This window comes from Mauremys reevesii, linkage group 1 (assembly GCF_016161935.1).
Source record: "Mauremys reevesii isolate NIE-2019 linkage group 1, ASM1616193v1, whole genome shotgun sequence".
Lineage (NCBI taxonomy): Eukaryota > Metazoa > Chordata > Testudines > Geoemydidae > Mauremys > Mauremys reevesii.
The window spans coordinates 8,791,324-8,862,527 of NC_052623.1; the positions used below are offsets into that span (position 1 = coordinate 8,791,324).

The window sequence follows — 71,204 nt, forward strand, 5'->3', positions numbered from 1 at the left end:
TCATTCAGTCTCGTTTCAGTGCTTAAAACCCTGGTGCTCCGCACTGGAGAAATACCCCAATTAGCCAGATGAGCAGGCAGGGAGTCCAGCTGTGGGAATCCAAGTGCCCTCCAGCTGCTGCAGTCCTGGAAAGTCTGACTCAGCCTGGAACATTAGATTTCAATTCCACTTAGGAGACACTGGGAGAAAGTGAAGCAAGAGGCAGAGAACAAATCCTATGCAAACACTAATCCAGTCTCTATCCTGCTTATAGCTCCCCCACACTCTTGTTCCCTGGCAGCTTTGGGGTGAGGCCTCTGTCCCCAGGCAGGACCCCAGCTGCCTCTATTCACAGGAGTATTCTGTTGGTGTTGCTTTTTCTAAGTCTGTTCCCCCGAAGCCACCCTAGTGACTGTGATGAGTTGGCAGGTTTCTGAGTGGGAGCGGAAGTGGAGTCCCGGAGTTCACACCTCACAGGAGTGGAGAGCTCCAGCTAGTTCTAAAACATGTATGGCGAAGGCTCAGGCTCCCTCTTCCAGCCTAACCTCTGCATCCCACCCAATGAACAGCCCCTGCCAGAGCAGGAGTCCATTTCCCTCTTTGTGTGACGGAGAGATCGTGGTTATGGCAGGGAAGTCAGGATGCCTGGGTTCTGTCTATCATTCTGCCACTCAATCTCTGTGTGACCTCGGCCAAATAACATCTCCCTGTGCCTCAGTTTACCTATCTGTTTAATGTGGCATGGTCATAATGACTTTCCTTTACTAGGTGTTTTGAACATTCTTCAGTGAATGGTTCTGCACAGTATGATGATAATTACTGGTGAGAATTACTCTGATCCCTTAGTAACAGCACCGTGTGCCTGCAGAAAATGCATCTGTCTCCCCTCAGGCATCTTTCTATAGATCTGTCTGTCTACTATCTACCCATCCCACCTGGGACTTTACAGGGAGTTTTAAACATTATCATTTGTTTTCCTACTAATCAACTACAATTTTAAATATACACAAATGCACAGAGCAGCCAATTCCTCTCTGACTCAGCACAGAGCCCAAGAGTTCTCATCTCCCTTTGGGAAGGTCCCTTAACTATGGTTTACTCCCAAACCTGGATAAAGAACACAGAAGCCTAGACAGGCTTCTCTCCAGCCTGTTTACATCCAGATGCTTGCTTACCTGCTAGAGGCTGAGTGAACCCCCCTGGGATTGCACAGAGCTATATTAGAAATGGTGCACATCACCGTGTCAGCTTTCGGTGTGGGATGTTGCTGCAGATGCTGGAGTGAGAGAGGTGTGGGACACGGCTACCTGAGGGGGATTCCCAGGGAAGACGTGTCTGTCTCAGAATTCACAGGTACCCACTTCTTGCTGAGGAGCTCACCTGCTCGACAAACCCAGTGCAACATGGATGTGATGGGACAGAGAATAGGTCTGTGGTCCTTTCCGCTCTGCACAGCCATTAAACATCCAAGGGCCCTTGCCACAGGGGATGAGTTTGCTTCAGTATCATGGGTTAAAATGTCCCTCTTTGCTGTGTCCTCCTGGGCTGATGGCCTCCAGCCCCAAGGTGGCTGCATGTCAGTGCCACAGTAGATTCTTCAGGATGAAATGGTTAGTAGATGTAGAATGCAAGGCCAAATTCTGAGGCCATGGCCTACTGTTTACTCAAGCCCCACTGAGGCAAAACTGCCATTGGAGTAAGAACTGTGTAAAGACCTCAGGAGCCAGCTGTGTGTTAATGCAGAGACACTTTCACCTTGTCATCCTCTTCCATTTCAGGGCTCTGGTTCTTAACGGGGGAGCGGTAGCTGTTAGAATTGTTCCAGTGAGGAGCCCAAGCAGCTCCATGGAGATAAAAGTCAGCTAAGAATGTTTCAGCATGGGCAACACATCTTTTCTCCTAGCTTCATTTGAGAAGTCGGCTCAAATGTTATGCTGGAAACTCAAAAAAACAATTCAGCCAGAAGCAGACACCTGGTACGTGTTGCAAACACTTTCTTGAAGCAGGCACCATGGCTTAGCTGGCTAAAGCAGCAGCTAGGTACACAGAAGATCCTTGGTTCAAAGCCCGGTGGTGCTGTGTTGTATGGCTTTGGGGGAGGGATAGCTCTGTGATTTGAGCATTGGCCTGCCAAACCCAGAGTGGTGAGTTCAATTGTTGAAGGGGGCCATTTAGGCATCTGGGGATTGGTCCTGCTTTTGAGCAGGGTGTTGGACTAGACAACCTCCTGAGGTCCCTTCTAACCCTGATATTCTGTGTGAAATTTCAGTCCAAATGCTTAAAGTTTGGCAAATTTATAAGCGACTGAAAATGAGGTCTCCTAATTGAAGGTGTCAGACAGCCCTAACCAACAGTCGTGCCACCTACAATGGCCAATCCATTAGTGAATCCTTTGTGTTTGACTAAGGTCTGGGCTACACTGGCATTTTACATCATAGAATCCTACAGCCACAGGGTGAAAAGGAACTGCAAGAGTCAGCTAATCTAACCTCTGCCAAGATGCGGGATTTGTTGTGTCTAAGCCATCCAGGACAGATCACTGTCCAGCCTCCTTTAGAAAACCTGCAGTAAAGGAGCCTCCATGATTTCCCGAGGCGTCTGTTCCATTGGCTTCCTGTTCCTACATTTAGGCAGTTTATCCTGAGATTTAATCTAAATCTGCTATCAGGGGCAGCTCCAGGCACCAGCACTCCAAGCGCGTGCCTGGTGCAGCAAGCCACGGAGTGGGTGGCCTGACGGTCGCCGTGAGGGCAGCAATCAGGCAGCCTTTGGTGGCATGCCTGCGGGAGGTCTGCCGGTCCCACGGCTTTGGGGGTAATTCGGCAGCAGGGACCATGGAACCTCCCAGGCACACCGCCAAAATACATAGAGCCGCCCCTGTCTGCTATGCTGTAGTTTGAACCCAGTGCCTCTTGTCCTGCCCTATGTGGCAAGAGTGAACAACTTTTCTCCATCTTTTTTTATTTCAGAGCGGTAGCTGTGTTAGTCTGTATCAGCAAAAACAATGAGGAGTCGTTGTGGTGCCTTAGAGATGAACAAATGTATTTGGGCATAAACTAAAACGCACTTCATCAGATGCATAGAGCGAAAAATACAGTAAGCAGAATAGCACATGAAAAGATGGGAGTTAACGAGCCAATTCAATTAAGGTGGATGTGACATATTCTCAGCAGTTGACAAGAAGGGGTGAATACCAGGCCGAGGCCTTTTGTACTGCTAACGAGGCCAATGCAATCAAGGTGGCCCATTTCCAACAGTTGACAAGAAGGTGTGAGTATCAGCAGAGGGAAAAAATTATTTTTTGTAGTAACCCATCCACTCCCAGTCATTATTCATGCCTAATTTGATGGCGTCCAGTTTGCAAATTAATTCCAGTTCTGCAGTTTCTCGTTGGAGTCTGTTTTAATTTTTTTTGTTAAAAAATTGCCAGTTTTAAGTCTGCCATTGAGTGTCCAGAGAGATTGAAGTGTTCTCCTACTGGTTTTTGAATGTTACAATTCTTGATGTCTGATTTTTGTCCATTTATTCTTTTGCATAGAGACTGTCCAGTTTGGCCAGTGTACATGGCAGAGGGGCATTGCTGGCACATGATGGCATATATCACATTGGTAGATGTGTAGGTGAAGGAGCCCCTAATGGTGTGGCTGATGCGGTTAGGTCCTATGATGGTGTCCCTTGAATAGATATGTGGACAGAGTTGGCAATGCGTTTTTTTTTGCAGGGATTGTTTCCTGAGTTAGTGTTTTTGTTGTGTGGTGTGTAATTGCTGATGAGTATTTGATTCAGGTTTGGAGGCTGTCTGTAAGCGAGGACTGGCCTTTCCCCCAAGGTATGTGAGAGTGAGGGACCGTCCTTCAGCAATGGTTGAAGATCCTTGATGATGCGCTGGAGAGGTTTTAGTTGGGGGCTGTAGGTGACAGCTAGTGGCGTTGTGTTACTTTCTTTGTTGGGCCCACTGCGTAGTAGGTGACTTCTGGATACCTTTCTGGCTCTGTCAATCTGTTTCTTCACTTCCCCAGGTGGGTATTATAGTTTTAAGAATGTTTAATAGAGATCCTATAGGTGTTTATCTCTGTCTGAGGGATTGGAGCAAATGTGGTTGTATCTTAGGGCTTAGCTGTAGACAATGGATCGTGTGGTGTGTCCTGGATGGAAGCTGGAGGCATGTGGGTAAGTATAGCAGTCAGTAGGTTTCCGGTATAGGGTGGTGTTTATGTGACCATCGCTTATTTGCACTGTAGTGTCCAGGAAGTGGATCTCTTGTGTGGACTGGTCCAGGCTGAGGTTGGTGGTGGGGTGGAAATTGTTGAAATCCTGGAAGACTGCTGCCATGTCCCCCTCAGTCTCCTCTTTCCCAAACTAAACATACCCACTTCCTTTAGCCTTCACTCATATGGCTTGAATTCTCTCCCTTTCATCAAGTTTGTCGCTTGCCTCTGGTCATTTCCAGTTTCTCTACGTCCTTCCTATACACTGGTGACCAAATTAGACACAGTTCTCCAGCTGAGGACGAACCAGCTCCCAGTGCAGCGGCACTATCACCTCCTTTGACTTGCATGCTATGCCTCTGTTATTGCATCCAAAAATTACATTTGCTTTTTTTTTTGCAAAAGCAAAAAAATCCACACACCTGAGAGTTGTAGCTATATCAACCTAACCCCTATATAGTTGGCATGGGGTCAGCGGAAGAATTTTTCAATCCACTTAGCTACCACCTCTTGGAGAGGTGGATTACTTACACCATTACATAAGAACATAAGAATGGCCGTACCGGGTCAGACCAAAGGTCCATCTAGCCCAGTATCTGTCTACCGACAGTGGCCAATGCCAGGTGCCCCAGAGGGAGTGAACCTAACAGGCAATGATCAAGTGATCTCTCTCCTGCCATCCATCTCCATCCTCTGACGAACAGAGTCTAGCCTGGAATATAAACCAAAATGATACTGTCTTGCACTGCACAGGGATCTGTACAATGTAAGCTAATTAATAGAGTTTGCCCTCCCCTTGATATGGGAAGATTATGCCACAAGCCTGTGTTAACCAAACTGAGATTTTCCCCAGACACTTCACTCAAAGGATCACTGGTTTAGATAAAGCAAAATACAATTTTAACTACAGAAAGGTGGATTTTAAGTGATAGCAAAAGGATCAAAGCAGAGTACCTAGCAAATAAAGAAATCCACAAACTAAGATAGATTGGATGTGAATTAGCAATTTCTCACCCTGGTTGGTGATCTAAGGAGTCCACCAGGTTTTCATACACAGGCTAGAAATCCTTTTAGCCTGGGACCAGCACTTCCCCCAGTTCGGTCTTTGTTCCTCGGGTGTTTCCAGGCGTTCTCTTGAGTGGGGAGTGAGGCCACTAGATGCTGTCACACCCCACCTTGTATAGCTTTAACATATGGCAGGAATCTTGTGTTCCAAAAATACTTCCCTATCCAGTTTATAGAAAAATACACGTACCCAAAATGGAGTTATGCGTCATGTGGTCTGGTCCCATGCCCTTGCATGCGCTGCTGAGTTATAGCAGCCATTACCCATAGGCTGTCTGGAGCGATCTCAGGAAGGCTCATCAGGTGGGGGATAAGCTTCTCCTAAGGCTATTATTTCCCTTAATGGCCCATTACCCTGAATAAGCCCTTCACAACCCACTGTCTCGACTGGAAGCATTTTGACTAGTGGCTGTCATCCAGGTGTAGCTCCATTTGAAATACAGGCACATAGTCAATATTCATAACTTCACATACAAAAATGATACATGCGCACAAATAGGATAGTCCTTTTCAGCAAATCAGAACCACCTTTCCAATGACACTTGACAAGACGTATCTTGTACAGCATATTTCATAATTATTTCACAATTATATCTTAATCATACAACTATGAAGAATATGGGGCGCACTGTCACAGTGAGGTTATGAGGAGGATCCCCTCCTAAACTTTTAAAAGATACAAATCATAACAGTAAAGCACATTAGCAAATATAATCCTAACTTTACATATCAAACCATAGGGTCTAAATTAGCTGTTACCACTGAAGAAAGAGATCTAGGTGTCATTATAGATAGTTTTCTGAAAACATCTTCTCAGTGTGCAGCAGCCATCAAAAAACTAACAATGTTAGGAACCATTAGGAAAGGGATAGATAAGAAGACAGAAAATATTATGATGGCACTCTATACATACCGCAACGTGAATACTGCATGGAGTTCTGGCCGCCTCATCTCAAAAAATATATATTAGAATTGGAAAAGGTACAGAGAAGGGCAACAAAACTGATTAGGGGCATGGAACAGCTTCCATCTGAGGAGAGATTAAACAGACTGAGAATATTTAACTTGCAAAAGACACAACTGCGATGAGATATGATAGAAGTCTATAAAATCGTGACTGGTGTGAAGAAAGCGAATATGGAGGTCTTGTACACTCCTTCACATAGCACAAGAACCAGGGGTCTCTCGAGGAAATTAATAGGCAGCAGGTTTAAAACAAAGGAAAGGAAGTACTACACACAACACACACACTGTGGAACTCATTGCCTTTCCCAATTCCAACACATCCTTTCTGAGATGGGCTGTTCAGATCTGCACGCAGTATTCATGATGTCAGCATACCATGGATTTATATGAGTCAACATGATATTTTCTGTCTATTCTCTATTCCTTTCCTTAATGATTCCCAACATTCTGTTCGCTTTTTTGACGGCTGCTTCACATTGAGTGGATGTTTTCAGAGAACTATCCACAATGACTCCAAGATCTCTTTCTTGAGTGGTAACAGCTAATTTAGACCCCATCATTTTATAGGTATAGCTGAGATTACATTTTTTTCCAATGTGCATTACTTTGCATTTATCAATATTGAATTTCATCTGCCATTTTGTTGCCCAGTCATCCAGTTTTGAGAGATCCTTTTGTAACTCTTTGCAGTCTGCCTGGGTCTTAACTATCTTTAGTAATTTTGTATCATCTGCAAATTTTGCCACCTCACTGTTTACCCCTTTTTCTAAATCATTTATGAATACAATGAATAGGACTGGTTCCTGCTTCGCATACAGAGAGAGTAGTACCATAATCTATGTACGACTTCTTCCCTCCAGGTCTGGTCTCCTCAGCCCTCTGGTCTGTCTTGGATTCCTTCGAGGCAAGGGCTTGTCTGCCTGGAAACCCCTCTGGTCACAGTCCTAATCGAGCCCACAGAGCAGAGCTTTGGCTACTTTGTCTAACAGCATCTTCAAGTGTCTTGAGTCTTATATTATTTTTCCCTCAGAGGAGTCACATGTCTCAAAAGTATGCCCAGTGGGCGTGTAGTTATTAATTTTAGCTGATTAGTATTTTGGAAGGGGTTCGGGGCGATACCGAACAAAGACCACTCCATTTTTACCCACTCATCAATCATTCATTCTGGCTCTCTGAAAAAAATTATTTTATCCTAATTGTTTTGAATCTCTAAGCCTGTGAGTTTGAGATTTGAGCAACTCTCCTGTCAGTTCTTCTTGGATCCAAACGAGCTCAGCCATCCTTAGAGGCCACGGGACAATTCCAGTTGAAGTCAAAGGAGGCTTGGGGCCAGTGGAAATCTGGTCATTTAATTAAGTCCTTACATGTGGATTTAGGGTGAAATCCTGGCTGTGTTGGGAGTTTTCCCACTGATATCAATAGGACCAGATGCACCCTTAATATTTAGCGTTCAGCTCCGAGCTGCGAATGACTGAGCAGGTGCAATCTCTGCTGCCCTCGGTGAGAGACAGGCTATCAGATGGGAGGGGCTGTCTCTCTGTCTTTGAAACAATGATGTATGAAAGCCATGCCATTACATGTGGCATTCTCAGGGGACAGTGCAAGGCCCGTAAGCTGGGAGCTTCAGGTCATGCTACAGAAAGCGCTATTCTGTTGGGGTGCTGAAAGAGTCCGAAGGAAGACTCCCAGTTTAAGTGGCATATGGAGACTGGGTATGAAAGATGGGGTTTCAAAATACAGGGCCCCTGATTTTTCTCTCAGGGAGGTCAGTTTCATTCTGGAGTGACTCAGTGAAGTTGCACCTCTGATGAGGGACTTTGATGTTTGGTATCCTGTCTGACCATTTGATGTTATAGATGAGAGGCAGGGGATGCATGTAAAACACTCCAGTTGCTTCAAGTGCCTGCTATAGTGTCCGTGCTTCATAACCATAGAGAAAAGAGCTTACCATGACAAACACTAATCTTGGTGTGAAGTCAAATGCCTCTCACATTCCACAGGCAGTGACAAAACCAACCATAAGCAGAGCTGGCTTTAGAAACACGCTGCATGATTGTATTGTTGATCATGGCATTATTAGTTTAAATGCTGCGACGATAGCAAGTTTTTTTCTACTGCATTGAGCAGTTTGTCATCAGTTGCAATTTCAAGTGCAGACTACAGTTTTCCTGGAGCAGGTTGAGAAAGCACTTCAGTTTTCCTGAGGCTGACAGAGAGTCCAAATTGCTTTGCCAATCTAGAAAAGCAGTCAATTAGAAGCTGCATGTCTTCAACGGTACATGCTACCAGTGCACAGCCATCACTGAAGAGAAACTCCCTAACAATCAATTCCATCACTTTAGTGTGAGCATGAAGATGGTGGAGGCTGAAGACGCTGCTATCTGTGTGGCATTGAATGTAAATACGCTAGTCGCAGTTTCTGAAAGAATCTAGCAGTGTAGCACAAAAAAGGATGGTAAATACTGCAGGTGCAAGCACACCGCTGTGCTTAACACCTTTCATGACACAGAAAGGTCTGATGAAGCACTCTTGCCAGCATGTCGTCATGGAATGAGCATGCAAGGGTAATGAATTTGTGCAGGTACCCAGCTTTGTGAAAGAACCACCAGAGACTATCACAACTAACAGCATCAAAGGCCTTCATTGGGTCTACAAACACCATCTAGAGGTCACAAGTTTGTTCCCAACACTCTTCCTGTATTTGGCAAACAACAAAAATCATATACGCTGTTCTGTGTTCCATGCGAAAGCCACACTGACTCTCTGAAATGATGTTATTGGTGATGGTGGAGAGTCTATTGAGCAAGACACACTTCTTTAAAGTCGCCATCAAAGTTCTGTTAAATTGCTCTACCAATCCAAGAGTTTGGGGGTGGTAGCTGCATGTTCTTAATGTCTTTATCCTCAGTAGATCACACAGTTCTTTCATTAGTTGTAAAGTGAAGTTGGGTCCTTGATCAGTAAAGATTCCTGATGGTATTACCATGCCAGAGAAGAATATCATAAGCTCATTTGTGATGGCAGGTGCACTGATGGAGCACAAGGAGATGGCTTTGAGGTATGCAGTGCATAGTCAAGGATAAGGAGGATATGTTGATACTTCATAGAACTCTTCTCTAGGGTCCCCACAAAGTCCATGTCTATCCTTTCAAATGGGTTATCAACATGGGGGAGTGGGATGAGAGGGGCTTTATGTATTCTCCTACGACTGGCCAGTGTGACAGTAGTGAGAGAGAGCCTGGAGCACTGGGCCTGGTGCAAGACCTGAGGTCTGAACCAGAAGCTGTGAACCAAACTCAGGTCACGTATTAAAGCAGATGCTCACAAGTTCACTGTCTGGTACATGAACGTGGCAAAGTTGTTGTTAGTGTACTAGGCACTAGATATTTACCTAACTATATTACAGCTAATGCAGATACATACCAATCTAGTACATGATGAGCCGGTTTGACATAATAATGAACAGGGATGTTTTGTCTAAGATATCAGGAATAAGAGGAGGTGACAAACAGATGCCATGAAACACAAAAGGTGGCATGTAAGGTGTTTATTCCAGTTGTTTACCTCAGTCTATAAATGTCAGGGTAGCTCACCTTAACCCTTTGTGCGGCCTAAGGGACGACAGACACTCCTGCTGCTGACTGAGCCACTCCTTGCCACTGGGCACTCACATTAATGTACCTGTGACCGTGCAGCCAGGATTGTGCCTTGAGGGTAATAAACCTGGCCAGGTGCCTTTGTCACTGAACCGTACCTGTGGTCTTTCTTTATGAATTGTCATAAACAGATAGTTAAGGGTTAAGGTCTCTTTTACCTGTAAAGGGTTAACATGCAGTACCTGATGACCACTGACCAGAGGACCAATCAGAGACAAGATAATTTCAAATCTCTGTGGAGGGAAGCCTTTGTCTGTGTTCTTTGTTAGAGTGTTCTCTTTTTGGATCTAAGAGAGGCCAGACATGTCTCCAAGTTCTCCTGGAGTAGTTCCTACTATTCAATAGTGAGTATTAATTAAAAAGGCAAATTAGTCTTATAATTTGATTTCTACATTTGCAATTGTGTGTTTGCTGAAGAAAATTCTTTATTCCTGTTTGCTGTTACTTTGCTTTCACTGAGAAAGAAAAGAGGGGGAATTCTCTCCAGAGATTGATAAGTTTAGACCCTGTGTATTGTTCCATCTTGGTTACAGAGACAGTTACTTTCTTTTTAGTCTTTAATAAATCTTTTCTGTAAAGGACTTGGTTGATCTTTCCTTGGGTGGATTCTCAGGGAAAGGGGAGGAGGGAAGCATCCCTCTGTAGTTGGATCCCGGTATCTCTCCTAGGCAAAGGGAGGGGGGAGGAAGCAGGGGGGAATGGTTTATTTCTCCTGGGTGTAAGAACTCCATGGATTTGGGGCTTTTGGGATCCCCAAGGATTTGGGGGAAGGACTGTGTCCCAATACACGTACTTTATTGGGTGGTGGCAGCTTTTACCAGATCTAAACTAGAATTTAAGTTTAGATAAATCCATGCAGGTCCCCATATTGGAACCCAACAGCTCCAAGTGGGGGTGAGACCTATGACATGAGTAACATCAATGTCTGCTGAATTAACAGGTTGCTTTGTCTGCTAAAACTGATAACACTGGAGCTCCAAGGACAGAGGCACCGAGCCGCCTGACCAGTGTTACCGAGGCAACGACATTCCAACCTTCAGCACTTAACAGCAGCCAGCTGACGCTGCGCAGGAGGCACAACAGTCGCTGACTTGCTCCAGACAGTAGAGTTGTTCATTCCTGGGCTCAAAGCGTGACCACTGCCTCAGTCACTTGGGCTCCACCACTTCCCCATTCACCACCGTGAGTTGTTCACAGGCATAACTAAGGATAAGATTATGTCATGAAGGTCATGGAATGTGTGACTTTCAGAGACCTCCGTGATATTTTCTAGTTCAGCCCTGGGTGAAGGAATCAGAGCTGTCAGCCAGCAGGGATCCCGCAGCTCTCAGCCACTGTGACCAGCAAGGGGACTGTGGCAGGAGACCAGAGCTGTCAGCCACCACGATAGCAAGTGCCAGACTCGGATTTTAGCCACTGCCAGCAGTGCTCCCTCAGTCTCTAGGCCACCACCTGGGGCCAGAACCCTGGTGGATAATTCTCTTTATGAAAGCAACAGTTTCTTTTCATGATATCCAAATAATCATGGAAGGTGGTCTTGACTCTTTGGTAATCAGGGCTGGTGTTAGACTCGCTAGGGCGCAGGACAGAAATGAAGGAGTGGTCCCTCCGCCCGGGGCTGAAACCAAAGCCTCTTGATGTTGCCACTCACCCCTCTACCCCGCCCCCCACAGAACATTCCTCCATGTCCCCTAGGAGGGGGCACCCCAAAGTTTGAAAACCTCTGCTTTAGTGTGATTTATTTCCATGTTTAGAGATCAAATTACTGGAATACTTGCATTACAGCGACTCAGGAGATATGACGTAACTTATCCTCGTGGGGCCCCCTGTGGCGTGGGGCCCAAGGCCATTGCCCTGCTTGCTACCCCCTTGCTATCCCTGGGGGTAATCCTGTGCAGCCATTAGGTTGAGCCCCTGGTTGGTGGCCTGGGCTGGTGTAGCTGGTCCGGGTGTGACGTTCCCCTCCGGTGTTGTCTGGACCAGTGATCTGCTAGGCCTCTCCAATCCTTGACTCTGGGAGCCAGCCTGAGCCAGCTCCTGGGCTGTTCACACACAGCCTCTGGCATGTGAGCTGCTCCCAGCTACTTGCAAATTAATGACACTAGCCAGTATCTCTGGTCCCAGACACAATTCTAGGAACCTCCATCTTGCAGTGTCCAGTTATGCCCGCTGGACACTGTGAGTTTATATAAGTTTGTCAATTTAACAAAGAAATTGATATGCACCAGGCTTGTTCTCCCAAGGGTAGTCGCTGACACGCTTCAAACCAAACACGCTGCTTCAGGTAGAATAAACAAACAGATTTATTAACTATGAAGATAGATTTTAAGGGATTATAAGTCAAAGCACAACAAGTCCGATTTGGTGAAATGAAATAAAAGCAAAACACGTTCTAAGCTGACCTTAACACTTTCAATGTCCTTAAAAACGTAGATGCTTCTCACCACTGGCTGGCTGGTTACTTTCAGTCAGGCTCTCCTCATTGATCAGTGTTTCAGTCACTTGGTGGTGCTGGTGTCTGTAGATGTAGGTGGAAGAAAGAGAGCAGGGTAAAAAGTCTCTTCCTTTTATCATGTCCTTTCTTTCCTCTTGGCTTTGCCCCCACCCCCCTTAGAGTCAGGTGAGCGTTACCTCATTGCAATCCCAAACTGACCAAAGAAAGGGGGTGACTCCCTCGAGGGTCTAACAGATTCTTTTGTTGCTTTCTAAGCCAGTGTCCATTGTTCCTATGAGGCTGAGCTGGGTTTGTCCCATCCATGCCCTGACGAGGTGTGAACTGTGCCTCTGTTCTTGGAGTTTTTGCATGGGCTTGCCTTAAGCCATGAGGATGCATTTTCAGCCTCATAACTATATACATGAAATTATAACCTATAACAGCACTATAACATTACTGTAATAATTAACTATAACAACCATTCTCAGTGCATTATGAGCCTTCTGAAGACACCTGACATGACAAACTTAGCATTAGATAAACACAGACATTTTATAAAGATGAACATGGGGGTGTAGGGTGTTCCCCCAAGGTACAGAGCATTACACCGGGGTTATATACTCTGACACAGACACACTTTCAAAATCTGTTGCTGGTTTTTCATCCCCAAATCCAGAGCCGTTGACTGCACACCTTTTGATGACATCCTGGTCCCTAAAAGGTTTTGACATCATTCCACTAGCTCAAGGGAGACCTTGCAAGATGCAGCCAGTTTTCTTGCAATTGGTACATTTGCTGGTTTCGTCAGTGTGTTTCTCTGCTTTTGAAGTTTGCTTCTCCAGTCCTTAGCTAGAATGATACATGACTCTCTGGTGCACTACTTGTGTGGATCATGTTGTAATGTTCACTGATGTTGTACTCCTTCAACAAAGCTATCACAGAAACACAAGGCGCTGTGACTGTCCATTGCTTTCAGTGAACAAGTAATAGTTTTTCCATTGAGTTTCAAATGCTCTGTTCTCTGCATCAGCTTTTCTTTTGCTAATTGCAGCCATTGCCATTACTTGCACCCTTGCCCTTGGATTACTGCTGCATCACATTTTAATGTGCCGGGTTTAAAATCCACAAAGCACACACCACAATAAATACAATACACAGCTATGCTCAGAGCAGAAACTCAGAAGCACCTACCTGACTCAGGGAGGACACTCCGGCAGTGGTCTCACAGAGGGCAGCTGCCATGGGGAGCCGGGGGTGCAGGGAGCTGAAAATAGTTTGGGGGTCAGACTGAACCATCCCTTGGGCCTGTAGCTGGGGCCTGTACCTTGATGGCCAGGAGAGCGAACAGCTTCTCAAACAAATCCTCTGCTGCGCTCTGTCCTCCTTCCCTCAACTTCCAGTCATGTTCCAGGAACCATACCACCATTCTCTCCTACAGCTGGGCTATCTCCCTCTTATCCTGCAGCTGCCTCTCCTCCCTCTCTCTGGAACTCCAGCTGTTCCTCCGCGTTGGCCACATTCTCCTGTAGCATTTCGTCCCTGATCCTTTTCCTTCTCCCTCACTGGTTGAGTGTCTGCTTCCCCAGGCTCCTGGTTGCTTTTCTCTGCCCAGCTGAGGTGTGTTAACTTTTTATGATTTTTTTATGTTACACTCTCATAATTCTTTTAGATACAGTACTAACTGAAAGCCGTTTTGTTTTGTGAATCTACATATTTATATCCCTATATGTATTGATATTAAAAAGTTCTTTGTTCTTCAGCTGAACCTAGTGGATGAAGGGAAAATGAACTCAATAATGGAATGTGTGTGATCTTTTACCTTGCTTCTTACCCTTGTTAGTGCTTTTTATAGAGTTGTTAAGGCTGCTAAACTATTATGACTGCTCAGTGCTGCTTTTCTTAGAACTCTGGTGTTAGCTGCTCAAGCAGAGAATGCAGCTTGCAGATTCAGCAGACCTTGATGTTACTTATAAAGAAAGACCTTCAGAGGCGAAGGTGCTCGGCCAGGTTTATTGTCAATGAAGCATGGTATTGGTTCTCTGTCTCAGGGGTACAGATACACCAACACACATATGTCCGTGACAATGGTACCAGCTCAGTCAGCACACCAGGATCCTGTCCCCTAGGCTGGCACAAAGATACCTATTCAATGACTTCTCCTTTTATACTTTGGGAATGTCTACACTACCAGATTAGTTCGATTCAACTTAATTTGAATTTGTGGAATTGACCTTACAAAGTCGAATGTGTGTGTCCACACTAAGGACACTAATTCGACTTTGTGAGTCCACACTAACAGGGCAAGCGTCGACATTGGAAGTGGTGCACTGTGGGAAGCTATCCCACAGTTCCCGCAGTCCCCGCTGCCCATTTGAATTCTGGGATTTCCCCACAATGCATGCTGGGGGGAAAAATGTGTCGAGGGTGGTCTTGGGTAACTGTCATAATCCAACGTGCTTTCGGACTTCTCAAGGGGAGATGGAGGAGCTTACTGACTCGCTCGGATCTCAGTGAAACCAATATCCCCATTGTTATTGCAGCTTGCTGTGTGCTCCACAATCTCTGTGAGAGCAAGGGGGAGACCTGTATGGCGGGATGGGAGGTTGAGGCAAATCGCCTGGCTGCTGATTATGCTCAGCCAGACAGCCGTGCAATTAGAAGAGCCCAGCGGGAAGCGCTGTGCATCCGGGAGGCTTTGAAAGCTAGGTTCCTCAGGGAGCAGGGTAACCTGTGACTGTTCAGTTTCTTTACAGAGAAGCTGAACCTGCCGCTGCTTCAGTTACTGTTGACTTTCTTCTGCGGTTACATACCCCGTTCACCACGTTTCCCCCCTTCCAACACATGTATAAAAATAAAGTTAATGGAACATTGTTAATTAACGTTTTCTTTATTAATGAATTCGCGTTAAAGGGTTGAAACAGGGACAGACTGTGGTGGGTAGGGTGTGCAGTGATGTTAACACCGCTTCTACACTCGAGGAATGATAGGCTCCTGCTCCTAGAGCGGTCTGCAGTGCCGGACTGGTTGTTTCAACGGAGCCTGCCATCCCTCCTTTTCGGGACTCTGTGTGCGGGGGCTATGTGACCTTGTGGCGGGGGAGGACGGTTACAGATTCCCCTGCTGTGTGGCTCTGTGGTCCGGGACAAGGACCACTGCATGAGATCTGTAACCGCCCTCCCATGCCACAAAGTCATGTACCCCCCACCCACACAGAACATGGAAAACACCTCCCAGACCGACCAGGGTGCCTACTGACTGCACTGTGTGTGTGACCTGCTGTTGATCCTGCCCCCGTGTCTGTACCCTGGTAAAGGTGACTGTCCTATGCAATTAACAACCCCCTTCTCCCCCCCCCCCCTTCACAGACAGTCTTCTGTAGAAAAATTTGACGGAAATAGTAATTAACAGCAAACTACTTTTAATAATCAACTACACAGTTAGGGGATGAAACTGGGATTGGGACTTCGGTGAGCCAGGAAGGGAAGGACTTCTCAACATTTAGGGAATGAGAGCCTTCTTGTATTTGAGCACTCTGCAGGTGTGCAGTGACAGTTTTCACGGCCCCTGTCGCCCCTCCTTCTTGTTACTTTGGGTGAGGGGGGTTTGGGACTTTGTGGCAGGGGAGGGCGGTTGCAGATACAGTGCAGGGGGGCTCTGTCCTCCTGCCTGCGGTCCTGCAGAACATCCACAAGGCGCCGGAGCGTGTCAAATTTTCCCTGGGCATTTCCTGTGTGGCTGGTCAGAACATCCAAGCTCGGACTGCTGTCCAGAGCATCAACAGAGTGGTGCACTGTGGGATAGCTCCTGGAGCTACTAAGGTCGATTTTCGTGCACACATAGCCTAATTCGACATAGCCCTGTCGAATTTAGCACTATTCCCTTCGTCGGGGAGGAGTACAGAATTCAAACTAAAGAGCCCTCTAGGTCGAACTAATTAGCTTCCTGGTGTGGACGGGTGCACGGTTAAGTCGAATTAACGCTGCTAAATTTGACATAAACTCCTAGTGTAGACCAGGCCTTTGATACAAACAAGTTACATATTATACTCCAGACACTGTTAGTTACCACCCTGCTAGTTAGAACAACACATCCTCATCCATTATTCTGTCATTCCCACCTTATCTAATGAAGGGTCAGTGTATCCCTGTACCATCTCTTTAGAATGTGTTTACATAGTTACTTGAAAGATCTGTGTGTTCTTGCATTGTCCTCTTGGTCAAGAATGTGCTGATTAGGTTCTCTGACACCTGGTCTAACTCAAAAGTACCAATTCTAAAGAATATATACCCGATATACACTTGGCTTAGAGGTAACACACCTTTACTTCACAATTTAAGAAAGATGATATAATAGATTGAGATTAATTAAAAAATCACAATCAATTAAATCAGCAGGAGACACTTCAATACATCAATTAATACATGCAGTTTACAGTAGTAAATGAAACGTCACCAATTTACATCTACACTGTCACCCGTTACCTCTCCCCTGGGTGTGCAGTCCTGTGAATGTCAGAGTTCTGGACGCGTGCTTGAGTGGGCACGGGTGAAGATCTTGAAGCCTGGGACAGCATTCTGTCTGTCCAGCCAAGGTAACCAAGGACAGAGCAATCCTAACTTGGGATCCTTCCAAGCTGCATAGCCCCTCTGAAGGCGGGAGTTGTTATAACCAGAGGTCAGTCACCCTGGATTCTGGTTAGATGATAAGACCACTGCGTCTCTTCTCAGTCTCAGGCAACCCCTTAACGTCTCTTTGCTATGCCCCTTCCCTTGCAAGCACTTCTCCAAACAACAAAGGTGAAAGTTACACACACTGGCTTCACTGCAGGCCCACCTCTGTCAGCTCTGAACTCAGCAACAGTCACTGCCCTGGCTGCAGGGAAGCCCAGCAATCGTCTCCATGGCTCCCTGCTTGGTCAAAGCCCCAGCAGTTCTCTCAGCAGCAGTTTCTGGCTTGGACTTAGCTCCACAAAGCAATCTATGTTCCCCTGACCAAAATCCCAGCTCCCCTCCAAGGTATAGCCCACCACACGCTCTCCGGGCATCCTCTGGAAGTGGAAATCTCTCTCTCTCTCTCTCTTCCCCAAGGCATCATGGGAGTTGTAGTCTCCAAGGCTGGATTGCGGTACTCAGGATCTTCCCAAATGAAAATGGCAGGGTCTGATCAGAAACAGTCAAATAAAAAAGACTCCCATTCAATTACATCGTGTAATTGCAGACAGCTAAAAGGAGACAAGTTTTTAAAGTGCTTATATACCAGTGCTAGAAATCGAAACAAAAAATGGGTGAACTACAGTGCCTCGTATTAAATGAGGATGTTGATATAATAGGCATCACAGAAACTTGGTGGAATGAGGATAATCAATGGAACACAGTAATACCAAGGTACAAAATATATCGGCAGGACAGAACAGGTTGTGCTGGTGGGGGGGAGTGGCATTATATGTGAAAGAAAGCGTAGAATCAAATGAAGTAAAAATCGTAAATGAATCAAACTGTACCATAGAATTTTTGTGGATAGTAATCTCATGCTCTAATAATAAGAATATAGTGGTAGGGGTATATTACCGATGACCTGACCAGGATGGTGATAGTGACTGTGAAATCCTCAAGGAGATTAGAGAGGCTATTAAAATAAAAAACTCAATAATAATAATAATGGGGGATTTCAATATCCCCAAACTCCACCAGAGAGGTCCTTTGGGGCCATCTGCCTGTCCCAAGTCAGGGTAAAGGAGGAGGGTTGGGCGTGGGGCTAGCAACTCCACCCTGTAAAAATCAGCTTGCTACAGAAACGCCAACAATAGAGTTAACAGAGACTTTTAGCCTGGAAAAAGAAGGGTCTTCAACTCGAAGATGCATGACGCTGGGTGGTGAAAGCCGCGAGGAAGCCACTAAGCCGATCACCCTTCTTGCAGCCAGGAGGATTACCATCGGCACATGGAACGTGAGGACCATGTACGAGTCAGGAAAGACGGCGCAGGTTGCAGCAGAGATGAGGAGCAACAACCTGACCCTACTAGGCATTAGCGAGACAAGATGGACGCAAGCTGGACAGAGACGACTGTTGACAGGAGAGCTGTTGCTGTATTCAGGACATGAAGAGAGCGACGCACACCACACACAGGGAGTAGGCTTCATGTTGTCCAAGCAGGCACAGAGAGCACTGATTGGTTGGGAGGCACATGGTCCCAGGATCATCACAGCATCCTTCAGAACTAAAATGAAGAGGATTAAGATGAATGTTGTTCAGTGCTACGCTCCAACCAATGACAGTGAAGAGGAGGACAAAGACTACTTTTACAACAGACTCCAGAAAATATTAGAGACTCTCCCAGACAAAGACATTACCATCCTTATGGGAGACTTTAATGCCAAAATTGGACCTGATAACACAGGATACGAACAAGTCATGGGGACCCATGCTCTGGGAGAGATGAGTGAGAATGGAGAGAGATTTGTGGATCTGTGTGCACTTAACAATCTGGTCATAGGAGGCAGCATCTTTCCTCACAAGCGGATCCACAAGAGTACTTGGGTATCGCCAGCAGGCATGACAGAAAACCAGATCGACCATGTCTGCATTAGCAAGAAGTTCAGAAGATCCTTGCAGGACGTTAGAGTTAGAAGAGGAGCAGACGTGGCGTCCGACCATCACTTAGTGGTGGCCAGATTGAAGCTGAAGCTGAAGAAGAACTGGATAGACGCGTCAGACAGAAGAGCGAAGTACAACGTCAACCTTCTGAAGGACCATAAGACCAAGGAAGATTTTGGATTGACGCTGAAGAATAAGTTTTCAGTACTACAGGATCGGTCTGAGGAAGAGGAAGACAGTGTACTCAACAGATGGCAGAAAGTGAGAGACACACTTAGGTCAGCATGCCAGGAAGTGCTTGGAATTAAGAAACACCAGCAGAAAGAGTGGATCACAGCAGAGTCCTTGACAAAGATAGAAGACAGAAAGAAGAAGAAGGCAGCAGTCAACAACAGCAGGACTAGAGCAGCAAAGGCCAAAGCTCAAAAAGAGTATGAAGCCCACAGAGCAGTGAAGAGGAATATTAGGAAGGACAAGAGAGATTATGTGGATGGACTGGCAGCAGAAGCAGAGCAGGCAGCATACAGCGGTAACATGAAACAGCTGTACGATACTACCAAGCGACTGTCTGGAAAGTTCAGCAAGCCAGAACGTCCCGTTAAAGACAAGCAGGGAAAGTCTATAACAGGAATAGAACTACAGATGAACAGATGGGCGGAGCACTTTGAGGAACTCCTGAACAGACCAGCACCACCAAATCCACCAGACATCGACCCAGCCAACGAGGACCTCCCAATCAATTGCGATAAACCAACCAGAGACGAGATCAGAAAAGCCATCACCATGATGAAGAACAGGAAGGCGGCTGGACCTGACGATATCCCAGCAGAGGCCCTGAAAGCAGACCTGGATGCCTCAGTGGAAATGCTGTACCCCCTCTTTGAGAAAATATGGGAAGAAGAAGTGATTCCGGCTGACTGGAAAGAGGGATATCTCATCAAAATCCCCAAGAAAGGAGACCTCAGCAACTGTGCTAACTATAGAGGAATCACACTCCTGTCGGTGCCAGGAAGGTCTTCAACCGAGTCCTCTTAGAGAGAATGAAGGATGCCGTCGATCCACAGCTACGAGATGAACAGGCAGGTTTCCGGCAGAACAGATCATGCACGGACCAGATAGCAACGCTCCGCATCATAGTCGAGCAGTCTATGGAGTGGAACTCCTCGTTGTACATCAACTTTGTTGACTATGAGAAAGCATTCGATAGCGTGGATCGAGAGACCCTCTGGAAGCTCCTTCGGCACTATGGCATCCCAGCAAAGGTGGTCAACCTGATCAAGAATTCATACGACGGCATACACTGTAGAGTGATCCATGGAGGGCAGCTCACAAACAGCTTCCAGGTGCGAACCGGAGTCAGACAAGGATGCTTGTTGTCACCACTTCTCTTTCTTCTCGTCATCGATTGGATTATGAAGACATCCACTTACAAGCGTAGGAATGGAATCCAATGGTCATTGTGGACCCAGCTTGATGACCTGGACTTTGCCGACGACCTTGCACTCCTTTCGCACAGTAAACAGCAGATGCAAGAGAAGACCAACGTAGTGGCAGCCACGTCATCACAGGTTGGCCTCAACATCCACAAGGACAAGACCAAGATCCTTAGGATCAATTCCATCAGCAACGACCCAGTCACACTGAATGGAAGCCCCCTGGAAGAAGTGCAGTCCTTCACCTACCTAGGTAGCATCATCGACCAGCAGGGTGGCACAGACGCAGACATCAAAGTAAGGATTGGTAAGGCAAGAGCAGCCTTCTTACAGCTCAAGAACATCTGGAGCTCCAGAGAGCTGTCTTTGGCAATAAAGATTCGACTGTTCAACTCCAACGTGAAATCAGTCTTACTGTATGGAGCTGAAACCTGGAGGACAACCAAAACAACCACCAGGAAGATCCAGACCTTCATTAATAGCTGCCTCAGAAGGATTCTCCAGATCCGCTGGCCAGACACCATCAGTAACATCCACCTCTTGGAGAGGACCCATCAACTCCCAGCAGAGGAAGAAATTAGAAGGAGAAGGTGGGGCTGGATAGGACATACACTACGCAAGCAGCCAACCAACATCACCAGACAGGCACTGCAGTGGAACCCCCAAGGCAAGCGGAAAAGAGGCCGCCCAAGAAATACCTGGCGACGCGACCTTCAGGTTGATAGCAAAAAAATGGGCTATACCTGGAACCAGCTAGAGCGAATGGCCCAGGATAGAAGACTATGGAGATCTGTTGTTGGCGGCCCATACCCCGGTTGGGGTGACGGGCATGAATGAATGAATCAATCAATATCCCCATATTGACTGGGTACATGTCACCTGAGGATGGGATGCAGTGATAAAGTTTCTTGACAACTTAAATGACTGCTTCTTGGAGCAGCTGGTCCTGGAACACAATAGCAGATCTTAAGGTGGCCATCCTGCAGCAAAAAAACTTCAGGACCAGACTTCAAAGAGAAACTGCTGAGCTTCATTAACGATCTGGAGGATGGTGTGGACTGCACCCTTAGCAAGTTTGCAGTGACACTAAACTGGGAGGAGTGGTTGATACGCTGGAGGGTAGGGATAGGATACAGAGAGACCTAGACAAATTAGAGGATTGGGCCAAAAGAAATATGATGAGGTTCAACAAGGACAAGTGCAGAGTCCTGCACTTAGGATGGAAGAATCCCATGCACTGCTACAGACTAGGGACCGAATGGCTGGGCAGCAGTTCTGCAGAAAAGGACCTAGGGGTTACGGTGGACGAAAAGCTGAATATGAGTCAACAGTGTGCCCTTGTTGCCAAGAAGGCTAATGGCATTTTGGGTTGTATAAGTAGGGGCATTTCCAGCAGATCGAGGGATGTGATCATTCCCCTCTACTCAGCACTGGTGAGGCCTCATTTGGAGTACTGTGTCCAGTTTTGGGCCCCACACTACAAGAAGGATGTGGATAAATTGGAGAGAGTTCAGCGGAGGGCAACAAAAATGATTAGGGGGCTAGAGCACATGACTTATGAGGAGAGGCTGAGGGAACTGAGATTGTTTAGTCTGCAGAAGAGAAGAATGAGGGGGGATTTGATAGCTGCTTTCAACTACCTGAAAGGGGGTTCCAAAGAGGATGGATCTAGACTGTTCTCAGTGGTGGCAGATGACAGAACAAGGAGTAATGGTCTCAAGTTGCAGAGGGGGAGGTTTAGGTTGGATATTAGGAAAAACATTTTCACTAGTAGGGTGGTGAAGCACTGGAATGGGTTCCCTAGGGAGGTGGTGGAATCTCCTTCCTTAGAGGTTTTTAAGGTCAGGCTTGACAAAGCCCTGGCTGGGATGATTTAGTTGGGTTTGGTCCTGCTTTGAGCAGGGGGTTGGACTAGATGACCTCCTGAGGTCCCTTCCAACCCTGAGATTCTATGATTCTATGATTCAGCTCATCTGCAAATTTGACACCATCAGCTCAGGATTAAACAAGGACTGTGAATGGCTTGCCAACTACAGAACCAGTTTCTCCTCCCTTGGTTTTCACACCTCAACTGCTAGAAGAGGGCCTCATCCTCCCTGATTGAACTAACCTCATTATCTCTAGCTTGCTTCTTGCTTGCATATATATACCTGCCCCTGGAAATTTCCATTACTTGCATCCGACGAAGTGGGTATTCACCCACGAAAGCTCATGCTGCAAAACGTCTGTTAGTCTATAAAGTGCCACAGGACTCTTTGCTGCTTTTACAGATCCAGACTAACACGGCTACCCCTCTGATATCTGGAAAACTGTCTTCCCCCCAAAAAACCTTGCCCTTCCTGGGCAGCCTTGAAAGACTCCTCCACCAATTTCCTGGTGAACACTGATCCAAACCCCTTGGAACTTAAAACAAGGAAGAATTACTCATTCCTTCTCCCTTTTTCCCCCCCACCAATCCCTGGTGAGTCCAGATCCAATCCCCTTAGATCTAAAAAACAGGGAAAAAATTAATCAGGTTCTTAAAAAGAAAGCTTTTAATTAAAGAAAAGAAAGGTAAAAGAAAAAAAAACCTCTGGGAGACAGCATACAAGCTCATCTCACAGACAACAGATTTAAAAGACAGGATGTTCCCCTGGGCAAAAACCTTAGTACACACAAGAATACCCAATTTTGATTATTCCCCTAATGCCAAGACAAGTTACAAAAGAAAATAAACATAAACCTATTTATTTCCTTCCTTCTTACTCACTGCTCTGATAAGAGGCTGATTCCTTGATCTTTTCCACTCCATTTCTCTGGTCAGGTGTCAGCTAGGCTAGGTGAACTTCTTAACCCTTTACAGGTAAAAGAGGCATTAACCCTTAACTATTTGTTTATGACACCCCCCCAGGGATCTGTACTAGGATCATTCCTATTCAACATATTCATACATGATCTGGAAAAAGGAGTAGAGAGTTAGGTGGCAAAATCTGCAGATGATACAAAACCACACAACATCGTTAAATCCAAACCAGACTGCAAAGAGTTACAAAGGGATCTCACGAAACTGGGTGACTGGGCAACAAAATGGCAGATGAAATTCAGTGTTGATAAATGCAATTTAATGCACATTAGAAAACAATCCCAACTATACATATAAAATGTTGGGGTCTGGTTACCACTCAAAAAAGAGATCTTGGAGTCATCGTGGATAGTTCTCTGAAAACATCCACATAATGTGCAGCAGCAGTCAAAAAAGCTAACAGAATGTTGTGAATCATTAAGAAATGGATAGATAAGAAGTCAGGAAATAACATATTGCCTCTATATAAATCCATTGTACACCCACATATTGAATACTGCGTGCAGATGTGGTCACCCCATCTAAAATAAAATAAAATATGGAATTGGAAAAGGTTCAAAAAAGGACAACAAAAATAATGATGGGTATGGAGTAGGTTCTGGGTGAGGAGAGATTAAAAAGACACAGACTTTTCAGATGGAAAAAGCTATGATTAAGGTGGAAAATGTTAGAGAGCTATAAAGTCATGACTGGTGTGGAAAAAGTAAATAAGGAAGTGTTATTTACTCTGTCACATAACACAAGAATTAGGGGTCACCCAATTAAATTAATAGGCAGCAGGTTTAAAACAAACAAAAGGAAGTATTTCTTCACACAACACACAGTCAACCCGTGGAACTCCATCAATGGCTATTAGCCAGGTTGAGCAGGGATGGTGTCCCTAGCCTCTGTTTGCCAGAATCTGGGACTGGGCCACAGGGGATGCATCATTTGTGGATTCCCTGTTCTGTTCATTCCCTCTGGGGCACCTGGCATTGGCCACTGTCGGAAGAGAGAATACTGGGCTAGATGGACCTTTGGTCTGACAGTAGGGCTGTTCTCATGTTATATATTGTGGCAGAGCTCTGACCTTGCTCCTGTGGGTCCTGCGCTTCTAGGCGGTTTATGCTTAGCCTCCAGTGGCTCACTGTGACCCTCCACGTCGCCCTTCTCTCTCTAGGGCCAGGGTTACAGTCTACTGAGCCCTTTTCATCATAGGCTGCAAGGCGGTTGGTGAGAGAACTCCCACAGTCTCTGTTCAGCCTCCTGTCCTGACAGGGACCTGACTTCCCCTCCCAGGAGCTGTTCCTGTAGTGGTGGGTTGCGGGGAACCCGGGCCCGCCCTCTACTCCGGGTTCCAGCCCAGGGACCCTAATGGTAGCAGTTGTTGGCAGCCAGCCTTTCACTGCCAGAGTTGCTACATTTCCCTGGGCCACTTCCCCACAGCTCTCCTGCTTTTCCCTTCTTCACCCTTACCTTAGGACTCCTTTAACGATGGTTTGAGGGTGTCTTCAGTGACCATCCCTTCAGCTGCATTTCCTCTCCTCTGGCTCCCCTGCCTGACTGGAGTGAGCCCTTTTTATAGTAACAGCAGGGCCTTAATTAGAGTCAAGTGGTCACAGTAACTGAATGGCCTCACCTGACTCTTTACAGGTTAATTAGAGTCAGGTGTTCTCATTAGCCTGGAGCAGCCCCTGCTCTGGTCAGTCAGGGAACAGAAAACTGTTAATCCACTGGCCACTATATCTGCCTTCTGCTATTCTGCTGTACCCACCTGGCCTGGGTCTATCACAATATGTTCTTATATCCCTCATGACAAATCGCTGACCTGTCCTATTTAGAGTAGCAGCCATGTTAGTCTTATGCTCAAATAAATTTGTTAGTCTCTAAGGTGCCACAAGTACTCCTGTTCTTTTTGAGCTGTCCTATGCAACTTGCTCTAGTGGACAGGGGTTCACACATCCATGCTGATCCTCCTGTACCTCTTTGCACTGTTTGACACTGTTAACAATGAGATACTGCTGTCACACCTGAGGGGCAGGAGGTAATAAGGTAATAATTGGAGATATACCAATCTCCTAGAACTGGAAGGGACCTTGAAAGGTCATTGAGTCCAGCCCCCTGCCTTCACTAGCAGGACCAATTTTTGCCTTAGATCCCTAAGTGGCCTCCTTGAGGATTGAACTCACAACCCTGGGTTTAGCAGGCCAATGCTCAAACCACTGAGCTATCCCTCCCCCCAGGGATTCACTAAAATGGTCTGAATCCTTCTTGGAGGGATGCACCCAATTAGTGAGGATGGAAAACTGCACCTCCAGCACTAGACCCATCCCTGGTTGATTCCCACAAGGATCAATTCTCTCTATGGGGGTTTTCAACATCTCCATGCAGCCTCTATCAGAACTTCTCCCACAACATGGACTCAAACACCAGCAATGTGCAGGTGGCACCGAGCTCCTCCCTCTCCTTCCCACTTGACCACACCACTATTGCCAAGATGGCCTTGTTTTTGGATGGAACAGCTGGCTAAAGACAGAGGTGATGATTGTGCGCAGAACTAAATATTTTGAAGAGTTGGCAGCTACGATGCAGCCTTCTTTGGCTGAAGGTTCACACCCACACCTGGACAATTCCATCCATAGTCTAGAGGGCTCTTGAATGCCGTGCTGACACTGAGCTCTCTGATAGCAGCGTCTGTGAGCTGTGCTTTCTACCATCTTTGGTTGACTGGGAGACTCTGTCCCACCCTGGTGGATGATGAGCTGGCTTTAGTTACATAGACCTTAGTCACTCCTGTCTAGACTATAGAATGGAATACACCTGGGCAGGATATCTTCAGTGCTTACGAAACTCCAAATGGTACCAAAGGCTGCAGAGTCTCCTCAGCAGCACAGATTACTGCGAGCACATCAGACCTGTTCTCTACGCTCCACACTGGTTTCCCAGAGAATGTCAAGTTCAAGCTCTTGCTCCTTACCTTCAATGTACCCAAAGGCCTTGGGACTGACAGACCCTAAGTTCAAGCAACTGCACTTCTCTGGCACAATGGGACTCTCGACAGCAGGGGTAAAGCTTGTCAGTGCAGGAGACAGAACTTTCTCTGGAGGGTGGGGGGAAGGGAGGAGGGCGGTGCAACTCTGCCCCAGGACCTCAGTGAACTCAGCCACTTCATGAGGAAATGGTTATGGAGTGACGTGATTGCATTCTATCAGCACTTATAAATGGAAACAGACATTTGATAAAGTGGGCTTTTAAAACTAGAAGGTAAAGGTCTAACAAGAGTCAGTGGCTGGGCATTGAACCTAGACAAATTGAAATGAGAGACAAAGTGGAATTTTTCAACACTGAGGATAATTGACCATTGAAACAATTTAGCAAGGATTGTGGTGTGTCTCCATCACTGGCCACGTTTCAATCAAGATGAAATGTTTTTTTCTCAAATATCTGCTCTAGTTCAAACAGGAATTAATCTAGGGCAGTCCTACAGCCTGTGCAATCCAGGAGGTCAGAGCAGGATCCCTCCTGGCCATATAATCTACACATTTATCTGGAGTCCCCTGCAAGGACAATATTTGTGTGAGCCTCTGTCTGGGTCCTTGTCACACCCTGGGTGCCACATTTTGGGTCTGGGCAGGTTGAAAGGAACACAGGAAATTCAAAGTTCAACGATACCTGCTACTCAATGTTACTGGTAGGAAATGGACCAGACTCCCTGTCATTCGTTGTGTATCCCTACGTCTCTCTACATAACACTCCCAGCGTTCTTCAGGGCACGAACCAACCCGTTGTGTGTCTGCTGCTTTGTATCTATCATTCCAGGTGCACTGAATTTGGGCTGAACTCCTGCTCTCACCCCACCGGCCTGAGCACTGTTGCAGGTTGGGCTCATTAGCTCCAGCTCAGTTAGGAATTCATCAAAGGATTCACCTTCGTTTTCTCTTCTAAGGTGAAACATTCACCTTTCAAATGTTTTGCTCTTTTGCGCTACACAATGCACTTCACATTTCTGTAAAGTGTGTAATAACCTGCTCCCTCTGCCCCACTGGGGCTATGTCTACACTACACACCTCACAGCAGCACAAATGCACTGCTGCAGCTGCGCCCTGCAAGGTCTGCTGTGTAGCCACTCTACGCTGACAGGACAGAGCTCCCCGCCATCATAATTAAACCACCCCTACTTTGCGGCAGGAGCTGTGTCGGCTGGAGAGTATCTCCTGCCAACGTGGGGCTGTCCACACCGGCGCTGTTGTTGGTGAAACTTTTGTCGGTCAGGGATGTGTTTTTTATTGACAAAAAGGTTAGTGTAGATAAAGCCCAAGTTCCATGCTAATAAAGCCACCCCCTGATCAAGTCCTGACATGTTTAAAAGGATTGCTATTGTCTTCTGGTCTCCTTTCTCACCAAACCCAGCTGCTTGCATAGATATATCTCAAAACTCTGCCTAAATCTCTTCCCGGAGTCTGCTGAACTACCCAAGAATTTCAACTCCTTGGGGGTTTCAGTTGTTCCATCTCCAGAATGGATCCTTTGTTGTTCCCCACAGCCCTGTTATCTCTGCCTTCTCCTCTGGTCTCCCCTCCGGTACCAGGGGTTGTCTTGGGAATTCATGAAAAGGAGCCACAGTCTGCACTCAAAGAAGGGAGGTGTGATTAGAACTAAAGCAGAGTTACAAAAGGTAACAGAGAGCCACCCGCTCCCAGCTGTGTGTCTGCTGCATCCGCCACCCAAAGGCCTATTCTCGCTAGCCCCAATCTAGTTCCCCCGAACATGTGCTCTGCTCTTGAATGCCCTGGACATACTTCTAACAGTCTGTGACATTATTGACGTTAACTGGGACCATATAAATCATAGTTGCAAGCAAAGTCCTGTAGTGGCACCAAGTCTTGTATAAAGTGGGTGAAAAAAGGTGTCTAAGACAAGGTTATGGTTTGCTGGCTATAATTATGCTGTCTGTGTGCATGTATCATTTTTGTATTTAAAGTTATAAATATTGGCTCTATACTGTCTGTAGTCCAAACTTGTGCTATGCTTCTGGGTGACACCCCAGACAAGTTGGTGTCAGCTCTGCCTAGCCTGCTTGATGGCCCATTAAGGGCCATCAGCTAACAACTGACCCATTGAGAGAAGGCAGATACACCTTATGACTCAGCAAGTTATGCAGGGACCTTCCTATGGAGAGAACTCTAAGGTTTTTCATACCATGTGCTGGAGAGCTTGTCTTTGGGACAAAGAAAGCAGAGACCACATGGCAAGAGACTATAAAAAGCTGTCGCAGCTCTTCCATCTTGTCTTCAATCCTGCTTTTGACCTCTGGCGGGACTTTGCTACAAACTGAAGCTCTAAACAAAGGACTGAAAGACCCATCCCAGCTGGGGATGTTCCAGAGACTTGATTTCAACCTGCAGTTTATTCCATCACTGCTGCAAGTCTGAACCAAGAACTTTGCCATTACTGTATGTAATGGATTCCATTTAACCAATTCTAACTCTCATCTCTATCTTTTTCCTTTTATGAATAAACCTTTAGATTTTAGATTCTAAAGGCTTGGCAACAGCGTGATTTGTGGGTAAGATCTGATTTGTATATTGACCTGGGTCCGGGGCTTGGTCCTTTGGCATCAGGAGAAACTTTTTTTGTTTTACTGGGGTGTTGGTTTTCATAACCATTTGTCCCCATAACAAGTGGCACTGGTGGTGATACTGGGAAACTGCAGTGTCTGAGGGAATTGCTTGTGTGATTTATGGTTAACCAGTGGGGTAAAACCAAAGTCATCTCTGGCTGGCTGGTTTGGTTTGCCTTAGAGGTGGAAAATCCCCAGCCTTGGGGAATTCTGATTTGGGGTCCATAGGAATGGACTTGTCCAACAGGTACATTCCTAGGGGTTAAAGCAAAGAAACAGTGAAAGTATATGGCAATAAAGATTGTCCGCTTTATGTCTTAAGGCAGGCACTGGTCCCTGGGAAGGGAGGTGGAAGGATGCCATATCTTATACTGACATGTGCCAACTTTTCATAAACTCACGGCTGCATCTGTGGGAAGAACGTTCCCTACAGAAGAGACTGACACAATAGGAACAAGGATCCTTTGTTCAATCTGAAACATTGGATGAAACATAATTATTGTTATTGCTTCAACATCTGGCATTTCTACAGACCAAGCATACCTTAGCAAAGGCATGTTATCTTGTTTACCCCAGCTTTCTCTTAGCTAATCACTGTTTGCTAGGCCTCTGGTCTCCTGACCAAACTCTGGACTTTGGGTCTGGAAAAGAGCTGGAATAATCCATATACCAGGTTGTTGTATAAAATGCACATGGATTTTAACCCGTCAGTGACCAATGTCAAGTGCCCCAGAGGGACTGAACCTAACAGACAATGATCAAGTGATCTCTCTCCTGCCATCCATCTCCACCCTCTGACAAACAGAGGCTAGGGACACAATTCCTTACCCATCTTGGCTAATAGCCATGAATGGACTTAACCTCCATGAATGTATCTGTTTCCTAGAGACTGTAAAAGCAGCAAAGAGTCCTGTGGCACCTTATAAAATAACAGACGTTTTGGAGCATGAGCTTTCGTGGGTGAATACCCACTTCGTCGGATGCATGTAGTGGGAATCTCCAGGGGCAGGTATATATATGCAAGCAAGAAGCAGGCTACAGATAATGAGGTTAGTTCAATCAGGGAGGATGAGGCCCTCTTCTAGCAGCTGAGGTGTGAAAACCAAGGGAGGAGAAACTGGTTTCGTAGTTGGCAAGCCATTCACAGTCTTTGTTTAATCCTGAGCTGATGGTGTCAAATTTGCAGATGAACTGAAGCTCAGCAGTTTCTCTTTGAAGTCTGGTCCTGAAGTTTTTTTGCTGCAGGATGGCCACCTTAAGATCTGCTATTGTGTGGCCAGGGAGGTTGAAGTGTTCTCCTACAGGTTTTTGTATATTGCCATTCCTAATATCTGATTGTGTCCATTTATCCTTTCCGGTAGAGACTGTCCAGTTTGGATGATGTACATGGCAGAGGGGCATTGCTGGCATATGATGGCGTATATTACATTGGTGGACGTGCAGGTGAATGAACCGGTGATGGTGTGGCTGATCTGGTAAGGTCCTGTGATGGTGTCGCTGGTGTAGATATGTGGGAAGAGTTGCAATCGAGGTTTGTTGTATGGATTGGTTCCTGAGTTAGTTACTATGGTGCGGTGTGCAGTTACTGGTGAGAATATGCTTCAGGTTGGCAGGTTGTCTGTGGGCGAGGACTGGCCTGCCACCCAAAGCCTGTGAAAGTGTGGGATCATTGTCCAGGATGGGTTGTAGATCCCTGATGAGGTGTTTTCACACCTCAGCTGCTAGAAGAGGGCCTCATCCTCCCTGATTGAACTAACCTCGTTATCTGTAGCCTGCTTCTTGCTTGCATATATATACCTGCCCCTGGAGATTTCCACTACCTGCATCCGACGTAGTGGGTATTTACCCACGAAAGCTCATGCTTCAAAACGTCTGTTAGTCTATAAGGTGCCACAGGATTCTTTGCTGCTTTTAGAGATCCAGACTGACATGGCTACCCCTCTGACACTTTCCTAGAGACTGGCTCCAGTGGGTGGGGGGGAGGGTTTAGCACCTGGCTGGCGTATGTGGCTCCCCGCCTGGTGTGCTGGCTTTGTGGGTCCCCTTCCCTGGCGCCCGCCTCTCCCAGTCTCTGTGCAGGGAGCCCAGGCGCTGAGCTCCGCATCGTGGAGCCCAGGGATCGAAGTGACTGACAGCTCCATGCTGCATCGCTCTGCCCCAGAAACTCTGAGGGTCCAGCCACAGGGACTTGCTCAGGATCGCCCAGGATGGACCTGTCTGAAGCAGGAATTGAACCCAGGCCTCTTGAGTGTCAGGCCTGTGCCCCGCCACTGGGTCCCCCCACGCTTGCTTCCTGCCTAAGGGGGCTCCGACCCTATGAGCCTTGTTCCCCTCTGTTAACAATACAGCTGAGGCCATCTCCCCATCACACCCAGCTCCTCTGCACACCCACGGCCGGCCGGGCAGCTGCCCCGCCCCCACCTGTCCCGGCTTGTCCCAGGTTAGCCCCACTCCTGCGAGGTGCAGCATGTAGGGACACAGCTGTGCCCATAGGGAGCTCACCACAGGATCGGGGCCTGAGCCTGAGAGCCCTGTGGGGCAGGAGATGGCTTGTCTGCCACGTCTGGCCAGCACAGGGCACCCTGCTCAGGGATGGGGCTGACGGGCCTGAATGCAGGTTGAAGGATGCTAATTATAGCTCAGCTTCAGCTAGAGCTCCCTTGTGCTGGGCGCTGCCCAGACACAGCGAGAGAGACAGGCCCTGCCCCAGCTGGGATCAGGCCCTGCTGTGCCAAGCGCTGCACAGGTGGGGTTGCCAACGTTCTACTTTCACAAATCCGAACACCCTTGCCCTGCCCCCTGCCCTGCCCCTTCTCCGAGGCCCCGCCCCCTCTCACTCCATCCCCCCTCCCTCCGTCGCTCACTCTCCCCACCCTCGCTCACTCGCTCATTTCACTGAGCTGGCTCTGGAGGTTGGGGTGCGGGAGGGGGTGAGGGCTCTGGCTGGGAGTGCCGGCTCTGGGGTGGGGCCAGAAATGAGGAATTCGGGGTGAGGCAGTGGGTTGAGGTGCGGGGGGGGGGTGAGGACTTCAGCTGGGAGTGCAGGTTTTGGGGTGAGGATGGGGATGAGGGGTTTGGGGGGTGGAGGGGGTCAGGGCTGATACAGGGGTTGGGGAGCAGGAGGGGGTCAGGGTGAAGGATCTAGGCAGCACTTACTTCAGACAGCTCCCGAAAGCAGTGGCATGTTCTCCCTCCGACTCCTACCCAGAGGCACAGCCAAGGGGCTCTGCATGCTGCCCTGTCTGCAGACGCCACCCCCGCAGCTCCCATTGCCGGGAACCACGGCCAATGGGAGCTGTGAAGCTGGCGCTTGGGGTGGAGGCAGCGTGCGGAGCCTCCTGGCTGCCCCTACGCGTAGGAACTGGAAGGGGGACATACCGCTACTTCTGGGTGCCGTGTGAAGCCACGGCAGGCAGGAAACCTGCCTTAGCCCCATTGTGCTGCCAAGTAGACTTTTAATGGCCTGGTCAGCGGTGCTGACTGGAGCCACCATGGTCCCTTTTCGACCAGGCCTTCCTGTCAAAAACTGGACACCTGGCAACAGTACTACCAGCCACTAGACCCTGCCCTCCCCTCTGCTGCTGTGTTGGGCCCCAGATCACTCCTGTGGATTGCACACAAAATTGAACTTTATTAGCCACCTTCAAGCCCCAACCCTAACTTTCGTCCAAGGCCCGGAGGCGGCTCTCCTCTTCGGAGGCAGCGCTGTTGAGTGACGGGGACAGCTTCCTCCACCGGGCCTGCATCCTCTCCCGCAGGGCACACAGGTTCTCTCCGCGCAGCGCTGGCGTACTGTCGTGTACGTGGCGAAGGCGGGCGTGAGCACGATGCAGGTGGAAGCAGCACACCTGGCCTACGCTCTTGCCAGGACATGAACCTGGCTGTGGAAGCTCAGTTTCCAGCCCGGCCCGGTGCCCACGGCGCTCCAGGTTAGACAGTTCGACTGTCCCAGATGTGTCCTCGGTGGCATTTCCTCCCACGCCATTGGCTGGTGTGGCCACCATGTGTGACCTGGCCTTGCCTGGCCTCCTGCATGTGCCCTGCCGATCCTGGACTTCCTCTCCCACCAGGGATTCCCCTTCTCTGCTTCTGGACCTTGTTCTTCTAACGGTGGGCCTCCCTCTGCTGCCGGATCTCCACTCTCTGCTGCGGGCCAGGATCACCTCGCTGTCCGGTCCTCTGGCCCTGCCGCTGCACCGCGGGCCTTCCACCCGGCTCCTGGAGAGACCCCGTGGGTGAGAAGGGCTGAGTCCCCGACCCCTCTGCTCTCTGAGCTTTGTTCTGGAGGACTCCATAGGAGACGGCTGGTTGGAGCCCAGGGCTGCTGAGTCATACTGTGAAACTCCTTTCCCTCCTTCTCCCTTGTGACTGCCGGTTGTACTGGTGTCCCTGGCGGTGGGGCAGGCTGGGGGTGGTGACCATGGGGCAGAAGGTCCCGCTGGCACAGCCGGCATCCCACTCGGGTCATGCACCTTCCCCTCCCTGCATTTGGTCACTTTCAGGGTCACCCGTTCTTGGTATCCACCATACTCTGCTGAGGGCCCTGTTTCCTCTTGAGAAGGTTCTTCTGCCCTGGTCATGCTATCCCCTCGCCTGGCATTGGGGGAGGCTGCCCCAGATCCCTGGGGAGCCCCATTCCCTGGCAGCCCCCTGGTCCGAGCGGCTGCGGCTGGCTCCTTTCTCCCAGCACCGTCCATCTCCTCCGCGCTGGAACACAGCTGGCATCTCCTGACCTCTGCCCGCACGTGGACGTTGGCGTTGAAGGTCACGCTCTTGGGGGATGGGGCGAGTTTCTGAGGGGGCGGCGGGGCTCTGTGTGGTGCAGCCATTGACCTATCGACCTGCGCTCTCTTCTCCACCGATGCCCTGGAGGTGACGCGTTTGAGGAAGCCCAGCATGATTCCCCTGAAGGTGGAGCCCTTCCCCTTGCCGGGGATGGACGGTGACTCAGCCCCTCTCCCTGGAGGTGCACGGGGCGGCTGTTCAGCCCCGGGCGGTGCCTCAGTCAGCACCAGGGCCTCTGTCTGCCTCATGTTGGTTCCAGCCCTGGGGCCTGTCCCCTCCGCCGGCATCTCTCTCATGCTGTGTCGCCCCTCGGTGTCCCTCCTCTCCTTCCACCCCAGGCTGCCTCCTCCCTCCGCGTCCCAGGCTGCCACGGCCTCGCTGTCCCAGTCCCCGACCATCTCCTCAGCGCCAGCGGGACCTTCGTACAGGGGGGCGCCAGCTGCACGGCCCAGATCCTGAGACCGCTGGTAGGATGCACCTTGCTCCCCTCTGCAGGCATCACCTGACGTTTTCCTGCCCCTCGGGCGCACGTGAGTCTCTAGCTGAGTCCTCGCCACGTCTGACTTCCCAGCCCCCTCGGCAGGACAGGGCTGGGGGCTGAGTCCCTCCTCACCGGCGGTGAAGAGGCCATGGCATGTCTCACACAGGTACTGGTTTGCCTGGCTCTGGGACTCTCTGATCAGTCTCTGGCCCAAGGAGCCAGCTGTCGGGAATCCCGGCTCTCCTGTGCCCGCGGGGCGGGCTCTTTCTCCCAGGGCTTCCTGACGGGGCCCTCCCAGCTGGCTTCTCTGGCCCCTCCTGTGCTGCAGCCAGATGTTCATTTCCCGCCTGTGTTCCTGGGCAGCGGCTCTCAGCTGCTCAGCTGCCATATCGGCATAGATGGCCTGGGAGCGTATGACGCAGGGCGGCAGGATGAAGGAGCCCAGGGCCTTCTGCGCCAGGTGGATGTCCAGCCGGTGTGCCGCGGCCCGCGGAGAAGCAAGATGCACCCGTGCCAGCGTGGGCCCCTCGGGCGCTGGGCGAGAGGCTGCGCGAGAGCTTTCTCCCTCAGACCAGTCAGAGGCCCTGGACTCGCTGCCCTCCAGAGACGACGGAGAGGAGGCAGGCGGTTCATCTTTTGCCATGCTGGGAGTGCCCTGCCCCTGCCATCCGGGCTCAGCATGCAGAGGGCTTGGAGCTGCCACATCTCCTAGGAGAGTTGCTGACCCCCTTGCATGGATACGATGTGTCTGCCACCCAGGATAGCTGGCCCCTGGAGAGCGGGCGCCGTCCCACCCCTCTAGCTTGCAGCAAGGGCAGTCCAAGCATGTGCAATAGCCCATTTCCAGGTGGCCCACGATTTCCAGAGACAGAGGCTGCTTCCCCCCTGGGCCATGGCGGCTGCGGCTCCGGGCTATTCTCCTGAAGCTGGATTCCAGCTCCCGCAAGATCCTCTTCTCATTCCAAATGGCTGTCTCCACAGACGAGCTCCGGGAGCGCCTGCCAGTCCCCGCCATCCGTGGAGCTCCTTCGCCATCGTGAGTCCTCCACTGCCTGGGACTTTCCTCAGAGCTCTGCTCTCTCTGCTGTGGGTAAGACTCATGGGCCACCCGGCGCAAGGCCCGTCCCTGGGACTCCTGGGCCCTGTGGGAAATTCCCAGCACCTTCTTCCTGGGAAAGTCCAGGGTGGATTTCAGCTCGGCCTTGTCCTCCGGGAAGTGGCGTGGGGAGCTGGGGGGCCCTTCCCCATTGCTAGTCTGGGAGGTCTCCTGGCTTCTCTTGCTGCTGCTCCCCAGGGTGTGTTGGGACACTGCCTCAGGGCAGCTGGCTTTGCCCTCCTTTACCTCCATTTCAAGCCAGTGCTGGGACCGGTGGGTGAGGGGCTCCCCGGGGCCTGGCTGGAGCTCTTCCAATTGCCCCGTGGAGAGGGCTGTAGGACCTTGGGGGGGTGTAGGGGAGACATGGAGCAGGGGCTGGGTTTGGCCTCTGGGCTCTGCTCCTGGTGGGGCAGGCGGCAGGAACATCCTTAAGGACTCCAGGATCCTCTTGGGCAGGCCCCATCTCCGCTCCAGGGCCAGTTTCCTGACGTGTGACTCCAGGCGCTCCCTGGTTTCCGTGTGCAGGAAGAGCAGGCTGCCCGTGGTGATGCTCTCGCTGGCTGGGGCCTGGGCCCGCCTCGGGGGGCCCCTCCCAGGCGGTGGGGGTGTGAACGCACCCAGGGATCTCAGTACCACCCGAGGTAAGCCCCACTCGTGCTGGAGCTTCTTTCTTAGGATGTGGCTCTCCAGATAGTCCCTGGCCTCGGCTGTGACCAGAGGCGGCCCCGTGACCAGAGGCGGCTCCTTGTAGCCGTTCCTCTCCTTCTCCTCAGCCCCCATGCGTCCAGCCAGGCCCATCTGCATCCGGGCCCTCCCTGCTGCACTCCACAGGGGCACAGCCGGAGCCTTCGGCATCATCCTCCGCAGAGACGCCGCCTGCAGTGTGGGCAGCCCCCAGAAATGCACCAGCTGCTTGTGTCTCACGTTCATGTCCAGGGTATTCACAGCCGTGGGCGGCAGGCAGAGCAGGGAGCCGGCCCTGGGCTTGGGGGGCTTCTGGCCTGCGCAGATCAGCCTGGGGAGGCGGATACTCTCTCCCTCCCTGGCCACTCTCTGGGATCTCTTCACTAGGGCCGGCCTCACCCCCAGCCTGATCTCTAGGCACTTCCTCGCGAGGTGCCGCTGGAGCTCGTCCCTCCGCTCAGCAGCAAGGCCATGGGTTCTGCTGTCTCCTGCCAAGCGGCTCCCTGCGGGGACGTCTGGCTGGCTGAGCCTCAGCCGGTTTTGCCCGACGCCCCTTTCTCCACCGGCCCCAGGAAGCTGCGGGCCAGCCGGCGGGGCAAAAGCAGCAAACAGCCGCAAGGACTCCTGGATCCTCCGGGGAAGGCCCCACCTCCGCTGCAGCATCATCTTCCGGAGGTGACGCTCCAGGCGGCCTCTCGTGTCCCCATCCATGAGCGAAGGCTCCTGTCCCAGGATGAGGACGTGCAGCTCGGCGCGCTGGCGGGCTGCGGTCAGCCCCAGCAGCGGGGGCTCCGGCACAAAGGCTCTGAGCGACCGTTCGATGAGTGCAGGGAAGCCCCATTCGTGCTGCAGCCTCTTCTTCCTGACATGCAGCTCCAGGGACTCTCTGGCCTCCGGGCCCAGGAACAGAGCCTCCCGTGCCCAGAACTCGACTTCTGCCTCACGGGGTGGAACCGGCCCAGGGGGTGCCCTGGGAACCATCCTGCTGAGGGACTGGGTGTAGACAGTGCCCAGGCCCCACAGGGCCGTGAGATGTTTGTGCTGCACATTCAGCTCTAGGTGGCAGACGTCCTCCGGGTGCACGAAGGGCAGCAGGGGGCTCCTGGCTTTCGGGACCCTGTCCCCAGCAGGGATCAGCTTGGGGAGAGGCAGCCGGGACACAAGATGCAGCCTTTGCCAAGAGCGTCTCACTGCAGCGGGGACGGCCCCCAGACGGGTCTCCACACATTTCTTTGCCACGTGGATCTGCAGCCGCTCCTGAGCGTCACGTCCCAGGCTGAGCCGCTCGTGGGGAGCAGCGACCACTCTCCTGGCTTTCCCCACGCCCCGCTCCAGGTGCACGGTGCTCTTGTGCCAGGGCAGCAGGAAAGGCCCCTCTGCATCCTTTTCTGTATGGCTGCGAGGCCTGAACTCTGCAGGGGCTGAGGCAGGTTGGAGCAGCCGCACCGACTCCTGGATCCTCCTGGGCAGCCCCCAGCGCCGGTGCATGAGTCTCTTGCGGAGGCTGAACTCCAGCTCTCGTCTGCTGCCCTCACTGAGGAAGGACAGCTCGGGCTGGAGAACGGCCACGTCCCTGCCGGCCGGCGGAGGGGCCTTGGGCTGGCCGGGGCGGGGGGCAGCCGCCATCAGGCCCCGCATGGATTTCTGGACGATCAGAGGCAGCCCCCACTCGTGCTGCAGCCTCTTCTTCCTCACGTGCAGCTCAAGGGCCTCTCTGGCCTCCGGGCCCAGGAACAGAGCCTCCCACGCCCAGAACTCGACATCAGCCTCACAGGGTGGAACCGGCCCAGGGGGTGCCCTGGGGACCATCCTGCTGAGGGACTGGGTGTAGAGAGTGCCCAGGCCCCACAGGGCCGTGAGATGTTTGTGCTGCACATTCAGCTCGAGGCGGCAGACGTCCTCCGGGTGCACGAAGGGCAGCAGGGGGTTCCTGGCTTTCGGGGCCCTGTCCCCAGCAGGGATCAGCTTGGGGAGGGGCAGCCGGGACACGAGATGCAGCCTTTGCCAAGAGCGTCTCACTGCAGCGGGGACAGCCCCCAGACGGGTCTCCACACATTTCTTTGCCACGTGGATCTGCAGCCGCTCCTGAGCGTCACGTCCCAGGCTGAGCCGCGGGTGGGGAGCAGCGACCACTCTCCTGGCTTTCCCCACGCCCCGCTCCAGGTGCATGGTGCTCTTGTGCCAGGGCAGCAGGAAAGGCCCCTCTGTGTCCTTTTCTGTACGGCTGCGAGGCCTGAACTCCGCAGGGGCTGAGGCAGGCTGGAGCAGCCGCACCGACTCCTGGATCCTCCTGGGCAGCCCCCAGCGCCGGTGCATGAGTCTCTTGCGGAGGCTGAGCTCCAGCTCTCGTCTGCTGCCCTCATTGAGGAAGGACAGCTCGGGCTGGAGAACGGCCACGTCCTCATCAGCTGGCGGAGGGGCCTTGGGCTGGCCAGGGTGTGGGGGAGCCGCCATCAGGCCCTGCAAGGATTTCTGGATGATCAGAGGCAGCCCCCACTCATGCTGCAGCCTCTTCTTCCTCACGTGCAGCTCCAGCTCCTCCCGGGCTCCCGGTGGAAGGAAGGGCAGCTCCTGCTCCGTGAACTCAGTCCCAGCTGCGCAGGAGCTGGAGGGCGGCGGGGCAGGCGAGGGGCCTGCGTGGAACAGCTTGGCCAGGGACTGTCGGTAGAGCGTGGGCAGCCCCCACCTGAAGCTCAGGTGCTTGTGGAGAAGGTTGAGCTCCAGGTGATCCAAGGCCGCCTGCTCCAGGAAGAGCAGCTCCTGGGGCCGCAGCTCCAGGGATCTCTGGCCCGGCCGAATCAGCCGGGGCAAGGGGAGCTTTCCCACCCGGCGGGCGGCTTCCTGTGACTGTTGAGCCCTGCGGGGGATCAGGCCCAGATGGATCTCTATGTTTTTCCTGGTCACATGTCTCTCCAGCAGCTGGTGACACGTGTCCCGGCTGAGCTGCTGGCGCCATGCAGTTCCCAGGGGCCCGGCTAAGGAGACAGCCACCGCTGTGGGGCACACGGGTGGCGCCCTGGAGGCTGATTCTCTTGGAGCCCTTCTTGCTGACAGCCCCCTGAGCGGCCGGCTGGCCCTTCTGCCTTGCGTGTCTGGATGTGTCCCCGGAGCTGTGGTCGTGGGGGGCATGAAGCCCCGCAGGGACTCCTGCACCCTCCTGGGGAGCCCCCACCTCCTCTCGGCCACCCTGCGCCGGATGTGGGCTTCCAGCTCCCTCTTGGTGGCCAGAGGGATGGGAGGGGCCCCGCTGCTGACACGGAGCTCCATGGCTGCCGGCCGGTCGCTCCCCTTGGGCCTGGGACGCGTGGGCGGGGGTGACATGAAACACCTCAGCGATCGCCGCACCAGGCCCGGCAGGCCCCATTCGTGCTGCAGCCGCTTCCTCAGGACATGCCTCTCCAGCAGCTCCCGGCCCTCGGGGGCCACGAAGGGAGTCTCCAGGGGGCAGAACTCGATGGCCACACCCAGGGGCAGCAGGGGGGCGGGTGGCACGGGCGGGCAGGGCACCATCTTGGCCAGGGACTCCGCGTACAGGGTGGGGAGAGCCCAGAGGTACTGGATGTGCTTGTGCCTCACGTTGAGCTCCACGCTGCCCGTCTTGTAGCTGAGCAGGGGGCAGAGCCGGTGGCGGGCCAGGGGGGCCTTGCAGCCTGGGGGGATCAGTTTAGGCAGGAGCAGGTCTCTGCGCCCCAGGGCAGCCATTTTCTGAGAGCGCCTCAGCACGGCGGGCAGCGCGCCTAGTCTGATTTCCAAGCCCTTCCTGGCAATGTGCCCCTGCAGCTCCCGGGTGTCTCTGCAGCAGTGCGAGCCGGGCAAGGATTTGGACGCTGTGGCGGGTCCCTGGGAGGCCTGGGCTGGGGCTCTAGCTCTGAGGCCGGGTGTCTGGGCTGCTCTTGTCACTGGGCCTGGCCCCCTTGGAGCCCATCTCCCAGATGGCAGGGGGCCGAGCCGGGGGTGTGGAGGTGTGGCTGGCATCAGCAGCCTCAGGGACTCCTGGATCCTCCTGGGCAGCCCCCATCTCTTAAGATGCACCATCCTTTGCAGATGCCGCTCCAGCTCTGTCCTGGAGCCGATGCTCAGGAAGGGCAGGGACTGTGGCATCGTCACCACCCTGCCTGCCCCCGAGGGTCTGCGGGCGATGGGTTTCGGTGCTGGGGGCATGAAGATCTTCAACGCGCTCTGCAGGGTGCAGGGCAGCCCCAGGGTGTGCTGCAGCCTCTTTACCTGGACGTGCCGCTCGAGACTGGCCCTGACGTCGCGCTGGAGGAAGGGGGTCTCCGTTTCGGCCAATTCGAGCCTGCCGGGCACACGCAGGGCTCCAGGGCTGACCCGCGCCGGGGGTCTCCCAGCCAGAGATATCGGAGCTTCCCCCGTGGCCCTGGGTGCCGTGCTTTCTTGGTCTCGCTGACGTTTGGCATCCCGCCCTGACATCCTGGTCCCGCCTGGGGACTTGGCCAGAAACGGCACCCAATCGGGGCGATGCACCTGCCTCTGGGGAGCGGCCTGGGGGCTCCTTGCTCTGCCTCTGCGCAGGAAACTCTCGACCCAGCCATGTTCCGCTTGGCTTGGAGGGAAGGGCTCGTGCTGGGCAGGAGCGGGGCTGGGGTACTCCTCATGCCTGGGAAGAAATGGCTTGTGCTGGCTTGATCTAGTTCTCAGCTCCCAAGCGAGTAGGGGCGGCTTGTGCTGGAGACTAGAGGAGCTCTGGGCCTGCTCTTGCCCGCGAAGGAGAGTCTCATCCCAGAGAGAGGAGCAGAAGAGACATTCGTCCTGCTCCGTGGAGGAGCCTTTGGCCTGCTGGTTCCTCCCTTTGGAGCGGGAGGTGGGAGTAGGAGGTGACCCTGGCCTGGCAGGGACCCACGCGCTGGCCCTGTCGGTGTACAGCAGCCGCTCGGCTTGCCGGGCTGCCTCGTCGCACAGGGCGCAGTCTGAGTTGTCACACAGCAGCTGCCGGATGGAGCTGCGCCTGGCGGCTCGGCAAGCGAGGCGTGGGGGGTCCTGGCACAGCCGGTCACGCGGCTGCTTCACCCGCCGCTTCTTTGCACCTAAAACAGAACAGCAGAGAGGGCTTGTGACGTTATTGATATAAATTGGGACCATATAGAACATGGGTTGCAACCAAGGTCCTGTAGTGGCACCAAATCTTAGGTAAAGGGGGTCATATAAGGTGTCTAAGACCAGGTTATGGGTTGCTGGTTATAATTATGCTGTCTGTATGTAAGTATCATTTTTAGTTGAAGTTATGAATGTTGGCTCTATGCTGTCTGTATTTCAAGTTGGTGCTGTGCTTCTGGGGGAAGCATCCCAGACAAGCTGGTGTTAGCTCTGCTTAGCCTGCTTGATGGCCCATTAAGGACCATCAGCTACACAACTGACCCATGGAGAGAAGGCACACACACCTTGTGACACAGCAAGGTATGCAGAGACTTGTCCATGTGACTGCAGACTCCATTTTGCTGGGATTTTCCACAGTAAGAACAAAGAGATTCTTACACCTGGAAAAGCCTATATAAGGCTGATGCATCATCTCCATCTTGTCTTCAATACTGCTTCTTACCTCTGGAGGGACTTTGCTACAAACTGAAGCTCTACACAAGGGACTGAGGACCCATCCCAACGGGGGATGTTCCAGAGACTTGATTTGAACCTGCAGTTTGCTCCATCGCTGCTGCAAGCCTGAACTAAGAACTTTGCCATTACTGTATGTAATTGATACCATTTAACCAATTCTAACTCTCATCTCTACCTTTTTCCCTTTGTAAATAAACCTTTAGATTTTAGATTCTAAAGGATTGGCAACAGCGTGATTTGTGGGTAAGATCTGATGTGTATATTGACCTGGGCCTGGGGCTTGGTTCTTTGGGATCGAGAGAACCTTTTTCTTTTATTAGGGTGTTGGTTTTCATAACCATTCATCCCCAGGACGGGTGCACTGGTGGTGATACTGGGAGACTGGAGTGTCTAAGGAAATTGCTTCTGTGACTTGTGGTTAGCAAGTGGGGTGAGACCAAAGTCCTTTTTGTCTGGCTGGTTTGGTTTGCCTTAGAGGTGGAAAAACCCCAGCCTAGGGCTGTGACTGCCCTGTTTGAGCAATTGGTCCTGATTTGGCACTCTCAGTTGGGTCCCGCGAGAACCGCACCGTGTCACGGAGTGTGGGGGAGTCAGGCCCTGCACCCCCGGGCTCCCTGCCGATTCACCAGGACTCTCAGCCAGCCAGTAAAGCAGAAGGTTTATTTAGACGACAGGAATACAGTCCAACACAGGTCTTGCAGGCACAGATAACAGGATCCCCCCTGTTAGGTCCATCTTGGGGCCCCACAGCCCCCCTCGGGCATCAGAGCCCTCTCTCCCTGCTTCCCCTCTTTTCTCCAGCCAACTCCAGTCTGCCCAACCCCCTCCGGCCCCTCCTCTCTGCTCAGCTTCTTTCCCAGGCTAGGAGGTCACCTGACCCCTTTGTCTCCAACACCTTTAGCCAACACCTTTGCAGGGAGGGGCCGGGCCATCCGTTGCTAGGAGACAGAACTTCAGGCATTTGGCTGCATGGCCTTTTGCTGCTAGATACTTAGGATCTGTACCCAGCCCCCAGTAAGACCAGTCCCACTTTGTCACACACCGTCACAGGGCTTCTGAGGAGAGATGGGGCCTGAACGTAGCGAGGGCCACGGGCACCCAAACCATGACCCCACCCAGCCACCTGTACCGCCCCAACCCCGAAACCCCACTCCCGCACTGCTCCTAACCCCGAGGCCCTGCCCCGTGCCACTCCTTCTCCCAGCGCCCTTCCCGCCTGTGACCCATTCCCCCTGAGGCCTCGCCCCCACACCAAGCCCCGCTCCTCCGCCACTGCTTCCCTCCAAGAGCCTGCCCCCTGCTTGCTCTTTCTCTGCACGCCCTGCCTCCTGTTGCTCGCCCTTACAGCCAGTCACAAGTCAGAGGGCAGGGCCCCCCGGCCCCCTCATTCTAGTGCCCTGGCCCCAGGCCACTCTGCGCTGCTGCTCCAGAACCAGGCATGCTGAGCTTGTGAGAGCCCGGAGCCCGATGAAACACTCCGCCAGCACCACACCGGGCCCCCTCTCAAACACTGCCAGTGCTGTGAACCTGGCCACGGTGAAGTCCCAGCGCTGTGAACCCGGCCCGGACATCGTGCCAGGGCAGTGAATCTGGCCGGTGCCCTGTCCCAGTACCAGAAACCCGGATGGCACATGATGCTGGTGCAAATAACCCAGCCGGTGCCCCATCCTGCAGAAATGGGTCTCGCCAGTGTGCGGGATCCCGGGAAATCTCTCTGGCAAATGTCAGGGGCTGGCGGCACCTAGCCGCCTTGGACTTGCAAGCCCTGGTACGATGCACAGCAACAGAGTGCCAGGGGGCTACACCCTTATCCAAGACAGAGAAGACGGGCTGAAATAAAGACAAGATCTGCTGGGCAGTGGGCAGTGCCTCCTGCTGGCAAAGCTGCCCTGTTCTGGGAAGGGCAGGTAGCTCCCCCCGATGCTCACCATTAGCCTGAACAAAGCCCTGGAGGACATGGGGACAACCTGCCAGAGGGGACAGACAATGGGGTGTTTGCCTCCATCGCTGCAAAGCCCCGAGGTGACGGTTCGTTAGCACCGTGTCAGCTTATCCCGGCTCCAGTCAGCACCTTGGCTCCTGCTCCCATCCCCAGGGGCAGGCCAAGCCTGGGGGGCCTCGTGTGGGACCCCTGGGCCAGGGTGGAGGCTTGGGAGAAGCCCTGGGATTCTGAGCCAGGGAGCCATCAGGGAGCGTGAGGCAGGGCCTTACCTTCTCCCTCGTTCTCCGTCCCCCTCTGCCAGAGCCTGCTGACCAGAAGAGCCTGTGGGAGCCAAGGAAGCGGCAGAGTTACGTGGTTCCCAGACTGAGGCCGTGCAGTGCCAGCCTCCCGCCCAGCCCAGCCCGGTGCCAGGGGTGCCCACGCTTCCCTCCACCTCCTGCAGCTGGAGAACTCCAGGCTCCTTCGGCCATGCCCCGGGGTCCCCACCCAAGTGTCATTGGAACAATCCTGGGTCCCCCAGCCCCCAACATCGGGGCATCGCCACACCAGAGAGGGTGATTTCTGCCCCCAGTGTTATGAGTCGAATAGGGACCAGGCCCTTGGGCTTCGCAATGTGCTCTGGCTTCCTCTTCTCTCCCCGTCTCCCCTGGTTCCCACCTGCGAGCCCAGCTCCCCAACTGATCTGGGACCCAAGGCAGGATCCCCAACTGACCACACCCAAAGATCTGTCCTGGATTCCCCCTTTCTCCCCCCACCTCTTGCCTGCCCTCTCCCTGGCTGGCTGGGAGGCCAGGGACCCAGGAAAGCTTGTGGCTTTGGGAGGGAGCTGGGAGGGTTTGTTGGTCAGCTTCCCCCAGCGGAGGGAAATAACTGGCCAGAGCCGGCTTAGTGCCAGGGGTGCCGGGAAGCCTGGGACCACGAGGGAGAGCCCTGGCATTTCTAGCGCTAGCTGGTGGTCGGGGCAGTAAGGAACAACCAATGAATGGAGCCACGAGCTCTGTCTGTGGTCCTGTCTCTCACTGCAGATGTGCCCCACCAGCCCAAAGGGGCCTGGTCAGAACAGGGGGCCTCGGGCACTCCCACCCACCCACCCTCCCTGCCGTGGGGCTGTGTCCAGGCAAGCTCTGCTGAGAGCGCAGGACGGCTTGGGGGTGGGGGGAGGGTCCTCCTACCATCCTGCTTCTCCAGGAGAAGCTGTGCTGCGTCGCCATGGCCATCCAGATGACCAGGACCAGAAGGACGCAGGTGTACAACACCCAGGAGCTGTCAAAGCAGGCACAGAACCAGCTCTGCATGATCCCCACTCCCGCGTCAAACATGCTGGGGAGGACGGTCTGGACACCACTGGGCGTGGAGACACTACACTCCCTGCTACTGCTGTGGCTGGATCTCGCCTGAGGGGCTGTTTGTTCCAGTGACGCATCATAAAGGGCCAGGACCAGGCGGGTCCTGACATCACAAAGGGACTGCAGGCATCAGAGGTGGGCAAGACCCTGGCTCCCTGCAGCCCCTCCCCAGCACCCCATGTAGGTACTTAGAGACTGTACCTTAGAGACTGTATCTTTCTGGAATGGCATTCACCAGCATAACCCCTTGGAGAATTTTTTAATCATGTTTTTGGAACCAATCTCTCGATTTTTATGGGACCCGACTCAAAATTTTTGCCCTCTGGAGGGTCATAACCCTGAAATTATATAGTACAAACTGTTCTGTTTGCAACACATTTGTGACCTTTTGATAGCCCTCTTATTTTTCATGTAGAGTTTAAATAAATAAAAGTAAACTGAGTTGTGGAGTTTTATTTTTGATAAATCTGGGAATTAGAGCAACAGCCATTCCTGTATTATTATTAGAGCTGGTCCAAATTTTCAAAAGAAATATTTTTGCTGAATTTGCTGACTGGGCCAAGACAACACAGCAAGTCAGTTGCAGAGCCTAGACCCAGCTCGCTTGACACCACATGTCTGCTGATGCACAGCCTACCTTGTGTAGCATGTGTGTGTGCGTCTGTGAGAGAGCGACAGGCAGATAGTGCACGCAGGTACCCCTTCATGGGCTACAAGTCTGCCTGACACAACCTGCCAGGCATTGCCGTTGTCTTTGGCAGTACGCTGTACTCTGGTCGGAGCAGGCAATATAAAACTCAGCGTAACATTTCTCGTCAGGTTTAGGTCACACCCGTCTACTTTTTCTGGGTACTAGACCTGCATGTGGGGGCATCATTAAACCGAGGCTATTTTTAAGGTACACGCAGGCCCCCATGGGGGTGGGGTGGGGTGGGGACAGGGCCTTGGGGAGAAGGAGCAATGTGGGGTGGGGAGTTCGGGGAGGCACAGCCTCGGGGAGAAGGGGCTGCGTGGGGGCAAGGGAATGGGGAGATGAAGTGGGATGGGGGCAGGGCCTGGAGAATAAGGGGTTATGTGGGGGCCGGGATTGGGGGAGATGGGGTGGCATGCGGGCAGGGGCTCAGGGAGACGGGGCAGGGTGGGAGCACGGCCTCAGGGAAAAGAGGCGGGATGGGGGCAGGTACTTGGGGCTTAGGGTGGGGGGGGGACAGGGCCATGGAGAGACGGGGTTACGTGGGGGCAGGGGCTCGGGGAGAAGGGGTGGGGTGGGGGCAGGGCCTCAGGGAGAAGTGTGCCAGGCTCAGATATAATGACATGGGCCTATATCTTCAAAGGGTGTCTAGGAAACTAAGATTTAGACCTCGGTCCTTGTGCCAATGGGCTGGCAATGTAATTTCCAGCCTGGCACATGGCAGGGGGCAGGGGTAAACAGTGGTGCATAGGAGATGGATAAAGAAGGACCAAGGTTACAGCCAGCTGGTTATTTAATGAGGTCCCCACTTCAGCAAAGTGCCTTGACTTCAGTGGAACTCGAAGAGCTTCAGTTGCTTAGCTGTAGTGAGTCCAGTGGGGGGGGGGGGCGTGGGGATGGGGGGTTGGACTGGAAAAAATGCACCAGCTTCCTTTGGATATCAGGACAGGGCAGGGAAGATACAGCCACACGGGGGTCTGTTCTCTAGTACTGTCCAATGAGAACTGGGGCTCCCATGGGCTCCACTTAAGGGGACCTAAGGAGAATGATTCATGGATTCCAAGTCCAAGTCCATTGTGATCATCTAGTTTGACTCTCTGTACAGCACAGGCCAGAGACCAGCCCCACAATAGTTCCTAGAGCAGAGCTTTTAGAAAAAACAACCAATCGTGATTCAAAAATTGCCAAGTGATGGAGAATCCACCAACAGCCTGGGTAAATCTCTTAGGCAAGGATTTATTGAAGGGGATACTCTATATCCTAGACAAGAGAAGAGGAGAGATGGTGATAAGTGCAGGTAAGGACTGAAGAGAACCAGACAAAAGAAAGTCCCATGCAATTACATCCTATGAAGGCAGACATCTAAATATCGACAAAGTCTCTAAGTGCTTGTGTACAAATGCTAGAAGTCTAAATACTAAAATGGGTGAACTTGAATGTCTGGTATTAAATGAGGACATTGATATAACAGGCCTCACGGAAACGTGATGGACTGATGATAATGAATGGGACAGGGGAATACCAGGGCACAAAATGTAGAGGAATGACCGTGTAGGTCATGCTGGTGGGGGAGTGGCACTGTGTGTGAAAGAAAGAGACAGTTAAATATAGTAAAAATCTTAAAGGAATCAAACTGAACCATAGACTATGGATAGAAATTCCATGCTTGGATAAGACTATAGCAGTAGGAATATATTACTGACCAGCTGACCAGGATGGTGACAGTGACTGTGAAATGCTCTGGGACATTAGAGAGGTTACAATAACAAAAAATCCCAATACTAATAGGGGATTGCAACTATCCCTGTATTGATTGGATACATGTCACCTCAGGACAGGATGCAGACAGAAAATTTCTAGGCACCACTAATGACTGCTTCCTAGAGCAGCTAGTCTTGGAATCCACCAGGCGATAGGAAATTCTTGATTTAGTCCTAAGTGGAGCACACGGTCTGGTCCAAGAGGTGAATATATCTACAGCACTTGGTAATAGTGACTATAATGTAATTAAATTTAACATCCTTGTAGGGAGGGAAATACCAACAAAGCTCACCACGGTAACGTTTAACTTCCGAAAGGAGAACTACGTAAGAACGAGGTAGCTTGCTAACAGACGTTAAAAGGAAGAGTAACAAGAGTGAAGTGCCTGCAATCATAGAATCATAGAATCTCAGGGTTGGAAGGGACCTCAGGAGGTCATCTAGTCCAACCTCCTGCTCAAAGCAGGACCAAACCCAACTAAATCCTCCCAGCCAGGGCTTTGTCAAGCCTGACCTTAAAAACCTCTAAGGAAGGAGATTCCACCACCTCCCTAGGTAACCCATTCCAGTGCTTCACCACCCTACTAGTGAAAATTTTTTTCCTAATGTCCAACCTAAACCTCCCCCTCTGCAACTTGAGACCATTACTCCTTGTTCTGACATCTTCTACCACTGAGAACAGTCTAGATCCGTCCTCTTTGGAACCCCCTTTCAGGTAATTGAAAGCAGCTATCAAATCCTGCCTCATTCTTCTCTTCTGCAGGCTAAACAATCTCAGTTCCCTCAGCCTCTCCTCATAAGTCATGTGCTCCAGCCCCCTAATCATTTTTGTTGCCCTCCGCTGGACTCTCTCCAATTTACATAAGAACATAAGAAAGGCCGTACCGGGTCAGACCAAAGGTCCATCTAGACCAGTATCTGTCTACCGACAGTGGCCAATGCCAGGTGCCCCTGAGGGAGTGAACCTAACAGGCAATGATCAAGTGATCTCTCTCCTGCCATCCATCTCCATCCTCTGACGAACAGAGGCTAGGGACACCATTCTTACCCATCCTGGCTAATAGCCATTTATGGACTTAGCCACCATGAATTTATCCAGTCCCCTTTTAAACATTGTTATAGTCCTAGCCTTCACAACCTCCTCAGGTAAGGAGTTCCACAAGTTGACTGTGCGCTGCGTGAAGAAGAACTTCCTTTTATTTGTTTTAAACCTGCTGCCTATTAATTTCATTTGGTGACCCCTAGTTCTTGTATTATGGGAATAAGTAAATAACTTTTCCTTATCCACTTTCTCAACATCACTCATGATTTTATATACGTCTATCATGTCCCCCCTTAGTCTCCTCTTTTCCAAACTGAAGAGTCCTAGCCTCTTTAATCTTTCCTCATATCCACATCCTTCTTGTAGTGTGGGGCCCAAAACTGGACACAGTACTCCAGATGAGGCCTCACCAGTGCTGAATAGACGGGAATGATCACATCCCTCGATCTGCTGGAAATGCCCCTACTTATACAACCCAAAATGCCATTAGCCTTCTTGGCAACAAGGGCACACTGTTGACTCATATTCAGCTTTTTGTCCATCGTAACCCCTAGGTCCTTTTCTGCAGAACTGCTACCCAGCCATTCGGTCCCTGCAAGCTGTATGGAAATAATTTAACAACCTCATAACAACAAAAATGATTAGAACAGGAGTACTCGTGGCACCTATAACAGGGTGTTGGCTAGGAAAGACAAGCCTGGCCCATTAGCCCTGTTCAAGAGGAAAAAGGGTTAGTTGGGCTGGCTGAGGGGCCATGCTCTAATTACCAGAGTGGCTCCACCTGCAGGTCTGGGTAGCCAGCCTGCCCTATAAAGCTGGCTAAGAGACGGGGAGAGACAGGAAAGGGAGGGGTGTGGGGTCTAGATCCCTGCTGGTTGGGAGGCTAGTAGTCTCCCAGAGTTTTGGTCTCTGTAAATACTTGTAAATAATAGGTGGTGGGAACAGACCCAACCATAAAAGGACATGGGTGCTGCACCTCGGTTGGTCTCTGGGTGTTTTTGGTGCCTAGACTGGTGTTACATGTGGGGACTCATCCAGGATTTGACGCCAGTGACTGTGGTTGGTGACCCTGGAGATGGAAGAGACCCTAAAATGGCTGGTGAAGCAGCAGGAGGAGATGAAGCAGACCTTGGTCAATCTCCAGTTGGCCCAACAGACTGAGAAGCAGGCCTTCCTGACCTGACAGGTGGAACAACAACGGAGCCTGCAGGATTTTATCAGGGAGCAGACCTGAGCTCCTCCCTGCTCAGAGCTGCATGGTAAGGGGGCGGGGCTGCGAGCTCTGGTCCCGCCGGAGCCATGCCACTGCAGCACTGTCCAGGGGCCAGGGTAGCTTCTGGATGCGGTGCGCTGAGACTCCGAGAGAGAGGAGAGGTGGGGTTAACCCACAAGCGGCCCTGGACAGAGCTAAAGCGGCGTGGCTCGGGTGGGACCTGAGCTCCTCCCCACTCGGAGCTGCGTGGTAAGGGGGCGGGGCCTGTGCTCCTCCCCACTCGGAGCTGCGTGGTAAGGGGGCAGGGCTGCGAGCTCATGCCCCACTGGAGCCACGCCGCCTCAGCGCTGTCCAGGGCAGCTCCTGGACGTGGTGCGCTGAGCCCCCGGGAGAGGGGGGAGGTGGGGGTAAGCAGCATGGCAGGGGCCGGGCCGGGGATTGGATACGGGGCAGGGAGTCCTGGGGACAGTCAGGGGACAGGTAGGGGGCAGAGGTTCTGGGGGCAGTCAGGGGATGGGGAACGGGGTTGGATTGTGGGCATTCTGGGGTCTGTCAGGACTTGGTGGTGGGGCTAATAGGGGTCTGGGCAGTCAGGGGACAGGGAACGGGAGGGTTGGTGGGAGGTGGGGTCCTGGGGTGGTGGTTGGGGGGTCTTGGGGAGGTGGTGAGGGGACAAGGTGCAGGATGGGTTGGGGATTCTGTGGGGGGCAGTTGGGGGCAGTTGGGGGGCAGGAAGTAGATGGGGTCAGATAGGGGGCAGGGCCAGGCTGTTTGGGAGGCACAGCCTTCCCTACCCTAAAGCTCATTCAGCAGTTTGAGGCTTGCAGACGCCTATTTAACACAAAGAGCCAAGCGGTTATCTTTTCCATGGGGGAGGGATCACATGAGAAGAGCAATATCCTACACCACCTACCTCCTTCCCAACCCTACCAAGGGAGACCCCCGCCCCTCCCCTGCATTCCCCAAGTCTCCAGAGGAGTTAATTCAGTGGTTCTCACACTTTTGTACTGGTGACCCCTTTCACATAGCAAACCTCTGCATGTGGCCCCCCCTTATAAATTAAAAACACTTTTTTATATATTTAACACCATTATAAATGCTGGAGGCAAAGCGGGGTTTGAGGTGGAGGCTGACAGCTTGCAACCCCCAGTAATAACTTTGTGACCCCCTGAGGGGTCCCGACCCCCAGTTTGAGAACCCCTGGGTTATTTTATATTAATAACATTTTATCAAAGTATTAATTAAATGTTAACTTGCTAACTTGAGACCATGGGCGGAGACATTATGTAACCTTTTAACCAGTTGCTAATGTGCTATCTTGTCTTACTGCAAAACCTACCCTGTCATTTCCCCCCGCCCATGGAAAATCTATATATTATTGTAATCAGTTGATTGGCAGTGTCTCTGAGCCTAATAAGCCAGGTGACACTCTGCCAGCGCTGTGTGTAATAAACTCCTATGCTTGCCCTCTACAGAATTGGCACTCTCAGTTGGGTCCCACCACAGCCAGCATCGTTATGGAGCCATGGCCGGGCTGTGCATTTCTGCTGTCTCACACCCACCCAGCAGCCTGTGGAACCACCCGTTCTTAGTGCTGCTCCTCTCCTATCTCCTGCCTGCCCCCTCTCTGGTGTGCTGCACAAAGTAGCTGGGTCTTGTCTTAATATGACTTATAAGCCCCTTCGGGCAGGGTCTGTTTCTCCTTCAGTGTTTGTGAAGGGCCCAGCACAAGGGGCCCTGAACTGGAGCGGGGCCTCTGGATTCTTCCACAACACAAATAATGATCAAAAATAATCAGCACACTAATCCAGCCAAATCAGGGCCTCCCCCTCCCTTTGCCTTCGCTACAGAGGAAGGTCAAACCATGCTGCCAGGTACAGAGCGTTAGTAACTTGAATGCAGGTGAACACGGCGTCCCTGTTGCCCTTGTCAGGAGAATTCATTCAGTCTCATTTCAGTGCTTAAAACCCCGGTGCTCCGCACTGGAGAAATACCCCAATTAGCCAGAGGAGCAGGCAGGGAGTCCAGCTGTGGGAATCCAAGTGCCCTCCAGCTGCTGCAGTCCTGGAAAGTCTGACTCAGCCTGGAACATTAGATTTCAATTCCACTTAGGAGACACCGAGAGAAAGTGAAGCAAGAGGCAGAGAACAAATCCTATGCAAACACTAATCCAGTCTCTATCCTGCTTATAGCTCCCCCACACTCTTGTTCCCTGGCAGCTTTGGGGTGAGGCCTCTGTCCCCAGGCAGGACCCCAGCTGCCCTCTATTCACAGGAGTATTCTGTTGGTGTTGCTTTTTCTAAGTCTGTTCCCCCGAAGCCACCCTCGTGACTGTGATGAGTTGGCAGGTTTGTGAGTGGGAGCGGAAGTGGAGTCCCGGAGTTCACACCTCACAGGAGTGGAGAGCTCCAGCTAGTTCTAAAACATGTATGGCGAAGGCTCAGGCTCCCTCTTCCAGCCTAACCTCTGCATCCCACCCAATGAACAGCCCCTGCCAGAGCAGGAGTCCATTTCCCTCTTGGTGTGACGGAGAGATCGTGGTTATGGCAGGGAAGTCAGGATGCCTGGGTTCTGTCTGTCATCCTGCCACTCAATCTCTGTGTGACCTCGGCCAAATAACATCTCCCTGTGCCTCAGTTTACCTATCTGTTTAATGTGGCATGGTCATAATGACTTTCCTTTACTAGGTGTTTTGAACATTCTTCAGTGAATGGTTCCGCACAGTATGATGATAATTACTGGTGAGAATTACTCTGATCCCTTAGTAACAGCACCGTGTGCCTGCAGAAAATGCATCTGTCTCCCCTCAGGCATCTTTCTATAGATCTGTCTGTCTACTATCTACCCATCCCACCTGGGACTTTACAGGGAGTTTTAAACATTATCATTTGTTTTCCTACTAATCAACTACAATTTTAAATATACACAAATGCACAGAGCAGCCAATTCCTCTCTGACTCAGCACAGAGCCCAAGAGTTCTCATCTCCCTTTGGGAAGGTCCTTTAATTATGGTTTACTCCCAAACCTGGATAAAGAACACAGAAGCCTAGACAGGCTTCTCTCCAGCCTGTTTACATTCAGATGCTTGCTTACCTGCTAGAGGCTGAGTGAACCTCCCTGGAATTGCACAGAGCTATATTAGAAATGGAGCACGTCTCTGTGTCAGCTCTCAGCGTGGGATGTTGCTGCAGATGCTGGAGTGAGAGAGGTGTGGGACATGGCTACCTGAGGGGGATTCCCAGGGAAGACGTGTCTGTCTCAGAATTCACAGGTACCCACTTCTTGCTGAGGAGCTCACCTGCTCGACAAACCCAGTGCAACGTGGACGTGATGGGACAGAGAATAGGTCTGTGGTCCTTTCCGCTCTGCACAGCCATTAAACATCCAAGGGCCCTTGCCACAGTGGATGAGTTTGCTTCAGTATCACGGGTTAAAATGTCCCTTTTTGCTGTGCCCTCCAGCCACAAATTTGCTTTATTTCAGTGCTACAGTAGATTCTTCAGGATGAAATGGTTAGTAGATGTAGAATGCAAGGCCAAATTCTGAGGCCATGGCCTACTGTTTACTCAAGCCCCACTGAGGCAAAACTGCCATTGGAGTAAGAACTGTGTAAAGACCTCAGGAGCCAGCTGTGTGTTAATGCAGAGACACTTTCACCTTGTCATCCTCTTCCATTTCAGGGCTCTGGTTCTTAACGGGGGAGCGGGCGCTGTTAGAATTGTTCCAGTGAGGAGCCCAAGCAGCTCCATGGAGATAAAAGTCAGCTAAGAATGTTTCAGCATGGGCAACACATCTTTTCTCCTAGCTTCATTTGAGAAGTCGCCTCAAATATTATGCTGGAAACTCAAAAAAACAATTCAGCCAGAAGCAGACACCTGGTACGTGTTGCAAACACTTTCTTGAAGCAGGCACCATGGCTTAGCTGGCTAAAGCACCAGCTAGGTACACAGAAGATCCTTGGTTCAAAGCCCGGTGGTGCTGTGTTGTATGGCTTTGGGGGAGGGATAGCTCTGTGATTTGAGCATTGGCCTGCCAAACCCAGAGTGGTGAGTTCAATTGTTGAAGGGGGCCATTTAGGCATCTGGGGATTGGTCCTGCTTTTGAGCAGGGTGTTGGACTAGACAACCTCCTGAGGTCCCTTCTAACCCTGATATTCTGTGTGAAATTTCAGTCCAAATGCTTAAAGTTTGGCAAATTTATAAGCAACTGAAAATGAGGTCTCCTAATTGAAGCTGTCAGACAGCCTTAACCAACAGTCGTGCCACCTACAATGGCCAATCCATTAGTGAATCCTTTGTGTTTGACTAAGGTCTGGGCTACACTGGCATTTTACATCATAGAATCCTACAGCCACAGGGTGAAAAGGAACTGCAAGGGTCAGCTAATCTAACCTCTGCCAAGATGCGGGATTTGTTGTGTCTAAGCCATCCAGGACAGATCACTGTCCAGCCTCCTTTAGAAAACCTGCAGTAAAGGAGCCTCCATGATTTCCCGAGGCGTCTGTTCCATTGGCTTCCTGTTCCTACATTTAGGCAGTTTATCCTGAGATTTAATCTAAATCTGCTATCAGGGGCAGCTCCAGGCACCAGCACTCCAAGCGCGTGCCTGGTGCAGCAAGCCACGGAGTGGGTGGCCTGACGGTCGCCGTGAGGGCAGCAATCAGGCAGCCTTCGGTGGCATGCCTGCGGGAGGTCTGCCGGTCCCACGGCTTTGGGGGTAATTCGGCAGCAGGGACCATGGAACCTCCCAGGCACACCGCCAAAATACATAGAGCCGCCCCTGTCTGCTATGCTGTAGTTTGAACCCAGTGCCTCTTGTCCTGCCCTATGTGGCAAGAGTGAACAACTTTTCTCCATCTTTTTTTATTTCAGAGCGGTAGCTGTGTTAGTCTGTATCAGCAAAAACAATGAGGAGTCGTTGTGGTGCCTTAGAGATGAACAAATTTATTTGGGCATAAACTAAAACCCACTTCATCAGATGCATAGAGCGAAAAATACAGTAAGCAGAATAGCACATGAAAAGATGGGAGTTAACGAGCCAATTCAATTAAGGTGGATGTGACATATTCTCAGCAGTTGACAAGAAGGGGTGAATACCAGGCCGAGGCCTTTTGTACTGCTAACGAGGCCAATACAATCAAGGTGGCCCATTTCCAACAGTTGACAAGAAGGTGTGAGTATCAGCAGAGGGAAAAAATTATTTTTTGTAGTAACCCATCCACTCCCAGTCATTATTCATGCCTAATTTGATGGCGTCCAGTTTGCAAATTAATTCCAGTTCTGCAGTTTCTCGTTGGAGTCTGTTTTAATTTTTTTTGTTAAAAAATTGCCAGTTTTAAGTCTGCCATTGAGTGTCCAGAGAGACTGAAGTGTTCTCCTACTGGTTTTTGAATGTTACAATTCTTGATGTCTGATTTTTGTCCATTTATTCTTTTGCATAGAGACTGTCCAGTTTGGCCAGTGTACATGGCAGAGGGGCATTGCTGGCACATGATGGCATATATCACATTGGTAGATGTGTAGGTGAACGAGCCCCTAATGGTGTGGCTGATGCGGTTAGGTCCTATGACGGTGTCCCTTGAATAGATATGTGGACAGAGTTGGCAATGCGTTTTTTTTTTTGCAGGGATTGTTTCCTGAGTTAGTGTTTTTGTTGTGTGGTGTGTAATTGCTGGTGAGTGTTTGATTCAGGTTTGGAGGCTGTCTGTAAGCGAGGACTGGCCTTTCCCCCCAAGGTATGTGAGAGTGAGGGATCGTCCTTCAGCAATGGTTGAAGATCCTTGATGATGCACTGGAGAGGTTTTAGTTGGGGGCTGTAGGTGACAGCTAGTGGCGTTGTGTTACTTTCTTTGTTGGGCCCACTGCGTAGTAGGTGACTTCTGGATACCTTTCTGGCTCTGTCAATCTGTTTCTTCACTTCCCCAGGTGGGTATTATAGTTTTAAGAATGTTTAATAGAGATCCTATAGGTGTTTATCTCTGTCTGAGGGATTGGAGCAAATGTGGTTGTATCTTAGGGCTTAGCTGTAGACAATGGATCGTGTGGTGTGTCCTGGATGGAAGCTGGAGGCATGTGGGTAAGTATAGCAGTCAGTAGGTTTCCGGTATAGGGTGGTGTTTATGTGACCATCGCTTATTTGCACTGTAGTGTCCAGGAAGTGGATCTCTTGTGTGGACTGCTCCAGGCTGAGGTTGGTGGTGGGGTGGAAATTGTTGAAATCCTGGAAGACTGCTGCCATGTCCCCCTCAGTCTCCTCTTTCCCAAACTAAACATACCCACTTCCTTTAGCCTTCACTCATATGGCTTGAATTCTCTCCCTTTCATCAAGTTTGTCGCTTGCCTCTGGTCATTTCCAGTTTCTCTACGTCCTTCCTATACACTGGTGACCAAATTAGACACAGTTCTCCAGCTGAGGACGAACCAGCTCCCAGTGCAGCGGCACTATCACCTCCTTTGATTTGCATGCTATGCCTCTGTTATTGCATCCAAAAATTACATTTGCTTTTTTTGCAAAGCAAAAATCCACACACCTGAGAGTTGTAGCTATATCAACCTAACCCCTATATAGTTGGCATGGGGTCAGCGGAAGAATTTTTCAATCCACTTAGCTACCACCTCTTGGAGAGGTGGATTACTTACACCATTACATAAGAACATAAGAATGGCACCGGGTCAGACCAAAGGTCCATCTAGCCCAGTATCTGTCTACCGACAGTGGCCAATGCCAGGTGCCCCAGAGGGAGTGAACCTAACAGGCAATGATCAAGTGATCTCTCTCCTGCCATCCATCTCCATCCTCTGACGAACAGAGGCTAGCCTGGAATATAAACCAAAATGATACTGTCTTGCACTGCACAGGGATCTGTACAATGTAAGCTAATTAATAGAGTTTGCCCTCCCCTTGATATGGGAAGATTATGCCACAAGCCTGTGTTAACCAAACTGAGATTTTCCCCAGACACTTCACTCAAAGGATCACTGGTTTAGATAAAGCAAAATACAATTTTAACTACAGAAAGGTGGATTTTAAGTGATAGCAAAAGGATCAAAGCAGAGTACCTAGCAAATAAAGAAATCCACAAACTAAGATAGATTGGATGTGAATTAGCAATTTCTCACCCTGGCTGGTGATCTAAGGAGTCCACCAGGTTTTCATACACAGGCTAGAAATCCTTTTAGCCTGGGACCAGCACTTCCCCCAGTTCGGTCTTTGTTCCTCGGGTGTTTCCGGAGGAGTTCTCTTGTGTGGGGAGTGAGGCAACTAGATGCTGTCACACCCCACCTTGTATAGCTTTAACATATGGCAGGAATCTTGTGTTCCAAAAATACTTCCCTATCCAGTTTATAGAAAAATACACGTACCCAAAATGGAGTTATGCGTCATGTGGTCTGGTCCCATGGCCTTGCATGCGCTGCTGAGTTATAGCAGCCATTACCCATAGGCTGTCTGGAGGGATCGCAGGAAGGCTCATCAGGTGGGGGATAAGCTTCTCCTAAGGCTATTATTTCCCTTAATGGCCCATTACCCTGAATAAGCCCTTCACAACCCACTGTCTCGACTGGAAGCATTTTGACTAGTGGCTGTCATCCAAGTGTAGCTCCATTTGAAATACAGGCACATAGTCAATATTCATAACTTCACATACAAAAATGATACATGCGCACAAATAGGATAGTCCTTTTCAGCAAATCAGAACCACCTTTCCAATGACACTTGACAAGACGTATCTTGTACAGCATATTTCATAATTATTTCACAATTATATCTTAATCATACAACTATGAAGAATATGGGGCGCACTGTCACAGTGAGGTTATGAGGAGGATCCCCTCCTAAACTTTTAAAAGATACAAATCATAACAGTAAAGCACATTAGCAAATATAATCCTAACTTTACATATCAAACCATAGGGTCTAAATTAGCTGTTACCACTGAAGAAAGAGATCTAGGTGTCATTATAGATAGTTTTCTGAAAACATCTTCTCAGTGTGCAGCAGCCATCAAAAAACTAACAATGTTAGGAACCATTAGGAAAGGGATAGATAAGAAGACAGAAAATATTATGATGGCACTATATACATACCGCAACGTGAATACTGCATGGAGTTCTGGCCGCCTCATCTCAAAAAATATATATTAGAATTGGAAAAGGTACAGAGAAGGGCAACAAAACTGATTAGGGGCATGGAACAGCTTCCATCTGAGGAGAGATTAAACAGACTGAGAATATTTAACTTGCAAAAGACACAACTGCGATGAGATATGATAGAAGTCTATAAAATCGTGACTGGTGTGAAGAAAGCGAATATGGATGTCTTGTACACTCCTTCACATAGCACAAGAACCAGGGGTCTCTCGAGGAAATTAATAGGCAGCAGGTTTAAAACAAAGGAAAGGAAGTACTACACACAACACACACACTGTGGAACTCATTGCCTTTCCCAATTCCACAACATCCTTTCTGAGATGGGCTGTTCAGATCTGCACGCAGTATTCATGATGTCAGCATACCATGGATTTATATGAGTCAACATGATATTTTCTGTCTATTCTCTATTCCTTTCCTTAATGATTCCCAACATTCTGTTCGCTTTTTTGACGGCTGCTGCACATTGAGTGGATGTTTTCAGAGAACTATCCACAATGACTCCAAGATCTCTTTCTTGAGTGGTAACAGCTAATTTAGACCCCATCATTTTATAGGTATAGCTGAGATTACATTTTTTTCCAATGTGCATTACTTTGCATTTATCAATATTGAATTTCATCTGCCATTTTGTTGCCCAGTCATCCAGTTTTGAGAGATCCTTTTGTAACTCTTTGCAGTCTGCCTGGGTCTTAACTATCTTTAGTAATTTTGTATCATCTGCAAATTTTGCCACCTCACTGTTTACCCCTTTTTTTAAATCATTTATGAATACAATGAATAGGACTGGTTCCTGCTTCGCATACAGAGAGAGTAGTACCATAATCTATGTACGACTCCTTCCCTCCATGTCTGGTCTCCTCAGCCCTCTGGTCTGTCTTGGATTCCTTCGAGGCAAGGGCTTGGCTGCCTGGAAACCCCTCTGGTCACAGTCCTAATCGAGCCCACAGAGCAGAGTTTTGACTACTTTGTCTAACAGCGTCTTCAAGTGTAAATTAAGGAATCCCCTCTTCCTTTTCTCCTCCTTCTCGTCTCTCAGTAATTTACTTTGCTTGATTCTTATATTATTTTTCCCTCAGAGGAGTCACATGTCTCAAAAGCATGCCCAGTGGGCGTGTAGTTATTAATTTTAGCCGATTAGTATTTTGGAAGGGGTTGGGGGCGATACCAAACAAAGACCACTCCATTTTTACTCACTCATCAATCATTCATTCTGGCTCTCTGTGTGGTGTCCTCGCCATAGGGTCACTATAACCAGGTCGGACTGTGTTCCATGCTGGAACTTTATCCATATTATATTTACTTTTGCATGGGCCCGTATTTATCGACCAATAGGTTCAACATCGATTGCACACGCAGGCTTTTCCAGTCCTTTATCAAATCTGTCCATTCCCTACTTCACCTGGTTTCAGGACTCTGTGCCACTGTGATCTGGATAGTGCTTGTCCCCCCCCGCCCCCCCCGCCCACACACACAGTGCATTCCTGGACCTTCCCCAGTGAGATTTCCAGCAGCGCCTGGTTTCCTCTAAGCCAGAAACATGCTTTTATTTTTACTGCCTTTTGGTGCTTCTCATCCTCTCCAGACCCAGAGATGCAGGCACATGGAGAGAGCAGACCCCTCTTTCCCCCTGAAAAAAAAATATTTTATCCTAATTGTTTTGAATCTCTAAGCCTGTGAGTTTGAGATCTGAGCAACTCTCCTGACAGTTCTTCTTGGATCCAAACGAGCTCAGCCATCCTTAGAGGCCATGGGACAATTCCAGTTGAAGTCAAAGGAGGCTTGTGGCCAGTGGAAATCTGGCCATTTAATTAAGTCCTTACATGTGGATTTAGGGTGAAATCCTGGCTGTGTTGGGAGTTTTCCCATTGATATCAATAGGACCAGATGCACCCTTAATATTTAGCTTTCAGCTCCGAGCTGCGAATGACTGAGCAGGTGCAATCTCTGCTGCCCTCGGTGAGAGACAGGCTATCACATGGGAGGGGCTGTCTCTCTGTCTTTGAAACAATGATGTGAGAAAGCCATGCCATTACAGGTGGCATTTTCAGGGGACAGCGCAAGGCCCATAAGCCGGGAGCTTCAGGTCATGCTACAGAAAGCGCTATTCTGTTAGGGTGCTGAAAGAGTCTGAAGGAAGACTCCCAGTTTAAGTGGCATATGGAGACTGGGTATGAAAGATGGTGTTTCAAAATACCAGGCCCCTGGTTTTTCTCTCAGGGAGGCCAGTTTCATTCTGGAGTGACCCAGTGAAGGCAGAATGTGAGAGCAGAATCTGGCCAGTGCGGGGCCCATTCTTGTTGTGAACCCCCTGGTAACACAGATACCCATTGCAGAGGCTTTGACTGCACTTCTTAACAGGGCAGTGAAGCTTCTGAATTGGAAAACGCGAGCAAATCAGAGGAAAAACCACACAGCCCCAAAAAAGGAAGCTATTGAGACAGATAGAAGGACATAGTGTGACACAAGGAACTGATCTTACAAACAAATATTTGTCTAAACTACTCCCAATACATTTGTAGTTCCAATTTTACCGGGTAAATCCCTTGGTGTTTCTCATAATACTAAACAGTTCAAGTTCCCCCACTTCCTGCCCAGATGGTTCTTGACTTGACATTGGAACCTTTCCTGAGCCCTCAGCACTAACTTTAATGCAGAAACCGGCAACTCACCACAATCCATTCAGCAGAGAGAGGAAATCTTACTGCGACAGAAGGCAGAGCCCTGAGAATCAGGGTATTAATCTCATATGTCCGACACTTGCTGTGCTGGACAGCAACCTTTATGATTCCCCTGTACAATCTCTGTGGACGGTTGGGTTGGCCAGAACTCCCACCCGATTCCCTCGTATCTGTGAGCAACGGGATGAGCAGAAAATAGACCCTGAAGAATTGCAGCCTGAGAGCCTGCCCCGGGAGTGAAGAAATGCTTGGCCGCCGTTCCCCATTCCTGTCCAACGGGAGCTTCGGAGGAGGTGCCCATAGGAAAGGACAGCACGCAGAGCCCTCTGCCCCTGCCCCAGGGGCCGCAGGGATGTGGTGCTGGCTCCCCGGAGTGGCGGAGGGCCCATGGCACCACGGGTATGGCAATCCTGTGAGCCAGAACCAGCCCTGAGGGGCCAGATCCGGCCTGCGGGGCATAGTTTGCCCACCCCTGACATAGAATCTGAGCATCTCCTCCTCCTCCCCGCCCGGCTTACGGGCATTGCACTGTCCCCTGAGAATGCCACATGTAATGGAATGGCTCTCGCACATCATTGTTTCAAAGACAGAGAGACAGCCCCTCCCATCTGATAGCCTGTCTCTCACCGAGGGCAGCAGAGATTGCACCTGCTCAGTCATAAACCCCTCATATGGCAATATTGTGCCATAAGCAGGAGCAGCTTCCTGAGCCCCCTTCAGTGAGCAGCATGTGCCCTGAAGCCTGGGGACTGCTAGAGTCGCTGCTCAGGGTATAATTAGGATATGGACGGTGGAGGGAGATGTTCAGAAGCACAGATGTGAGTTAGGTGCCCAATGGGACTCTGGTGCCTACTACCCTAGAACTCAAGAGACCTGGTCAATTCCTGACTTGGTCACAGATGTCCTGTGTGACCTTGGACGTGTCCTCTCATAATTTACTCTTTGCCTCATTTTTCCCTCTGTAAAATAGGGGTAGCACTTCCCTTCCTCATGGGGTTTTGAGGATAAAAATCCTTTAATTGTGAGGTTCCTAGAAGGGGACCAACATTGATGAGGGTCATATGAGGACATACAGGTACCGCTGTGCTTTTTTATCTCATGCAGCATTCCTGCCTATTTCAGGACCCTGCTCCACTGTGATCTGGATAGTGCACACCCTGCCCCAGGGTGTTTCTGGACCTACCCCAGATTGGGGGACCTACCTCAATGGAGGAATAGGGGCATGCAGTTCTGCACACCTATACTCCCCCGCCCACTCCTCCAGCTCCTGCTAACCCCTGTACAATCTTGTAGGAACTGTATTTCATTTAAAGCTTTGAGAGTGTCCTTGTATCGTTTTCACTGGCTTCCCAGCATTCATGCTCCCATTTCAACTGTCCATAAAATATGGCTGTGAAGAGTCACATATCGTCTATACATACGAGGTGACCAGCCCAGTGAAGTTGCACCTCTGATGAGGGACTTTGATGTTTGGTATCCTGTCTGACCATTTGATGTTACAGATGAGAGGCAGGGGATGCATGTAAAACACTCCAGTTGCTTCAAGTGCCTGCTATAGAGTGTCCGTGCTTCATAACCATAGAGAAAAGAGCTTACCATGACAGACACTAATCTTGGTGTGAAGTCAAATGCCTCTCACATTCCACAGGCAGTGACAAAACCGACCATAAGTAGAGCTGGTTTTAGAACTGCGCAGCATGATTGTATTGTTGATCATGGCATTATTAGTTAAAATGCTGCGACGATAGCAATTTTTTTTCTACTGCATTGAGCAGTTTGTCATCAGTTGCAATTTCAAGTGCAGACTACAGTTTTCCTGGAGCAGGTTGAGAAAGCACTTCAGTTTTCCTGAGGCTGACAGAGAGTCCAAATTGCTTTGCCAATCTAGAAAAGCAGTCAATTAGAAGCTGCATGTCTTCAACGGTACATGCTACCAGTGCACAGCCATCACTGAAGAGAAACTCCCTAACAATCAATTCCATCACTTTAGTGTGAGCATGAAGATGGTGGAGGCTGAAGACGCTGCTATCTGTGTGGCATTGAATGTAAATACGCTAGTCGCAGTTTCTGAAAGAATCTAGCAGTGTAGCACAAAAAAGGATGGTAAATAGTGCAGGTGCAAGCACACCACTGTGCTTAACACCTTTCATGACACAGAAAGGTCTGATGAAGCACTCTTGCCAGCATGTCGTCATGGAATGAGCATGCAAGGGTGATGAATTTGTGCAGGTACCCAGCTTCGTGAAAGAACCACCAGAGACTATCACAACTAACAGCATCAAAGGCCTTCATTGGGTCTACAAACACCATCTAGAGGTCACAAGTTTGTTCCCAACACTCTTCCTGTATTTGGCAAACAACAAAAATCATATACGCTGTTCTGTGTTCCATGCGAAAGCCACACTGACTCTCTGAAATTATGTTATCGGTGATGGTGGAGAGTCTATTGAGCAAGACACACTTCTTTAAAGTCGCCATCAAAGTTCTGTTAAATTGCTCTACCAATCCAAGAGTTTGGGGGTGGTAGATCCATATTCTTAATGTCTTTATCCTCAGTAGATCACACAGTTCTTTCATTAGTTGTAAAGTGAAGTTGGGTCCTTGATCAGTAAAGATTCCTGATGGTATTACCATGCCAGAGAAGAATATCATAAGCTCATTTGTGATGGCAGGTGCACTGATGGAGCACAAGGGGATGGCTTTGAGTTATGCAGTGCATAGTCAAGGATAAGGAGGATATGTTGATACTTCATAGAACTCTTCTCTAGGGTCCCCACAAAGTCCATGTCTATCCTTTCAAATGGGTTATCAACATGGGGGAGCGGGATGAGAGGGGCTTTAGGTATTCTCCTACGACTGGCCAGTGTGACAGTAGTGAGAGAGAGCCTGGAGCACTGGGCCTGGTGCAAGACCTGAGGTCTGAACCAGAAGCTGCGAACCAAACTCAGGTCACGTATTAAAGCAGATGCTCACAAGTTCACTGTCTGGTACATGAACGTGGCAAAGTTGTTGTTAGTGTACTAGGCACTAGATATTTACCTAACTATATTACAGCTAATGCAGATACATACCAATCTAGTACATGATGAGCCGGTTTGACATAATAATGAACAGGGATGTTTTGTCTAAGCTATCAGGAACAAGAGGAGGTGACAAACAGATGCCATGAAACACAAAAGGTGGCATGTAAGGTGTTTATTCCAGTTGTTTACCTCAGTCTATAAATGTCAGGGTAGCTCACCTTAACCCTTTGTGCGGCCTAAGGGATGACAGACACTCCTGCTGCTGACTGAGCCGCTCCTTGCCACTGGGCACTCACATTAATGTACCTGTGACCACGCAGCCAGGATTGTGCCTTGAGGGTAATAAACCTGGCCAGGTGCCTTTGTCACTGAACCGTACCTGTGGTCTTTCTTTATGAGTAACATCAATATCTGCTGAATTAACAGGTTGCCTTGTCTGCTAAAACTGATAACACTGGAGCTCCAAGGACAGAGGCACCGAGCCGCCTGACCAGTGTTACCGAGGCAACAACATTCCAACCTTCAGCACTTAACAGCAGCCAGCTGACGCTGCGCAGGAGGCACAACAGTCGCTGACTTGCTCCAGACAGTAGAGTTGTTCATTCCTGGGCTCAAAGCGTGACCACTGCCTCAGTCACTTGGGCTCCACCACTTCCCCATTCACCACCGTGAGTTGTTCACAGGCATAACTAAGGATAAGTTTATGTCATGAAGGTCATGGAATCTGTGACTTTCAGAGACCTCCGTGATATTTTCTAGTTCAGCCCTGGGTGAAGGAATCAGAGCTGTCAGCCAGCAGGGATCCCGCAGCTCTCAGCCACTGTGACCAGCAAGGGGACTGTGGCAGGAGACCAGAGCTGTCAGCCACCACGATAGCAAGTGCCAGACTCGGATTTTAGCCACTGCCAGCAGTGCTCCCTCAGTCTCTAGGCCACCACCTGGGGCCAGAACCCTGGTGGATAATTCTCTTTATGAAAGCAACATCAGTTTCTTTTCATGATATCCAAATAATCAAGGAAGGTGGTCTTGACTCTTTGGTAATCAGGGCTGGTGTTAGACTCGCTAGGGCGCAGGACAGAAACGAAGGAGTGGTCCCTCCGCCTGGGGCTGAAGCCTGAGCCCTGCCACCCGGGGCTGAAACCAAAGCCTCTTGATGTTGCCACTCACCCCTCTACCCCCCCCCAGAACATTCCTCCATGTCCCCTAGGAGGGGGCACCCCAAAGTTTGAAAACCTCTGTTTTAGTGTGATTTATTTCCATGTTTAGAGATCAAATTACTGGAATACTTGCATTACAGCAACTCAGGAGATATGACGTAACTTATCCTCGTGGGGCCCCCTGTGGCGTGGGGCCCAAGGCCATTGCCCTGCTTGCTACCCCCTTGCTATCCCTGGGGGTAATCCTGAGCAGCCATCAGGTTGAGCCCCTGGTTGGTGGCCTGGGCTGGTGTAGCTGGTCCGGGTGTGACGTTCCCCTCCGGTGTTGTCTGGACCAGTGATCTGCTAGGCCTCTCCAATCCTTGACTCTGGGAGCCAGCCTGAGCCAGCTCCTGGGCTGTTCACACACAGCCTCTGGCATGTGAGTTGTTCCCAGCTACTTGTAAGTGAATGACACTAGCCAGTATCTCCGGTCCCAGACACAATTCTAGGAACCTCCATCTTGCAGTGTCCAGTTATGCCCGCTGGACACTGTGAGCTTATATAAGTTTGTCAATTTAACAAATAAATTGATATGTACCAGGCTTGTTCTCCCAAGGGTAGTCGCTGACACGCTTCAAACCAAACACGCTGCTTCAGGTAGAATAAACAAACAGATTTATTAACTATGAAGATAGATTTTAAGGGATTATAAGTCAAAGCACAACAAGTCCGATTTGGTGAAATGAAATAAAAGCAAAACACGTTCTAAGCTGACCATTGCCATTACTTGCACCCTTGCCCTTGGATTACTGCTGCATCACATTTTAATGTGCCGGGCTTAAAATCCACAAAGCACACACCACAATAAATACAATACACAGCTATGCTCAGAGCAGAAACTCAGAAGCACCTACCTGATTCAGGGAGGACACTCCGGCAGTGGTCTCACAGAGGGCAGCTGCCATGGGGAGCCGGGGGTGCAGGGAGCTGAAAATAGTTTGGGGGTCAGACTGAACCATCCCTTGGGCCTGTAGCTGGGGCCTGTACCTTGATGGCCAGGAAAGCGAACAGCTTCTCAAACAAATCCTCTGCTGCGCTTTGTCCTCCTTCCCTCAACTTCCAGTCATGTTCCAGGAACCATACCACCATTCTCTCCTACAGCTGGGCTATCTCCCTCTTATCCTGCAGCTGCCTCTCCTCCCTCTCTCTGGAACTCCAGCTGTTCCTCCGCGTTGGCCAAATTCTCCTGTAGCATTTCGTCCCTGATCCTTTTCCTTCTCCCTCACTGGTTGAGTGTCTGCTTCCCCAGGCTCCTGGTTGCTTTTCTCTGCCCAGCTGAGGTGTGTTAACTTTTTATGATTTTTTTATGTTACACTCTCATAATTCTTTTAGATACAGTACTAACTGAAAGCCATTTTGTTTTGTGAATCTACATATTTATATCCCTATATGTATTGATATTAAAAAGTTCTTTGTTCTTCAGCTGAACCTAGTGGATGAAGGGAAAATGAACTCAATAATGGAATGTGTGTGATCTTTTACCTTGCTTCTTACCCTTGTTAGTGCTTTTTGTAGAGTTGTTAAGGCTGCTAAACTATTATGACTGCTCAGTGCTGCTTTTCTTAGAACTCTGGTGTTAGCTGCTCAAGCAGAGAATGCAGCTTGCAGATTCAGCAGACCTTGATGTTACTTATAAAGAAAGACTTTCAGAGGCGAAGGTGCTCGGCCAGGTTTATTGTCAATGAAGCATGGTATTGGTTCTCTGTCTCAGGGGTACAGATACACCAACACACATATGTCCGTGACAATGGTACCAGCTCAGTCAGCACACCAGGATCCTGTCCCCTAGGCTGGCACAAAGATACCTATTCAATGACTTCTCCTTTTATACTTTGGGAATGTCTACACTACCAGATTAGTTCGATTCAACTTAATTTGAATTTGTGGAATTGACCTTACAAAGTCGAATTTGTGTGTCCACACTAAGGACACTAATTCGACTTTGTGAGTCCACACTAACAGGGCAAGCGTCGACATTGGAAGTGGTGCACTGTGGGAAGCTATCCCACAGTTCCCGCAGTCCCCGCTGCCCATTTGAATTCTGGGATTTCCCCACAATGCATGCTGGGGGGAAAAATGTGTCGAGGGTGGTCTTGGGTAACTGTCATAATCCAACGTGCTTTCGGACTTCTCAAGGGGAGATGGAGGAGCTTACTGACTCACTCGGATCTCAGTGAAACCAATATCCCCATTGTTATTGCACCTTGCTGTGTGCTCCACAATCTCTGTGAGAGCAAGGGGGAGACCTTTATGGCGGAATGGGAGGTTGAGGCAAATCGCCTGGCTGCTGATTATGCTCAGCCAGACAGCCGTGCAATTAGAAGAGCCCAGCGGGAAGCGCTGTGCATCCGGGAGGCTTTGAAAGCAAGGTTCCTCAGGGAGCAGGGTAACCTGTGACTGTTCAGTTTCTTTACAGAGAAGCTGAACCTGCCCCTGCTTCAGTTACTGTTGACTTTCTTCTACGGTTACATACCCCGTTCACCACGTTTCCCCCCTTCCAACACACGTTTAAAAATAAAGTTAATGGAACATTGTTAATTAACGTTTTCTTTATTAATGAATTCGCATTAAAGGGTTGAAACAGGGACACAGACTGTGGTGGGTAGGGTGTGCAGTGATGTTAACACCGCTTCTACACTCGAGGAATGATAGGATCCTGCTCCTAGAGCGGTCTGCAGTGCCGGACTGGTTGTTTCAACGGAGCCTGCCATCCCTCCTTTTCGGGACTCTGTGTGCGGGGGCTATGTGACCTTGTGGCGGGGGAGGACGGTTACAGATTCCCCTGCTGTGTGGCTCTGTGGTCCGGGACAAGGACCGCTGCATGAGTTCTGTAACCGCCCTCCCATGCCACAAAGTCATGTACCCCCCACCCACACTGAACATGGAAAACACCTCCCAGACCGACCAGGGTGCCTACTGACTGCACTGTGTGTGTGACCTGCTGTTGATCCTGCCCCCGTGTCTGTACCCTGGTAAAGGTGACTGTCCTATGCAATTAACAACCCCTTCTCCCCTTCACAGACAGTCTTCTGTAGAAAAATTTGACGGAAATAGTAATTAACAGCAAACTACTTTTAATAATCAACTACACAGTTAGGGGATGAAACTGGGATTGGGACTTCGGTGAGCCAGGAAGGGAAGGACTTCTCAACATTTAGGGAATGAGAGCCTTCTTGTATTTGAGCACTCTGCAGGTGTGCAGTGACAGTTTTCACGGCCCCTGTCGCCCCTCCTTCTTGTTACTTTGGGTGAGGGGGGTTTGGGACTTTGTGGCAGGGGAGGGCGGTTGCAGATACAGTGCAGGGGGGCTCTGTCCTCCTGCCTGCGGTCCTGCAGAACATCCACAAGGCGCCGGAGCGTGTCAAATTTTCCCTGGGCATTTCCTGTGTGGCTGGTCAGAACATCCAAGCTCGGACTGCTGTCCAGAGCATCAACAGAGTGGTGCACTGTGGGATAGCTCCCGGAGCTACTAAGGTCAATTTTCGTGCACACATAGCCTAATTTGACAAAGCCCTGTCGAATTTAGCGCTATTCCCTTCGTCGGGGAGGAGTACAGAATTCGAACTAAAGAGCCCTCTAGGTCGAACTAATTAGCTTCCTGGTGTGGACGGGTGCACGGTTAAGTCGAATTAACGCTGCTAAATTTGACATAAACTCCTAGTGTAGACCAGGCCTTTGATACAAACAAGTTACATATTATACTCCAGACACTGTTAGTTACCACCCTGCTAGTTAGAACAACACATCCTCATCCATTATTCTGTCATTCCCACCTTATCTAATGAAGGGTCAGTGTATCCCTGTACCATCTCTTTAGAATGTGTTTACATAGTTACTTGAAAGATCTGTGTGTTCTTGCATTGTCCTCTTGGTCAAGAATGTGCTGATTAGGTTCTCTGACACCTGGTCTAACTCAAAAGTACCAATTCTAAAGAATATATACCCGATATACACTTGGCTTAGAGCTAACACACCTTTACTTCACAATTTAAGAAAGATGATATAATAGATTGATCTTAATTAAAAAATCACAATCAATTAAATCAGCAGGAGACACTTCAATACATCAATTAATACATGCAGTTTACAGTAGTAAATGAAACGTCACCAATTTACATCTACACTGTCACCCGTTACCTCTCCCCTGGGTGTGCAGTCCTGTGAATGTCAGAGTTCTGGACGCTTGCTTGAGTGGGCACGGGTGAAGATCTTGAAGCCTGGGACAGCATTCTGTCTGTCCAGCCAAGGTAACCAAGGACAGAGCAATCCTAACTTGGGATCCTTCCAAGCTGCATAGCCCCTCTGAAGGCGGGAGTTGTTATAACCAGAGGTCAGTAACCCTGGATTCTGGTTAGATGATAAGACCACTGCGTCTCTTCTCAGTATCAGGCAACCCCTTAACGTCTCTTTGCTATGCCCCTTCCCTTGCAAGCACTTCTCCCAACAACAAAGGTGAAAGTTACACACACTGGCTTCACTGCAGGCCCACCTCTGTCAGCTCTGAACTCAGCAACAGTCACTGCCCTGGCTGCAGTGAAGCCCAGCAATCGTCTGCATGGCTCCCTGCTTGGTCAAAGCCCCAGCAGTTCTCTCAGCAGCAGTTTCTGGCTTGGACTTAGCTCCACAAAGCAATCTATGTTCCCCTGACCAAAATCCCAGCTCCCCTCCAAGGTATAGCCCACCACACGCTCTCCCGGCATCCTCTGGAAGTGGAAATCTCTCTCTCTCTCTCTCTCTCTCTCTCTCTTCCCCAAGGCATCATGGGAGTTGTAGTCTCCAAGGCTGGATTGCGGTACTCAGGATCTTCCCAAATGGAACACTCCCAGCTAAGTTTAGAGGCCTCTCTAGTAGACAGGGCCGCCCAGATGATTCAGGGGGCCTGGGGTAGAGCAATTTCGGGGGAGCGGACATAAAAAAAAGGCACCACCCGCTGCGGCTCTTGTACTCACCGGGCGGCGTGCCGAGTCTTCGGCAGTGGGTCCTTCACTCGCTCCGCATCTTCGGCAGCACTGAAGGACCCGCTGCCGAAGTGCCGCCAAAGACCCAGAGCACCGCCGGGTGAGTCAAAATTAAAAAGACTCCAGGGAAGGAATTCTCAGCCAGGGCTCACAGGGCCCCTGCGGGGCCTGGGTCAAATTACCCCACTTGCCCCCCGCCCCGGGTGACCCTGCTAGTAGAAGGTGCCTATGTAAGCATACCATCCAGACTCAGGAGCCAGTCATGCAGGACTGCAGTATTTGTGCTGGGAGCAGTTCCCAACATCCAGTAAAATTTAGGGTGACCAGATCACAACACTAAAATATCAGGACACATTGAGGGTGTGATACAGTATCATACATAAACGTGTAAAAATATTGGTATTAATAGTAATGGTATATCCATAACCTCAATAATTACAAAATAACAAAAAATATACAGTTATAATACAACCACAACAAAAAAACCCAAAATGGAATCAGAATGCTGGCACTTAATATTAAAAAGGTCATAGAACAGTTTTTAAACTAAGGGCTGGGAAAGCTGTCAGGTGCGGAGGAGCACATGGTTCGGACATCTCTTAGGGGAGGATCTATTAATAGACAAGTATCAGAGGGGTAGCCGTGTTAGTCTGGATCTGTAAAAGCAACAAAGAATCCTGTGGCACCTTATAGACTAACAGACGTTTTGCAGCATGAGCTTTCGTGGGTGAATACCCACTTCTTCGGATGCAAGTGGTGGAAATTTCCAGGGGCAGGTTTATATATGCAAGCAAGAAGCAAGCTAGAGATAATGAGGTTAGTTCAATCAGGGAGGATGAGGCCCTGTTCTAGCAGTTGAGGTGTGAAAACCAAGGGAGGAGAAACTGGTTCTGTAATTGGCAAGCCATTCACAGCCTTTGTTTAATCCTGAGCTGATGGTGTCAAATTTGCAGATGAACTGAAGCTCAGCAGTTTCTCTTTGAAGTCTGGTCCTGAAGTTTTTTTGCTGCAGTATGGCCACCTTAAGTTCTGCTATTGTGTTGCCTGGGAGGTTGAAGTGTTCTCCTACAGGTTTTTGTATATTGCCATTCCTAATATCTGATTTGTGTCCATTTATCCTTTTCCTTAGAGACTGTCCAGTTTGGCCGATGTACATAGCAGAGGGGCATTGCTGGCATATGATGGCATATATTACATTGGTGGACGTGCAGGTGAATGAACCGGTGATGGTGTGGCTGATCTGGTTAGGTCCTGTGATGGTGTTGCTGGTGTAGATATGTGGGCAGAGTTGGCATCGAGGTTTGTTGCATGGGTTGGTTCCTGAGCTAGAGTTACTATGGTGCGGTGTGCAGTTACTGGTGAGAATATGCTTCAGGTTGGCAGGTTGTCTGTGGGCGAGGACTGGCCTGCCACCCAAGGCCTGTGAAAGTGTGGGATCATTCTCCAGGATGGGTTGTAGATCCCTGATGATGCGCTGGAGGGGTTTTAGCTGGGGACTGTATGTGATGGCCAGTGGAGTCCTGTTGGTTTCTTTCTTGGGTTTGTCTTGCAGTAGGAGGCTTCTGGGTACACGTCTGGCTCTGTTGATCTGTCTCCTTATTTCCTCGTGCGGGTACTGTAGTTTTGAGAATGCTTGGTGGAGATTTTGTAGGTGTTGGTCTCTGTCTGTGGGGTTAGAGCAGATGCGGTTGTACCTCAGTGCTTGGCTGTAGACAATGGATCTTGTGGTGTGCCCGGGATGGAAGCTGGAGGCATGAAGGTAGGCATAGCGGTCGGTAGGTTTTCGGTATAGGGTGGTGTTAATGTGT

General features: G+C 50.3%; 1 protein-coding gene and 1 long non-coding RNA gene across 2 annotated transcripts; both read right to left on the reverse strand.

The window, feature by feature from the left end:
• Window positions 1-16,611: 16,611 nt before the first annotated feature.
• On the reverse strand, window positions 16,612-24,694 carry LOC120395753. The gene is made up of 2 exons (XR_005592762.1): window positions 24,633-24,694; window positions 16,612-17,467 (listed from the first exon to the last, which is right to left on the reverse strand). It is a non-coding gene; the product is annotated as an uncharacterized LOC120395753 (long non-coding RNA).
• Window positions 24,695-32,429: 7,735 nt separating this feature from the next.
• LOC120395752 lies at window positions 32,430-44,689 on the reverse strand. Its single transcript, XM_039520428.1, has 3 exons — window positions 44,508-44,689; window positions 43,605-43,656; window positions 32,430-40,867 (listed from the first exon to the last, which is right to left on the reverse strand). The coding sequence occupies exons 1-3, from the start codon at window positions 44,652-44,654 to the stop codon at window positions 32,433-32,435; spliced, it is 8,634 nt and encodes a 2,877-aa protein (XP_039376362.1). The 5' UTR covers window positions 44,655-44,689; the 3' UTR covers window positions 32,430-32,432.
• Between the last annotated feature and the right edge of the window lie 26,515 nt (window positions 44,690-71,204).

What these genes read in the sequence shown, in the direction of transcription:
- LOC120395752 (XM_039520428.1), bottom strand. Translation starts at nt 44,654, where the DNA reads ATGTTTGACGCGGGAGTGGGGATCATGCAGAGCTGGTTCTGTGCCTGC. An exon ending in TCTCCTGGAGAAGCAGGATG is followed by an intron (nt 43,657 to 44,507) that starts GTAGGAGGACCC and finishes TGGCTCCCACAG; the next exon opens with GCTCTTCTGGTCAGCAGGCT. An exon ending in GACGGAGAACGAGGGAGAAG is followed by an intron (nt 40,868 to 43,604) that starts GTAAGGCCCTGC and finishes GTTCTGTTTTAG; the next exon opens with GTGCAAAGAAGCGGCGGGTG.